At 41.3% G+C, this 72089-nt stretch overlaps 1 long non-coding RNA gene across 1 annotated transcript; it reads right to left on the bottom strand.

The window, feature by feature from the left end:
• Nucleotides 1–25690: 25690 nt before the first annotated feature.
• LOC108348793 (uncharacterized) lies at nucleotides 25691–55089 on the bottom strand. Its single transcript, XR_001842106.3, has 3 exons — nucleotides 54953–55089; nucleotides 38186–38263; nucleotides 25691–27030 (listed from the first exon to the last, which is right to left on the bottom strand). It is a non-coding gene; the product is annotated as an uncharacterized LOC108348793 (long non-coding RNA).
• Nucleotides 55090–72089: the final 17000 nt, after the last annotated feature.

Below are 72089 nucleotides of genomic sequence, written 5' to 3' on the forward strand. Positions count from 1 at the left end.
ACCTGGCCTTTATTTACAGCCACTTTTTTTCCCTTAACACCTGTGCGCTATGTTTATGTAGCCTTACAGAGTTCCTGTCACTTATATTTCGATGCCTAGAGGACTGTTGCTTTAAATAGTCTTCCGACATTCTCCCACTCATCTGGGAAGCATCACACGGCCTGCTGCAATACAGTCTGGGGCTGGAGTCTTCAGCTGTTGACATTGGGTTAGTAGAAGAGCGAACGCAGTCTCATTTCTGTCTGGGGGAAATGGCACTTTTGTAATCAAAAAGGAATTGTGCTTCTATTCTGAAATCAGCAGTGGTGTGGTCTGTCTGGGCTAGACCAATTCCTGAGGGCAAGCACCAGGGCAATTGAGTTCAGCACTGTAGCTACATCCTAGGACTCAGGAGTCAGAGGCCCCAGATCGGAACCTCAGACCTGATCCTCACTGACCCTGTGACCCTGGGCCACTGACTACACACCCAGCTTGTGCATCTGAGGAGATTCCAGCTATTAAATGGGGCCCAAAAGTAGTTGTGATCTCAGGGGTTGTTATGAGGATAAATGAGTTATATCTGAAAAAGAAAAAAAAAAGATTAGACTAGATCCTGGCCCACTGTAAGCACTACGTGTTTGCTAAATCAAATGCAGTTTCCATGGTTGGCTTGTTCTGCCATCTCCTCCCTTCAAATTGTCAGTGCATTTTGCACCCAATTAGCTTCCTCTCAAGCCCATGTTCATCTGTCTTAGTCCATTCAAACTGTTAGAAGAAAGGAACTACAGACCTGGAGGCTTAGAGGCAGAAGTCTGTTGCTCATGGTCCAGGAGGCAGATGTCTGAGGGAGCTGCAGCTCAGCCGGGTTGGGAGGGACTCTTTCCTGGTTGCATAACTGATTTTGTATTGTGTCCCCACAGAGTAAAATGGGGAAGGACACTTTCCCTGGTTTGTTAGAAGACCCTAATCCTATAGGTAAGAGTGCAGACTCCTTGGGATTTCAAAGAGCATCTCATAATAGTATCCCTTTAGGAGTTAGGGTCTCAACAATGTGAGTTCAGGGGACAGGAACTTTCAGATCACCACAGGATGGCTATGTCACATATGAACGTCTCCCAACCAAGGTTAGGTGTGGACTCCCAACCTCAAAGCACCCTGGGACTTTGCCAGGCTAGCTGACAATTTACTGAGGGACTTCATAAAGGCCTAGGAAGCATGGTCGGAGGTGTTTACTTATAAAATATCATTGGAGAAATCTCCAGGAGTCTTCATGGGCAGAATCCAAATTAATAGTGACTCTCTAAATTGCTTGAATGTCATTTTGTTTTGCTCCAGGTTGTGAGGCAGAAAATAGCACATAAAATAGAGGAAGCACCTTATGTGCAGAGCGTGTATTAACTCTTGATTGTCTTAGAGATTTCAAATCACACTCAGTCAGTATTTCCTCCTGTTCTCAAAACTAGTGCGTGGGGGGGGGCAGGAAATCTTCACCCTTATCCCCCAGAAAGACTCAGTGACTCACAGTGCCTGACTTGTCCATTTTGAAATGTAAAAATCTTCGCATGCTGGGTAGTTTTTTTCAACTTGACACAAACTAGAGTAAGGAGGGATGCAGAGCTCCAGTTGGAGAAGTACCTTAACCACTCACTGCCTTGTGTTCTTCTCCGGGGGCATTTTCTTGATTAATGATTGATGTGGGAGGGCCTAACACACTGCATGGTGGTTCCTGGGTAGGTGGTTCTGAGTTCTACAAGAAAGCAGGCTCAGTGAACTGTGGGGAGCAGGCCAGTAAGCAGTATGGCTTCCCTGGCTTCTGCTTCCAGGCCTCTGCCTTGAGTCCCTGCATTGACTTTCCTCACTGATGGACTGTGAACTGTCAGCCAAACCAACCCTCTTTCAACAGCATTTTTATCATAGCAACAGAAACCAAGATAGGATGCTTGGGATGACCTGAATTGTCTAAAGGAAGGTAAAATAAAAGCTGGGAACTCAGAGAGAAATAGTTGAATTTTATAAATAGTCTGAGGCTGGTTATGAAATAAAACAGTAAATCAAATCAATACTTGTAAAAACAAACTTGTTAGGGTTGGGGATTTAGCTCAGTGGTAGAGCGCTTGCCTACCAAGCGCAAGGCCCTGGGTTCAGTCCTCAGCTCTGGAAAAAAAAAACTTGTTTTCTCTTTTCTTATTAGTTATTTTTTTCTTTAACCAAGAAACAGTATAACATGGCCATGTATAGCAAATGGGTGGCATGTTAAAAATGTCTCAGATCCTGTCTCTAGCCCTTACCTGACTCTCTGGGCCTTCAGTTTCTCCTGCTGTACAGAGTTGATAATAATACCAGGCCATAATCCATGGAGCCAGAGGATCCATGTGAATTCCGAACATTGTCTGGATGCAAAGTCCTCCATTCCTACAGTCCACTCTACTGTTAAGGCTTTTAGAATGAAAACCAGCATTACAGAATTTCTGGGGCATTGTTGTAACTCCTAACCATCTTTCTTGCTCCTAGGATTTTTCTATCATATTCCTGGTAGTTTTAACTTTCACAGAGACTCTGTCTTTTAAAACATAGAACTCAGGTCTCACCTTAGATGTGGACTGGGCCTCATGGCTTAGTTCTGAAGATTAGAATGCAGTGGTAGTTATGTCTAGCTGTGAATCCAAGGCTAGACCCTAACCTAAAAGACATCTTCAGTCCTGCAATAGCCTCTTGGGACCAGTAGCTCTGGAGAAAATCAACTGCCACTTTCTGGGGACACTCAAGCAGCCTTGGAGAGGCCCCAGGGCTGAGTTACCCTTGAGGGACACACTTCAAAATCTGAGCCAGTTTTCAGACCATTTAGTCTCAAGATTTTGAACCTCTTGAGTAAGTCCAGTGATACATGGAACAAGTCACAGCCATGCTTACTGTGTCCTATTAAGATTTCAAGCTCAGACAGTCATAAAGTAACACATTGTTGTTAGAAGGCCCCAAGTCCTGGAGTCAGTGGCATGCAGGAATAGATACCAACGTGGTCCTCTTCAACCCAGAGGTGGAAGTCCTGAGTGTCAAACAGGGATTTGTATGCACAGGGGCAAGAGGGACATGGTTTTACGGATGTGTAAATTAACCTGGGATGGGGTGTGAATTCACAAAACTCTAGTGCACACTCAATTATATTCACATGCAGGTCTTTTCTTTCATAGCTTAGTGCAAAAAAAAATTCCATTTCATATGTGTACTCTTACTTCCGAGATGCATCCCTGTCAGCATGAAGTTATTCTTACTTTAAACAATGAAATTCTCCTTTCCTAGAAAAATTGCAAGTCAAAGGCCAGACAAACAGTGGCTTTCCTATTTACATCTCGGCTCAGATGGCGGTTCATGACACAGCTTGTACTAGAGTCTAGGCAAAGAAAGGAATCCCCCTGATGGAGGTTCTCATGTGCACATGAGTTTGGGGAGGAAAGCAGAGGCGTTGTCACTACTCCCCACCTCAGCACATATCTACAAGCACCCCTAGATTTGACCCATCAATGGGGGCGCATTCATGTGGTAGAGGGGAAGCAAATGAACACTCGGGCTGAGCTCCACTTTTAAAGTTTTGTGAGATGTTGGGGTGCATGGTGGACAGTGGTGATGGTTGTCAGCATAGCACAAAGCAAGAGAGCATCTAAAGGGATGATGGATGGATGGATGGATGGATGGATGGATGGATGGATGGATGAATACCCTCCTACCTGAGTGTGGAAGGACAATGCTCAGAATTAACTCTCATCTCTTCTTCAGCTACTGTATGTTATAACTTGTAAGTTTGTAAATTGTATATTTTGTTTGGTTGGTGAAAAGGATTTAGTTTCCAGGAAAAGGAATGCATCTATTTCTTAAAGTAGAAAAAGACTCAAGAATTTACCTGACATCCACTCCATGTTTTTAGTGCCTCCTTAACAACCAAATAACACATAACATGTGTATTTCTCCTGTAACTCCCGTGTAAGCAAGAGAGAACCAGACAGAGCTATGCATTGTTTGAGTTATTTGGTACAGAGATTATGTCACACCAGGATGAACGAATTTCAACTGCTTAACTTCATGGTGTGAAAATGGTGTTATTTTCACTTTAAAAAAAAGCATTCAAATGGAAATGTACCTAGGTTATGAACAAAGGAGTTTACAAAGAAATGGAGAGTGTTAACAAAGGAAATGCTGGCTGATGCAAGAGAGCACTGGTTACATACAAATGTCCCATGTGTGAATTATGAATGGATCTTTTGTTAAGGCTTTCATCCTCTTCCATGTCAGGAGTTCCTTAAAATTCATAATCATAATCACATGCAACACTTAATTAGCACTTGCTGAGTGCCCAGTGCAGCTGAGGTATACGTATGCTAACTCCACAGATAAACAAGCCTGTGGAAGCAGATGCTATCAATGTCCAGATCTCTTACAAAGCAATGTCCTGAGCTGTAACTAAGCAAAGGGAAGGCACAGAGGAGCGGAAGGGGTTCCTCAGGATCACTCACAAGTAGGTGGCCATTGCTGTGTTCGCTCTTCACACATGGCCTCATCCTTTGACGAGATTAGTCTCTGATTATTCCAAGTTTTATCAATCGAGTATCTTTCCCTCTCCCTTTCAGAGTAAATTAATGAGCTAAACTCCTGACCTTGAGAACACAGCTCCACAGAAAGATGTGCAGGTGAGAGGGTGCTAGCACGTGGCTCTAGACCAAGATGTGAGGGTTATGGGATGCTAGAAGTCAAATCTAGACCAAGAGGTTAGAGGATGCTAGCAAATGGGTCTAGATAAAGCTATCCGGGTTAAAGGACAGTAGGAAACGGATCCAATATGTGCAGGTTAGAAGACAGTAAGAAGGTGGTGACAGACAGAAAGAGACAAAACAAAATCTGAGATACTAAAGAAGGTAAGGGGGAAAAGGAAAAGAGGCAAAGAGAATTAAAGAATGACTAGAAGAGGAGTCTGGTGGTTTGAATGTAAAGTTTTCCTTATAGACGCACTGATTTGAACACATGACCCCTATTTGTCACTGCTTGGGAAGTTATGGAACTTGCAGGATGTGAAGGCTTCGTGGAAGAAGTACATCGCTGGAGGTGAGCTTTAAGTGTTCAAGCCTCACCCATACCCAGTTTACTCTCTCTACTTCCAGCACACCGTTGAGATGTGACCTCTTGGCCTCCTCCTTCATCCTTGGTTGCTATGCCTCCTCCACCATGGTGGGCTTTCTCTCTAGACGATAAGCCAAAGGAAACTCTTTCTTCTGTAAACTGCTGCTGTAAACTTTCTTCTGGAAACTGTCCAAGGTATTTTGTCGTAGTAACAGTAAAGTACAAATGGAAAGGGACCAACGGAATGGGAAGAAATATGAGCAAGAACAAGGGCCCAAGCTGGAGTGTTATAATATTTCATTATCTAGCAAATATTCAATGTTTAAAATAGGATTATAATAGTTAAAGTTCTTTTACTAACAGCATTTCTTTATAAAAAGGTACATTAAAAATAAAAGGCCTGCGCATGCCTGTGAGTATGTGAATGTGTAAAAAGAGAGAGAGAGAGAGAGAATATGATGGCATTAGGAGAAAAGATCCCCTGTCAAAGATTTTGTTACAGGAAGACCTTTCTTGCTGCAGAAGAAGGCCATGTAAATTAGGAACATTGAGGCAGTAGCCTCTTATCCAGAAAGCAGAAGAGTAAAATCATGTCTCTTCAAAGAATATGGTGATATTTCAGTGGAAAAAGTAGGAATGGAAGCAAGGCCAATGGTTTCCAGTACAGTCTGGTATTTGTTTCAACTATATATAACTATATATCAATATATTGGTTCTATTTATTAGAATTACCCATGGGAAGCTTTGAACTGCTAATGAGCCCTATTTCCCCAGACTAATTAAAGTTGGCTCCTGAGAAGGAGGCATTAGTTTTTAAGATTAAAGTGAATTAGTGTGGACATCCTAGGTTAATGGAAGAGGTAATAGAAATGTTCTCAGCAACTTATTTCGTAGCCATCAACAAATCAGTCCTAAAGTTTATATAAAGAGGCCAATGGTACAAGATGGCCCATATAATCTGATAAGGGGCAAAGTCATAAGACTGACATGATTTGACTTCAAGTTTGACCACAAAGCTACAGTGATCAAGATGGCGCTGTTGCCAAAGCAAGGACAGAATAATTACCAGAAAGGAGATCATTCATCCAGATAGTGCAGAGCAACATGAACACGTCGTTCAAGTTCATACTTTGGAAATCTAGATTCCCCAAGCAACAGTGTTGGGAGAAGTGTGCTCTACCCTCAGGGATGAGTCAGGGGCATCACCACAGGGTGGGTTTGTTATCACAGAAGGACTGTAATTATTAAAACACACTGGGGCCTCTCACCCTCCACCCCACCCCGACCTTTCACCATCCACCTTGGGCCAGTGCAGTAAAAAGACTCTAGCAATTTGGATATAATGTGTCTCCACCCAAACTCATGCTGAACCTTGTTTTCTGGTCTAGTGACATTGAAAGGGAGTGGGACCATGAACAGGGACACCCATGGATGGGGACAGTGAATGAGCGCTGGACTGTGTGCCGAAGAAGCAGATTGACTCTTATGAAAGAGGAGGCTGGGCCCTTCTTGCTCTTGCCTTTTGTCCTGCCATGTGGTATCTCTTTGATGCATAGCTTCCCTCTAATGATATTCTACAACATGATGTAGCCAGGTGTACCCAGAGATTGCTCGGCTGAAAGGAAAATGAGTGAGACTAACTCGTTCATCAAACCAACACGAACTTAACTAAGATGATGAACTTTGCAAGATGTCTGCCCAGCCATCTCCCTGTCCCAGCCTCTAGAACTGTATCCCACCCGAGTTATATATTCCCCCGCCTGTGGTCATTGTCCATAACACAGAGTGGACTTGACAAAAGAGCAAAAGCAGTACAATGGAGCAGAGATCATCTTTCGAACGATTGATGCCTAAAAAAAAAATGCTACGTACATGTGAACGAGAAAGAAGAAAGAACTTCAGCAAAGACCATTCATTCACCTCCGCAAACGTCAACTCGAGATGAATTATTCACCGGACTGTAGAGGGAAAGTCTATTTTAAACATCCTCTGGTAGGAATATGAATTTTGAATTTTCCCAGATCCCCAATCCAGAAACAAGGTCATTGATAAGATGGAACTTATCAAAATTACAAAGTGATGTGAGAAAGACACTGGAGGAGGGGTAGGAAGGACAGGGGTGTGCAAGGATGAGAGGAGGAGATCTCTGAGAGGTAGCAGATCCCAAGAACAGCGATCCTGGGAAGTTCCAGAATATTTTGGGTTGAAATTCAGTGTGACTAAAACCGTGCCCACATTCTACAGTTACCCAGAAATGGGGAGAGAATCGGGGCAGAGTGGCCATGCCGTGGTCTGTCCTTTGAAGTCTGTACTGTCCTGTTCAGGTGATCACCACTGGTTATTCTTGCTTCCATTCCAGTCACTGAGCTTACAAAGCTTCCTGATTCCTAACATACATCCCACCCAGAAGGTGGGTGTCCCGGGCAAGCAGTCGAACTGCAGCTGCAGCCATAACCGTTTCTTTGATTTTTATATTTGCTCGGGTACTTTGGAACTGGCTTCAATTTCTTTCCAGGAAAGCCCATTAGGATCGCTCAAAGAATCTAGTAAATTCTGGACCCTTCGCCCTCCCCCAGTAACTCCTGCAGAAGCTTAGCCCTTATTATTAAAAAGCAAAAACAAAAACAAACCCAGCCCCAGCCACCGTTGTCATTTCCATTTCCATTTGCCCGCCGCGTTCTGTGTGTGCAGCAGGCATGCTATGCCTCCCTGTGTTTCATCTCATTTGCCTGCTGCCACAGGCTACAATGTGGAACAAAGTTCACTTTCAAATCCAATCTCAAACAAAATGAAAAGGCCAGAAAATCATGAAAGAGAAAGCCGGTTACAGCCATTAATCTGGATCTCCCTGCAGGTTCTTTAACTGTGGCCATCAAATGCGAGCAGGAAGAATCTGCTCCTGCACGCAGCTGCCGGGGCTTTGACCCTGGTCACAAGCTACTGTCAATCAGAGGAACTGCTCCTGACGAGAGCCTGGAGTGACTGCGGGCTGCAGGGGCAGACATCCCTGCGCACTACTGAACGGCTGGGAAGCTGCACCTCTTTCTCTGATAACAGTAGCAATCCCTGGGGCCTTACAGCATAGTGGGAATCGCCCTCCATTTATGTCACATACTAGATTTAGGACGGAGGGATCCAGTCGGCAGTGATGGAGTTTCCTGAGGGCCGGTATGCCATTTATTAGAAAACAAGCCAAAGCTTTAAAACCCACAAAGCTTTTACCTTTCTGCTTGAAAGGAAGTGACCACGACAGGAATCTTTAAATCCATCCATGGACCCCGATGAAGTTTACATGCAGTTGAGACTAGAGAGAACTGTGTTTTATTTCTGAGTTAATTCTGACTTGATGGGTTATCTTGGAGGAGTGGGCTCAAATGGGCCCGGAATCTTGTCAAACAGATATACACAGACACACACCCAGAACACACACACACACACACACACACACACACACACACACACACACAGATACAAATACACAGACACACACACACACAGTCACACAGATACACAGACACACACATATACAGGCAAACACAGAGTCATACACACACACAGATACACACACAGAGACACACAGGCACAGACATACACCCATGGAGACATACACACACAGAAACACACACACACAGAGACATACACACACACACACACACACAGATACAAATACACAGACACACACACAGTCACACAGATACACAGATACACACATACACAGGCAAACACAGAGTCATACACACACACAGATACACACACAGAGACACACAGGCACAGACATACACCCATGGAGACATACACACACAGAAACACACACACACACACAGACATACACACACACACACACACACACACACAGGCACAGAGACACAGACACAGACAAAACACACAAACCATGACAAGGTTAAAGATTTGTCACTGAGGAGAAATGCTGGGGACATAGAAACTACCCATGACTTCTCCAGAGTGGAACCAGAGTAAAGCTGGCCCTGATGTGAGGGCTTGTGCCTAGTCTTACTTATTCTTATTTGTCTTTAGTTTAACCCCTGGGAGGCTGGCTCCTTTCTGAAGGGAAATGAAGGAGGGGTGGATCTGGAGGAGAAGGGAGGTAGCAGGAGTAGGGTGGGGGGAACTGCGGTAGTGGAGGTAAAGGAATCTGCACTCGTGATGTACTGTAGGAGAGAAAAATAGAAGTCTGTCAGACTGTCAGTGGGAGCATCCAGGCGTCAGCTCTCAGAAAGCAGGTGGGGAGGATTACACTTTATTAGCTCAAAAGAATCTGCATGTTTCCTACTTCTGTTGTCTAGTTCGGATCGGATCTGGCCTGGTTTTCTGATGCTGGGGGTCAAATCCACAGCCGTGTACACACTAGACTAATGCTTTATAAGTGAGCTACATCCCCAGTCCACCCCCTGAGACTGCAAAGCTACGTATCTTGTACATTCAGAAAGCAAGTGTTCCAGCCCTCATCCTGCCTGGCTGTGAACACTAGAGAGGCATCTGATTTTTCACGGAGCAGAGAAATTGAGGTGGCTGCAGATCAAGCTATGCATTTGCTGGGATGTGCAGTCTGTGCCATGGGCTGCCTCTTTCCCAGAATTATATCTGATTGATCCTCTTTAAATAAATCTGGCTAGCTAACAAATAGCTCTCTTTGCCAGCGTTTTCTCAATATGGTCTCCAGACTCTTTATGGTGTAAAAAAAAATTACCAAATAAAATTCATAAAAAGGCAACAAGAAACATATCTTACAAAATTTCTGTAAAGAATTCAAACATTGTTCCTATGCCAGGAACACACAGCTGTGGGCCTGACGTGGCAGAACCATCTGCTAGAAGCCCCACTCGATAGATCCTTGAAGAAGGCTGAGCTGAGTAGGTGCGGTCTTTGTTGAAAACACAAAACCCCACAACTATGGAGCTTTTCTGGGTTGTGTTTTTTTTTTTCTTACGCTGCCATCTGTCCATTTGGATGGAACTGTCACATGAGTGTATTATAAGCACAAGACAGAGCAGACAATGTGGGCAAAATACAATTGCTTGGAGCAAATGGGTGTTTACTTCTTCACGCTGGGGCAGGAGACGAGCGCACCTATGGGACAGATGGGAGCCCTCAGAACATGAACACTACAAAAGCGTTTGTCAAACTGTGGATATTTTCATCATCCCAGCCCAGAGCAAGTATCCTAACATACTTAGGTCTTTTCTAAATATAAATATAAATGCAATATTTTATACTAACAAAATGATATAGTGTTTTAGGTTTCTAAAGAAATCTTGTCAAATTATTACCGAGCTTACTAGTAAATCTTAGTAAAATGCCTTTTATTTCTTTATTGCTATATGTCATCATGGCTGCCAGAGTTCAGGCCTAAGGCCTGAGGATTTTATGCCAGTCACATGGAGAAGAAACTCATGGCCTCTTTAAGACTACCCAGGACAGGGCTGGGATTCTATGCCCTCAGAACAAGTGTTTTCTCTGATACTGAGTTTCTCTTTCTGAGCCAGGGGCATTGCTGAAGGTATTAGACCTTTTCTCAGGATCATGTGTTTACACGCACGATCCTGAGAAACTATGGTGGAAATCAATTACATAAAAAATATATTTATCAGATGGTTCAAAAATACATTTGTGATATTGTAATATGTGTGCATAGATAAAAACATGCTCTGATGGAGCGATCAGGTAATCGAATGCCATAATCATACTAAGTAATGGTAATAAACAAGATTCTGTTTATTACTATTCAGCACAGTAATAAACGATGCATTGATTTTGCTAGTCAAAGTTGCATATGCTTCTGATTCTGAGGTGACATTTTAACTATATTCAGAGTCACAGGAAACACTGAATTACAAGTTAACAAAGTTGTCTCCACCATCCAAATTTGCATGCCTTGGAAGTCTATACATGGACTTTTTGCTATTTCAGGTTGAGACCCCTATTATCTCTATGGTTATTCCCTTGCTAGATGTGATGATCAAGGCCTCAACAGCCAAGTAGTGACTACACATGTGGAGTAAATATAGAACGTGATGTGATGCCAGCTTGCTGTACCCTGAACTTTCTCTGTCAAAGAGCATGTGTGCACCGCCACTCAAGCTCCAGGATGGTGGCCTTCCAAAGGCTAGAATTCCTCTCCTACACATCCTGCTTACTCTCCATGTCCTTTCTCCTAAGCATCCTAATTGCTAACATGTACCTCTCCTCTGGATGTCTTTCCTGTTCTGTGAGCTGTCCCATCCCTTTCCTTTCTCTCTCTTTTCTTCCTTTCTGATCCCATCATCGTTACCCAGCCACAGGTGCACTGGGCCCTCCTAGTTCTTCAATAGTTACATGGTTCTCAATGAAATGAACGACTGGGGTGCTTGTCTCTGCTGCTTCCCACCCTGTCCCTCTGACTCAATACCTGTGGAGATGAAGCGGAGAATGCAGACAAACTGTGTGCTCAACATATCCTCAGAGAGAGTACAAGGCCTGTTCTTTTCTCCTAGGAGTTCTGTCTGGCTGTAAAATTTCAAAAGACAAATGTGCTAAGTCCTTGTTGGATATGAGCTGTGTGCACGAAGGGACTGTTGAATTAAATGACCCCGAGAGTCTTACGTACCTTTGAAATTCCCATGGCAATTGTCTCTGAGCTACTCGAAATTTTTTATGCAAACGTGGTGCTTGTGTGTTGGTTATAACTATGGGAGTCTCTGGATGTAGAATAGGGCAGTAAGTAGAACTTAGAATGGGCGTTGCCCCTTTGTGAGATGTATGAAATTTAATTTTGTTGGGCTGTTGGTTTGCTAGATGCTTTGGTCTCATGGAAAAGCAAGGTATATATATTTCATATATTTTCATATATTTCATATATTTTCATATATTTCATGTATTTCAATGACTGCCTCATTGTAAGATATGCCTCAGCCACACATTGGCAAATGGCCCCTAATATTGCTGAAGGGGGATTACAGTGCTGCTCAACATAAAACAGAGCACATAGTTTTCTTAAATGAAATTAGCTTTCCTTTGTCCTGCTACCAAGCATAAAGTTTGGTCATGGCGAGAACTATTATATAGAAGTGAAGAAACATGTTAAATCTTATCAAATTCTATGTAGGGGTGGCCACTGTTAATTCACGAACAACTTTCCAGACAACTGTCTGCTCATTGAAATATATGAGGATACAGATACTGGTAATGTTATACAAGAAGATTAATTTTTATATTAACATTATTATGACTATGACATGATTATCTTTCCGAGTCTATAAATACAGTACTCCATCATTCATTCTATTGGGGACTTGGTTGCCCATTAAATGGAGGCATCATAAGCTATTAGTCAACCCATTTGCTATTTGGGGAAATCTACTTTTGGAAGCTGAATGAACCTGGTGATGGAGTACAGGGCTGCCTCAGTGGTGTGTGTATCCTGGCACTCCTCACTTTAGTCAGCGTTATCATTAGCTGAAGAGCCATTCGCTGCAAGAAGCTGGCAGTTCCTTGCTCTGAGACACCAGAGACCACACATTACAGGCCAAATTGAATCAACAGATGGAGCCTACAAGAATTACAAAGGCACTCAGTGCAACTGGGAAAATGTCCCCCTCTTATTCTGTGTAGTGGGAAAAGAACAAAGAAGTCAGCTCATAAAAGATACACCCAACTCACTGACGAAAATAAGAGTAACTCATCATCAGGCACATGTTCTCAGTACTCCCTAACAAGAGCAGCACATAGGATCGTATGTTCAAAGATACTGTCTATCCCACTGTGTGTACATTCTCTGGAGGAATAGAACTGGTAAGACTGACTTTATATTAAAAGAGCATTTGCCTGTTTGGTTGGACAGTCCAGCAATGGCTACCTCACATTAATGAAGCTAAGAACTAGGGTAGCTCAGTCCCTAAGTCTGGACGACTCAGAAAACCCAATCTGCTTTGGAGTCATCCAGCCTGAAGGATTGCTGAAAAGCTATTGGTCTTCAATCCAGAAGAAGGCTGGAGGAGCTGGGTTCCGGTGACAGCAGAGCACAGCAGTGGGAGGAGCATCAAGATATGACCGTGGTAGATGAACTCACCAGAAGGACTTTAAAGTAAGCAAGCAAGCAGTCAAACCTTTCCTCTTGAAATTCCTTTCATCCTGGCTGCCCACCAGAAGGTACCTCTTACATTTAAGGTGGGTGCTCCTATCTCAATTAACCCCAGCAAGAAAACCCCTCACAGGCATGCCCAGAGGCAAATGTAATCTAGAGTATTTCTCACAAGTGTGCTCTACATCCTGTCAGGTTGCAATTCGGTATTAACCATCACATCTAAGCATCTCCCAAATAGGAAGCCGTTATGCCAGCATCCCCGGGACCCACAGAGCATCCTGCATCTGGTACACAGAATTAGGCCAGGCTCCTGGTTGGAGGAATTCTCCATCATTAAGTAATCAGTGCCCCACATGTGGAAGAGGAAACCAGAACCATGCAGGTTCCCTAATTTACAGACGAGCCTGTGATACATGGTTACATGCAGCCTAGAAGCAGGACTGGATGAGCAAATGTGGATGACATCATACTGAGTTCATATGTAGTCTACACTGAAGAATGAGTAAGAATCGGGAAGTTCACAGTGCTGGTCTGCTCACTTCTAGGAAATCTGGATGGGACACGAAGTTTGTGATCCTCTCAGTAGGAATGCAACATTATTCAAAGCTTCCCTTTGAACTCTCGTTTTACTAGACATCAATTAGTCCTCCGATGTAAAGAAAACCTCCTTTCCTGTCATATGTTGCACTGCCCACTGGTCTCACAAGCCTACTGTGATTGTCATTCAAAAACACTGGAACTCTTAAATAGACATTTAAAATATGTTCCTGTCTGATAAATTCCAAGATGAATGTCTATATTACCTCGGTAAGAATGTAGCTGATACAGTAGCTACCTGCATCCATACACGTACAAAGTGTTCACATATTTCTTGGGAGTTACATAGATTCATGATATTGACATGGTACATACTTAGGTGATTGGGCTGAGGCCTAGGAGAAAGAAAAAAAAATACAATGTTCATACACGTGGACTTTAGTTGGAGTTTAGTGGGAGGGAAAAAAGGAGAATGGCAGGGACCACGAAAAGACCAGTATGTAAAGTAACTTGTCTACTGTTGCATATAGTATGACTTCAAAACCAAACCCAGGAGTCAGAGACTCCACTAATATGTGCGTCTGAACCCCGAAATGCTCCACATATTCCCTGACCCAGAAGATGCTACTTTAACTGGTCAAGAAGCAGTGGCTCTCAGAGGCCAAAGAAACCACCTTTGACCTCAGTACAGACCCCTCAAGAAGAAAATACTGTTAAGTGGCTAGGAGCGATGACTCCATCCTGTGTGCAGATGATGCTAGCTTGGATGTTCCTCTAAATATCCTCTTGGAGTTGGGAAGAATCTGTCCATTTGTTTATTCCATTCTGAGCATACCCTGGCATTCCGCTGCCAGAAAAATCTTCTCCTTCCGGTCTTCCCTGCATTGTCTGCAGGTGCCTTCAAGCCACCCAATGAAGCCCTCCACAGCATGAGCGCAATGGGCTCTGCTGAATGTTTGGCAGTGGGTGCTGCCTGGCCTGTTTTGCACACGCATTTTGGGAGCTTTCCAAACAGATGCATACACATCTTCACTCTCTTGGCAGGAGGCTGAGAATTTAAGGATTCTTGTGGGGAATTTATGCTGTTCTGAAAACTTAACCCATCATGCACACAACATAAAAGAACATCTATTAAAGACACGACCTTTTGCCTCCTTCCCTCTCTGTTGTCTGGCCTCCCGGTGTCTTTGATGCCTTTTATTAAAGCATTAGCCACTTTTCTTTATGGACGGGTGGTTTTCACTGTCCTGAGCTCTCTAGGGTCTATTTTATTTTCAACAATGATTTCCATTTTATCTGAATCTATTGTTGTGGCCAGAGATGTGCTTCTTTATGCAGAAAGTGCTATCAGTAGGAATGGAGGAAAAAACGTGTCTGAAATCCATTTGGGGGCAATTTAGCAAAATGGGGATAGATAAATGAGAGTAACCTATGATTTTATTACCTTGAGCTACATGCTAACAAGGACAAAATAGGAAGTGCCTACGGCAGCCAGAGAGAAGTAAAGTGACCAGCAATCCGGTTGGGAAACTCTAAACAATATCTCTCATTCCTCAGAGTCTCCCTGTCCTCACATGATCAGCGAGAACAAAGAAAGCCTCGCATATAAGGAAGATTTTATAATTTCATATCTGCCTCTATTTGTCTGGGCTAAACACAGCCAAGAGCCTTTTAATATTCTCCCCTAAGGACACTCGGAAAAGTCACCAAATAGGAATTACTCTGTTAAAAAAAAAAAAGGCAGCGAGACACTGCTCTGCAAACAGTGTTTCCTTAGGCTGCAAGAACTGCTGATAAAAAAAACAAGCACATGAAGAGAAGGAACCGGTTGATGAAGAATAAGACAGCAGCCCAGCCTCCTGTACGTGACATTGCAAGTGATTTTGCTAACAGTTGGCAGGAACCTTCTTTGATGAATACACCCATGGAGGGAAGGAGTTCCGCCCCCTCCATCTGCCCATATTGTCCTGGTTTTTGTTTCGAATATGTGTCCTTCGACTGTGCCTTTACCCACTTTCTGATCGCTTCTTTCCTTTCCCCTCTCACCTGTGTAACCTGATTATACCTGACAAGGATCCCTTCCCAATCTCTTCCCACTGCTCCCAGCCTTGGCATCCAGACACAGGCATTTAGACATCTGCACTGACTCATCCAGACTATTGTTCAGCTCCGCAGGATGCCCTGAAGAGAGACTCTCAAGCAGGGTCTGACAGACTCCTTACTTGTTGGGAGTTTATTTTTTTTCCTTTTTTAGGGTAACTGCTTCAGCTAGGAGATCACAAAGACACGGAAGCCCCCTGCCTCTGCTCCCCTCCTGGCACCCAGCACTGGGGACTGAAGATCAGCAGAGACCTAGGGGCACCCCATGGAGGATTGCTTGAAAGGTCTTGTAAAACAAAGGAAGTGTCTCTGAGCCCTTTAGTGCATTAGCAGCAGCTCTTGATTCCAGATAGGCTAGTGCACCAACAACTCCCTTTCCCCCATAAGAATAACAGTGGCTAAGGAGAACACACTTCCAACTGTGAAGCAATTAGAGTGCTGTTGAATGGCTGATTGCTTGCGTGGGCTCCCCTTAGTTCCCTGGTGGAGCGCGCTTACAGTTCTGCAATTGGATAAAATGGATTGGAGTGAGCGCTGCCACATAGAACTGCCAGCTGTTCTACTGTTAATAAAGACGCTCTTTAGCTATTAATACATCCCATTCTTCCACGTCCTGCCCGTTCAAACAAAATATCTTTGTTTGTGGAGGGGGTGTGACTGCACCTGCTCATGACTGGAGAATCTGTGGCCTGTGGAGGTCCCCTTGTTACCACTCCATAGCAATTGTAGCTTCCAGACAGCATCTTCTCATAAAGAAAATGGAGACACCAGAATGTGGGACGAAAATTAAAAAGGGTAAAAAAAATGAAGCTATGGGTGCGACCGTGCTGTGGCTTCTTCAAATGGTGTTTGGTGTGATCACATTCTGGCTTATTGGGAAACCTTATAATTTAAACTCACTTAGCGTTTACTTGTAAGCAAGTTCTGTGTGACTAATAATTCCTTCTCTCTCTCTCTCTCTCTCTCTCTCTCTCTCTCTCTCTCTCTTTCAGGCGTAGTTATTTAAATATTCCTGGGAGCAAAGGCTTGGGAATTCTACAAGGTAACATGAGTAGATGACAGTGCCACTTCAGGCTGTGTCACTAAGGGGAGAAGCCACTTATCAATAAGTAAAGCACTTATTTCTTCTGACCTGCAAGTACAATGCTGGGCTCTTTTTGGCATTTGGTTATCATGGAATTTACAATAACTGGGAGACTATATGCATATATTATATATGTGTAGGAGAGAAAATAAGCCCACTCGAGCGAGCCAAGCGATTTTTATTCCCATTGTTGTGCAGATAGAAACCACACAATGTTGAATGGGATTTATTCTACAGTTGCAGGCATAGCCACAAGTTGACACCATCTGTTAGAGCACATTTGAAGCTCTTATGAAGATGACATCCAGTTGCCAAGGATACCATCATGAACACAGCCACTGCCTAATCCAAGGCAAGCGGAAGACAGAGGAAATCAGAAAGGAGGCATTTGCAGTAGTTATCATCAACCGTGACAGGCGCGTGCTCTCCCGGGAGTATTCGTCTGCTGCAGCTGCTACAACATAGTGCCACAGACTTGGTAGCTGGGACCTCAGACAGTTGTTTCTGTCAGTTTTGTAAGTGGCCAGGTTCACGCTGTGCCGTCCCACCTGTGGGTGCCTAGGACCAAAAGATGGGGAAGAACAATGTGACTTCCTAAGACATGGTTGTGTCAGGGGTCTAGTACAGGAGCTAAAGGTCATCTAGGACTCTCTGAAGAGTCTTGAGCAACAATGGGAGTGGGATAGAGCTGAGAATTGCCACAAAAGAAACTGTTAGCTTCTCCAAGACCCTGGTGTCTGCAGAGGTCCCAAGCAGCTTCTACAGCTACCTCAGACCACAGGTTCAGAAGCCCCGGGGGGACTTTCTGCCAAGGACGTTTGAAATATCCAGCGATTGGAAATGGTCATTGCCTCCTTCTTTCTTGGGTCTTCCACTCATTGGGCAGAATGAGGTGGTTTAGGGAAGGTAAGAAACCAAGTCTCTCTGTTCTTTGAGCTTCCCGTAAATGGTCCTGGAACTTGGAGAGCTTAACCTGACTCTAAGTTGGAGCTTGGAGATTCCAGTTACAACTGCAATAAACTACATTTCAGCAGTCAATATCATGAGAAGGCTGTCCAGCTTACCCAGTAAAAGGGCTTTTGAAAAAGTTAAAGGTAATAGTAACTGGGAAAAGGGTGTAGCTTAATGCTCTTTCCTAGCTTACATACTTTTGTAAGCAGCCCCATTTCTTCCTCTGAGGGGCATAGAAACATCTAATTTGGGAAAGAGCAAAAGAACCATACAGGATCTGCAGTAACGTAGGACTGGGTGATAATTGTGTTGGATAGGAAGTGAACTTCATCCTTTCTCTTGAGAAAATTCCTACAAAGTACAAGTAGAGTATGTTTCTTTTTAAAGTACTCAGCAGCTCCAATCCACCAGAGACAGGGGGGACAGCCATCATAAGATAGGGGTGGCTCATCTTCATGGCGACGAGTCTCTAAGTTACATTCAATTTGGTGTTTGTTCATCCCTAAATCTGTACTTGTCTACCCCTATTGTAATTAGGAGTTCCTGTGAAATTTTATTTTAGAAGCAAATTTTAGTACATACTCTTCCTTTCAAGTCTAACCCATTTCCCCACATCTTTATTTCCAGTTGAATTGTGTGTGTGTTGTTGTTCTTCTTCTTCCTCTCCCTCTTCCTCTCCTTTTTCCTCTTCCTTCTCCTCCTCCTCCCCCTCCTTCTTTCTTCAAGTATAAGGTTTTCATTTCCTTTTTAAAAATAATTTATTTATTTTATGTGCATTGGTGAGGGTGTCAGATTCCCAGGAATTGGAGTTGCAGACAGTTGTGAATCACCATGCAGTTGCTGGGAATTGAACTCAGGACCTCTGGAAGAGGAGCGAGTGTGCCTAACCACTGAGCCATCTCGAGGTTCTCATTTCTTTCTTATTTTTTTTGTCTTTCTCTAACACTTGAGTTGATGGATTTAATTAACACTGAATCTATCTCCTGTCACCATGCAAAGCTGCCAAAAAATTCACAATTCAATTGTGTTGGTTGTAACAGAACAAGTCATAAAAGACAGCACAATATTTTAGTACTATCATACAGTAAAAAACTGAAATTACAACAAATATAATGTGTACATGTAATTCAATATTTAGTTTTTAAAATATGAAAGTTTCTTAAGTGTATATTATTTGACACACATAGAATTGGAATTTAGTATTCACCAAGTTGTAAAAGTTTAATGAACTTCTAGTAATTTTTTTTTATTTTTTCTTTTCTTTTAGTGGATATTTTCTTTATTTACATTTCAAACATTATCCCCTTTCCCGGTTTCCCCTCAGAAATCCCTTATTCCATCCCCCTCCCCTTGCTTCTATGACTGTGCTCCCCACCCACCCGCTCCCTCCCGCTTCCGCACCCTGGTACTCCCCTACACTGTGGCGAGGTTTTCATTTCTTAAAACTACTTCATATTCCATATCATATTCTTCTGTATGCTGTCTCATATAAGTTCATTCATTCTCTTTGCAAAAAGGTGATATGATTTATCTTTTAAAATGCATTTTACACTTGGGATTGAGAGACCCAGGTTTGGTCTCTTTTATGTCAAGACCATGTGCAAGGTATATTTTTTGGATCATCAGTCCATGCATTGCCACCAACATGGTACAAACCTTTTCTGATTTTAAAAGGATTGTTTCTTTTTCTCCTATATTAATGCCCATCACCTTATGTTTGTTTATACCTAATTGGTTACATATCCTTTGTGTATGTGTGTGCTGAAGTGGGATATTATGGTCCCTTTTATTTTTGATCTGCACTATATACTATTTATTAGAAGTTTGTCAAGTATACTGTAATATAAATGGAAGTATAACTTAATAATCAATACAGTATGCATGACTACTTGACCTAGTTCCTACTCTGACATATCTAACTCTCACAGAGTGGTAACCACTGACAGGGCAGAAGAAAGATCTGCTTTCCTGGGTCTAGAACCATCATCAGCTTCAGAAGAAAGCTGCCCTCTAACTCTATCTCTTCCAACAGCCAGACTCTGCCTTTTGTTCCGTCCTTCCACCTTCCACTCTTATACCTGAGCCTCATCTGGTACAAAGAAAGAGAACTGCAGGCTGGGTGAGTGGTGATGGGTTACGCCTTTAATCCCAGATCTCGGGAGGCAGAGGCAGGCAGATCTCTGAGTCTGAGGCCAGTCTGGTCTACTGAGTGAGTTCAAGGACAGCCAGAGCTACACAGAGATGCTCTGTTTTGAAAAAGTTTTAAAATAATGGAGAGAAAGAAAGAAAGAAAGAAGGAAGGAAGAAAGGAAGGAAAGGAGGAAGGAAGGAAGAATGAGTGAATTGATAAGAGAATGGTACCCATTCTGTCCCTCTATTCCAAGAGCCAGGACACGACTGCTCTTCTAGAGACCAATGTATCAACCAAGCACTAGGGTCTTTTGTATTTGTGTCCCAGAATTCTTTTAATCCACACATTATATAGTTCCTGTCTTCCATATATTAAAGGTCTGATCCATATGGAATGATAACTGGTGATCACACAAGCTATGACAAGACTAGAGTTTCCATGGTAAAAGAGGCCTAGAAGTGAGAGACTTGTATTTTCTAGAACATATAATATAGAACTTTGAAATATATTAGCAATCCAATAAATTCTAATTTGAGGGCAGGAATGGAGAATATATGATTTAGAATCCCTACCTCCATATTAGGAAACTATCAACCCAGAATAAATTATCTGAGATATTAGGGTGGTTTGTCAAACCATACAAATAAAATAACAAAACAAAAGAGAGAAGGCATAGAACTCAGGGGGGTTGGCCAGTTCTTTGGTTCTGTCCATGGTTTCTGTCAACTCTCCCATCCTGGATAGCATATTTATCTTTGCACTGCCTGTCCGCTTAGCAGCAAATGGGTTTATCAGTGACAGACACTATTTTTATATAACATCACTACCTGAGGAAAAGAAAGACTCATTTAAACATGGAAACTTAACTATATTTTTGCACCAGTACCTAGGAAACAGGGAGTGAATGAGAAATTGGTCCAAGCCAATTGCAGTCCACCTCTGTCCAGCGGTGGCTTCCATCCTCCTCTGACTGCTAATAGGGAAATTTCTAAGGTTGAGGATGGAGGTCGAATGGCAAAGGGTTTCCCCAGTACTCTACAGAAAAAAGAAGAAAAGGATGGAAGGATGGAGAGGAGAAAGGGGGAGAAGTAAAAGAAGGGTAAAAAGAAAGAAAAGAAGCAGGGAGTGAAGGAAAGGGAAACAAGAAAGGAAAGCCAGTTTGTTGTTGTGAACAAACCTCAGGTTATTCAAAATACAAGGAAGATAAGATACATTTAGAACAGAGACGAATCAATGAATGAAGCACCTATGAGCTATCTTGTGATGGGCTCTGAGATTCTGCAACACTCTATTTCTATGGCTTGTTCTTTACTTTATTAAAATAAAGCTAGTTAGACATATACAGAAGTAAACTGACTGATGATGTTCTACAAAGAGATATTAGAGACAGGCCTTATGCATTTGGGGGTACTAGAGGACCATCTAGATCATCCTCAGTTTCTTTATTATTTTATTTTATTGATTAAGAGTTGTATGGGTCTTACTCAGTAGCTTAGGTAGCCTTGACCTTTTGATCTTTGTGCCTCAGCTTTTGAAGCCTTGATTTTGCAGATGCACACCATCGTGCCTGGCTTTATCCCTATCTAGAGTATACACAACCATGGCTCCGGGGGTATGAAAGTTTAGAAGAGAGCAGAGCATGCTGGGAAAATAGAAGAAATACTGAAATTGTCAAGAACATAGTATCAGAAGCCCCAAATTCAAATCCATCCTGCCAAATGCTATACAAGTTTGATCATGTCACATAACTTTCTGTGTATGAAATACTTTGCTTATAAATTACAGATACTAAGTAATTAGGGTGTCACTGAAAAGACTATAACAATAACAACAACAATAATAAATAATAAATAATAAATAATTTATAAGCATTAGCTTCTTTATTCCATAAGAGCTTCTGTTGCCAGGCAGTGGTAGCCTATGCCTTTAAGGTCTACTGAGCCTTACTCAGTAGACAGAGACAGACTGCTTCTACTGAGCGAGTTCCAAGACAGTCATGGCTACATAGAGAAACCCTGTGTCAACCTCAGTAGTTAAGAGAACCTACAGACATACCTGCAGGCAAAACACCAATGTCCTCAAGAAATAAAAATAAATAAAATTTAAAACGTAAAAGAAGAAAAAAAAAAAAAGAGAACTGACTGCTCCTCCAGAGTTTCTGAGTTCAATTTCCACATGGTGGCTCACAACCATCTGTAATGGGAATTGATGCCTTCTTCTGGGGTACCTGAAGACAGCTACAGTGTACTCATAATATATAGTAAGTAAATAAATCTTTTAAATAAAGTGTCTGTTAAGGGAATACCTTTTGACCAATTGTGGAACATTCAATTTCAGGTGCAGATATAGCATGTAACCAGACCTAAAGGCCCTCTATACTTTATTCAACACTTGGCAGTTCCCACGACAAACTCTGAATTCCACTACACTCTTTTCTGTTCCTTACTCTCCCCTTGCTCTTTCTAAATAGCACTGCCTCTAAAGGACCAGATGCAAGAGAAAGCCAGGAAAGCAGAGATGAGAAGAAGGAAGAGATGCGCATTTAGATGAATTATTCATGACAGCACATTGTCACTACAGGTGGATATCATGGGAATTTTGCATATGAATCTCTGTTGGCAAAATAGACTAGGTAGTCGTGCCTTTGATCTTTTCTTCTCTTGCCAAATCTCAGTTGTTCTTGTTTCTTGTTTAACACTAGATGTAAATCTGCAAGAAGGATGAAGCATTTAAGGCTTAGTTGGAAACTCAGAACTTGGTCTTGAAATGTCCTAGAGCCACTTTCAGGAATGCTTATCATTCCAAATTTGAATTCTTTCAATTCCATGGACAAATCCTTAATTTCTCTGCTCCAATGAGTAAACTAGCCAGATAATCTCAACATTGATGTCTAGTTGCTTATGGTCTCTTGATGGACCTGAATGAATATGCAGCTATTCATTTCAACTCTGTACTCTCCCATTTTCATATTTTGTGAATTTACTTATTGAGGCCCAAATCAATTACTTTTAATGGCAGGCCAATAATAAATTTTAACATATGATGAATAGACTTTTTGTTTATTTTTCTCATTAGTTGTTTTATATGACTATGGTAGATATGATGAAAACAGATCCTGAATCTATGTTTGAGGACACAGAAGTTCAGAGTAGGCAACAACTTGATGTTTTGTTCTAATTTTCTCTGAGGGAAAGAAATGCTGACTGTGTCAATCAGGCACAGTGTGTAGAAATGGGGGCGATACCACATATAAATAATGAATTACTAATAAGCTAGTTAATAAAATGAAGGCCATTCATTCTCAGGGCAGGGAATATTTAAGACAAAGTGATCTGGCAATAATGGGCAGCAACGTAGCATTAAACTAGTTTCCCAGATGTTTTCCATAGACCCTTTCTTGTTGAGAAGGGAAACAAGCAAGATTTTGTTGTCAACAAGAGATGTTGACTTGTCTTACAGTTAAAACAAATAAACACTAGTAGTTGACTTTCTGCCTGTATCTGACTCCTCTTTTTCCTCCTTATATTTACTAGCATCCAAGATGTGGAAAGTATTTCATTGAACACACCATTCTCCTCCATAAGGCACCCTTGTATCTTATAATCACAGCACTATGCTGTGCCTCATGAGGACACAGGAAATAAAAGAACACTATGATCTCAAAAGTATCAAAACGGAATATTTCAATATACTAATATCCCAAGGGAAAGATGATATCATCATCATTAGGATGCTAATGATATCAACTATATGCTTAATCATTACTTCAAGCACACTGCCTCGCTAATGGTTAATGGAGAGACCTGTGATGGGTCAAAGTGCTGGGGATAAATAGCTTTTGAAGCTCACCCCTAAATGGGACCTCTCTGTTTCTTCCTCCAAGGCTCAGGGAGTCTTGCAGAAGATGCAGAAAGAATGTTAGACCCAGATAACGCAGAGCAGTGTCATAAAATGCTTCCCCCGACATGGTGTGAACTTCACATTCATAAACTCACAGCAGCTGTTGTTACCTGCCTGAGACCTGCACCCAATGGTGTCCTTCAGCATTCTAGTGTGGAAAGAAAGAGGTGCGAGCGCCTAAGGTCTCATCCCTCCCTGAGAAGTAGTTATGGTGAGGGTGGTTAATGGGGTGTGGTGGAGTGGGAATAGGGATAACAAAGGGGTTCTCTTTCAGTAGTGTAGACACTGGTAAGGTACCATTGCTCCAGTAAATAGCCCCTGTTCTTCCTCATGCAAGAAACTCTAATTAAACTAACAAGTAAGAAAACAAACAAGAACACAGGGAAATAAGAGGGGGGATTAGAAAGAAGAGGTTTACCAGCATGGGTGTGAGAAAAGGTAATGGGGGTGGAGAATGAACAAAGTAAATTATATACATGCATGACATTGTTAAAGAGTAAAAGGTAATAAGAAAATACCAACTTGGGGTTGGGGATTTGGCTCAGAGGTAGAGCGCTTGCCTAGCAACCGCAAGGCCCTGGGTTCAGTTCCCAGCTCCGGGAAAAAAAAAAAAGAAAAAAAAAATACCAACTTGCACTTTGTAATTCTTCAGTAAACATTTATTTTGTGCTAATACTTCTGCTATTGGAAAGCCTACTATCTCTGTTCTCACAAAGAAACATTCTCCTAGCTGTTTCTTAATTTAGATCAGTGGAGATATTGGAAAAGATATTTAGAATGAAGCAAAACATCGGCTAAAATTTGGGGGAAATTGTAATAAATGGGGAAATGTATTACTTATCTTAGTAACAATGTAACAGCGTAATAGTGTTCTCCAGCACATGAGCATGTGGTCAGCTGTAGACACATACTCATGTAAAACCTTTACCCACCCCTTAGTAAACTGCTGTCTCTCCTCTGCCCTGTGTTCCTTTTCACCCAAGACATATGACCTACATTATAGTTATGGCAACTGAACGCAGTATAATAGTCTGCAATTCCACACAGACTGTATTGAGTACCGCTGTCAGTGGGGCGCTAAGCCATGGAATGGTCGGGGGAAGGCACATGAAAGGAGACATGTGCCAAAGTAGGTAACAGTTCTAACAGCAGAATCAGACTGAATTAACTTGAAGCTTGGCTTTGATGCTTAGGATATAGTGGTCTTGAGCAAATTGTTCAGCTCCTCTGACATCATTTCCCTAGTTGTAAAATGTTTTCATATGGAATTTACAACCAGATTAAATAACAGCATGCAAGCACCTAGCTCTGTGTGGGCACTTAACAGTGATTTGAAAAGTTCCTTGAATGCTTAACAGATTAAAAGTCATAGCACACGATAACGCTAGCTGAGAGATGTAAACAAACCTCTAAACAAGTACAGATGAGGGACCGACTCCACCAGCCTGGAGGGTATGGGCTTTATGGAACATTTCCCAGAGCTGCTGCTGTTATTGTTTGTCTGTTTATTGTCACTAAGTGTTGGGAGTCAGCCATTGACAGCCAAGAGAGTCAGGCATGACCCTCTAATGCTGTGGTTCTAGGCTTTCTAGTACAGTTCCTCAGGTTGTGGTGAACCACAACCCTAAGATTACTTTTGTTGCTACTTCACAACTGTAATTTTGCTACTAGTGTGAATCATAATGTGAATTTCTGTGTTTTCTGATGATCATGGACAACTCCTGTGAAAGGGTTGCAAGTTGACAACCTCTGCATTAGTGTGCTAGTATAGTGACAAAAGCAAACTCATGTCACATAAAATGACATGTCACAGCAAGAGAAAGACAAGTCAGGTGTTATCTTTATTGTCTTTTATAAAACTCTGGGTGGGAACAACTGTGGGCCCAGCCAAGGTGTTCTCCTGAAGAATCACCACCATGCAATAGGCCCAGAAGAAAAGGAAGTTTATTGGGAGAAGGGAAAGGACCTGGAGAAGAGGTTGAGGTGGGGAAAGGAAAGGGACAGAGAAGGAAGGAGAGAGGAGAGAGAAAGGAAGAGAGGAAGAGGCCAGCCAGAAACACATGGGAACAAAGAGAAAGAAAAGATGGAGAGAGAGAGAGAGAGAGAGAGAGAGAGAGAGAGAGTGAGAAGCAGTCTTCTTATAAGCGTGACTTCTGACTCGTACCTGGTGGGCAGTAATGCAAGCTGTCGCTAGGTAGCTCTTGGGTAGAGCCTAGAGAAATTGCCAACAATATTAATTTTCTAAATTAATGACAAACTGAGTCTCTTAGAACAAAATTTACTGTCTCATGATTAGAGAATCTAAACACATAAAGAGATTTTTTACAATGTATTTACTTTGTGTATATGCCTGTTTGCGTCCATGAATGTATGTGCACCACCTTGTGCCTGGTACCCATGGAGTCCAGAAGAGAGCATTGGATCTGCTGGAACAACTTTGAGTTACAGACGGATGTGATGTCCCATGTGGGTATTGGGAGACAGACTTGGGTCCTCTATAAGAGCAAGTGCTCTTAACTGTTGAGCCATTCCTACAGCTGCAGGACAAACAAAATTAATATGCCAGTAGGAGGGACCCTTCGAAAGGTGTAGTGAAGTTCTTGCTTCTCAGGTTCTGGCACTCTGTTTCCGGTATTACCACTCCACGTCAGTGTTTTCACATTGGCATCTTCCTGAGTCTTTACCCAGTCTTCCCTCGGTGCCTCGGAATTCATATTTCCTCTTCTATCGGAATATTAGGCGTGCTGTATTACAGCCTCTCAGCCTCAGCAGACCCCACCTTTAAGTTGTGAGGATGCCAGCTCTCGGTCAGTTCACCTTCTGAGGTGCTGAGGGTTTAGGACTCCAGCCCGTGTCTTTCACAAGACTACGACCAGCTGTCTTGTTTGAGACCATTGTTCCCAGAGAAAGAGGGCAAGTTGGCACACAGGCAGGGCATCTGCAAGGCTGGACTAGAATGCTGCACTGTGTAACTCATGCAATTTTGCAAAAAATAAAGGAAAACCAGTGGAATAGTTTATCAAATCATGTTTTTTAAAAACACCCCAGGGAACTGTTGAGGAGGAAGTTGACGGCCAGGAACATGGAGAGAAAGACACCATGAGTGAGCTTCCCGCTGCTCTTCAGAGAACTGTGGTATCCATCTTGGTGCAGGGTACGTATCTGCAACAAGGAAGGAAAACAGTGGGTGAGATTTGCGCAGCACCATGGACTGCAAACTGTTCCTTAGGCCTCCGTCTTCTCCAGACAGGCCAGGTTCCCAATTCTTTTCTTCTTACTTGATTCCCTTCCCAATATTAACACTATGCTCGTGTCTTAAGTCAGGCTACCTTAATAAAAAAACCAAAGTATATAATAACTGCCCATTTACTGTTAAAATGCCCATCTCCAATAATTAAGCAGGTTTAGAAGTGCTAAATACAAACTTTAAGGCATACAGACAGTTTCTTATACCATGAGCTCATCAAGGATCTTAATGGTCTAACAAGATGAAAAGATTAAAGAATATATTGTTACAGAGTTTAAACTCAAAGTCTCTGTTACACTTCAGATGATATTTTTAAGGTCTTTCATTTATTTTTACTTTATGTCTATGCATCTGTCTGCTTACGTGTACTTGGAAGCCAGAAGGTGTCAGATTCCCTGGAACTGGAGTTAGAAATTGTGATAGGTGGCCATATAGGTGTGGGGAATGGAATCCACCCAGAGTCTCTCAAGAGCAGTGAGTGCTCATGGCTATTGAACCATCTCTTCCACCTGATAAAGCACAATTTCTCAACGCACATGTAAAACACTAAAAACATCTTTATCTCACATTTGACAGGGCAACCCGTGTTTTTATTTGCTGTATATGGAAACTATGAAAAGATAAATTAAAGCACACGATTCCCTTATTTTCATTTTTGACAGGGACAGGTGGGATAGTCTCAAATCCACTCTACATCCAAGGATGACCTTACACTACTGATCATCCTGTCTCCACGTCCTGTGGGCTGGGACTACAGTTTTGTGCTGCTACACCCGGTTTACACATTCCTGGGGATAGAACTCAAGGCTTCATGCTTCACGCATGCTAAGTAAGCACGCTACCAATTGAGCGGCACTCCCAGCCTCGATGTGTTTCTAAATGCAACAAAAACTCCTCACATTTAAAGCATGTATGCAACACTTGGGTGTATTTATACCTAACAGTTCAATATTTACCTGAAGTTGAAATCTTACCAGACATCCTATGAATCATGAATCTAGCAGCCTTAATTAGAATAATTGGCTGGATTGGAAACAATAAAGAAAATTTCTAAAGAACATAAGTAAAAAAAAAAAACAACATTTTCTTTTCTAGTTAAGTAAAAATTATAGTTCTCTAACAGAACATTTTGGGACAAGGATTGTATCTTATTGAAGCTTATCTTCTTCCGGTGTCTATAGAGGCATTAAAAAAGAAAACCAAAACAAAACAAAACCAGGCATGCCTGGTGCATACCCATAATCCTAGGACCAGGAAGGCTGAGACAGTGACTTAGTTATGGGTATTATTATTGTGATGGAGCACCATGGCCAAAACAACTTGGGAAGAAAAGGATTTATTGACTCACACTTCTACATCGTTTATCACTGAAGGAAATCAGGGTAGGAAGTTAACAGAGCAAGAACCAGGATGCAGGAACTGATGCAGAGGCCGTGCATGGGTTACCACTAACTGACTTCCTCATCATATAGAAGCCAGGACTGGAGAGCCAACAATGGGGTGAGCCCTCCCTCATCATTGGTTGGTGAGGGGCATCTCTGGGATGAGGTAAAAGCCTAGGAAAAGAGAGACATCTAGGAACCTATGAGGGTGACCCTAGCTAAGAGTCCTATCAATAGGATATGGAACCTGAAATGGCTACCTCCTGTAATAAGGAAAGACTTCCAATGGAGGGATGGGGATACTAATGCACCCACAAAACCACCACCCCACAATTTGTTCAGCCTACATGATGTGCAAGGACAAAGGTGGAGCAGAGACTGAGGGAGTGACCAACCAATGCTAACCCAACTTGAGACCCATGCCAAGAAAGAGAGAGCCCACCCTGTCACTGTTATTGTTACTCTGCTATACTTGCAGAGAAAAGGCTAGATAACTGTCTTCTGAGAGGCTTCACCCAGCAGTTGATGGAAACAGGTGTAGAAACTCACAGCCAAACATCATGCTGAGCTGGGAGAATCTTGGGGGTGAAGAAGGGGGTAAAGGGGAGGATTAAAGGAGCCAGAGGGGTCAAGGACACCATAAGAAAACCTAGAGAATCAACTAACCTGGGCCCGTAGGGGCTCACAGAGACTGAACTGCCAACCACGAAGAGCATGCATGGGATGGACCTACGCCCCCTATGTATCATATGTAACAGTTGTGCACCCTGGTCTTAATGTGGTCTCCTAACAACTCTATCAGGGCTCTCTCTGACTCCATTGCTTGCTGTCCCCTAACTGAGCTGCCTTGTGCAGGCAATAAAAGATGCTCCTGGTTCTACTGCAACTTGTTATACTAAGGCAGGTTGATATCATGGGAGCCTCCCCTCCTCTGAGGAGAAAAGGATGGGAAATGGGGTGGGGGTAGGGGAAGTAGGTTAGAGGAAGGAAATGAGAGGACAGGAAGGAGAGAAAATGGTAATCAGTTTAAAAAGATACAGATGTATTAGAGAGAAGGGGGAGGGAGGGAGGGAGGGAGGGAGGGAGGGAGAGAGAGAGAGAGAGAGAGAGAGAGAGAGAGAGAGAGAACAAAAAGAAAATGCCCAGTAAGCTTATATGCTTACAACCCAAGCTTTTAGAGGCACTTCCCTGAATGAGTCTCCTCTCTGATGACTCCAACTAGCACAGGCAGGAAGACTGCAAATTAGAGGATCTGCCATACAAACTGAGACTCTGTCTTGAAAGAACTTGCGGCATTCAAAAAGTATTCTCCAGTGAGACTAAGAAATCAGAAAGATTAAGAGGTATAAGTAGAAACTCCATTGCTATCCCAACTCCAATGCCCCAGGTTTATAAAAGGGTCTAGAACAGCAGTCCTATTATAACTCAGAGTCCTCGAAATTTTATTCTAAGAGCAATAGGTAAAACCTGGAATGTTCTAGGCTGACAGCCCTCTCTTAGAGCCTACCATGTCAGTCCTGAGGCCTAGGGCAGACAGGCTAATTCCTCATTCATCCCAGTGCTGGTTGAGACTCTAATCCTGCTATCAAAGGTATGAGGAGGAATAATAGCCTCTTTTGGCTGCTTTACTCTACATGGAGCTCAGTGCCTAGATATTATTCTTGTCCTAGCTCTGCATCTAACCTCCTGTCCTAGATGTGGTATTGTTTGGTCATTTTATGGTCCCTTCACATGCATGAAGGAATTACCCTATAGTGAGAGCACACTGTTCCACTAGAGATTCTGGATTTTCTTCAGGTTGAGGCTGTCAGCTGTTGACATCTGCACTGGCTTTTACTCTATTTCCCTGGGCACACTTCTGTGATGTTCATTGCTGAAATTTCACAGGACACATTTTCTACTTAGCATTTAAGCCTCAAATGTTCAGTTAGATCCTAATCCAGGAGCTTAATGCATTTGATGCAATGTTTGTTTTGGATTCCAATGGAAACTTTGAAAAAGCCAACAGTAAACAAAATCTTCTCTGGCCCATTATCTACATAAGCTATTCTTCCCTACACTGCAGTGTTTAAGTAGGAGCAGGGCCTTTCTGCCTTAGCAACAAGCTCTCAAGCTCATGAGAATCATGTAGGTGACCTGGATTCCTCTGCCACTCATGTTTCCCACCAGGTTTTCATAGGAAGTACTAACATTCATTCCATCACGTCTTTCTTGCATGTTTTCTTACCATCCTCAGATAACACATTTGTTGAGTACCTGCCTCCCCATACCTTTCCTGGGGATTTAGTGGTTTGTTTTCTTTTCAATATTGGAGATAGAACTCAAGGACTCATGCATAAGTACTCTACCACTGAGCTACATCCCAGCCATACCATCGATGTTCAGATATTCATTTCCTTTCTGGATGAAAGTTTATTTGGTTTTTGAGTGAGTATAAGCCCAGAGTGAGTCCCAAACCAGAAGTCCTTAAGAAAATTCGACTGGATTTCTTTTCTGTCTATTTTCAGGTTATAGCCTATGGCTCTTAGTCTAAATCCTCCAGGACCCTATGTGTCAAATTAGGACTGCAGTTCTGGATCCTTCTAGAACCTGGGGATTGGAGTTGGGATAGCAATGTGATTTTTACTTGTATAATTGTAAACTTATTATGATGCCGTTACCAAGAACAACAAAAGTTACATCCTTGCTCTACCCAGCATATCAGACGATTGCTCTATGAAGATAACAAATGTAATACAGATATGGATAGTGTCACAGGGTATATTTTAATTGTTCACTCACTCAGTAACTTCATTAAAAGTAGTCTTTTCCAAGCTAAAGTATAACAAGGTAAGAAAATTTTCTAATAGGTAAGTTAAATATAGATTAAATTGTAATGGATACTCCATGGAATTTTGTCCTTGAGTTTGTTGTGTTTAAGTGGGCCATTGCTGTAATTAGGTGTCTTTAGGAGGCCTCTTTCAAAACCAGAATAGATCTAAGGACCTTTGAGAACTATTCCCTCTGTTCTTAAATTCAATACTTTCAAGCTTTCTTCTTATCACAAAATCACAAAGCTTTTTTTTTTTTAAATCTCATCAGGATGGTCCCAAATTACCTCTGTTGGTAAATTATTCAAATGGGGTGTGTGGGGTGGGGAGCTTTTAAATAGATTTGATAAGACAAGTTTTTTTTAGCAAGTCATTAAGAGAAGAGATCTCAGCAGGGGTCGGAGTTGCTTAGATTAGAACAAAGCTTGTTCTCTTCTCTGTCCTTTCTCTCTACCTCTCTATCTCCAGAGATGTCCTTCACTTTCTCTTCTCTCTTGTCTCTAAACAGGAAGAGGGACAGAAAGATTTAACTAAATGACATTCAGTATAACAAACCTCTCTCTTTTTGAAAGCAGTGTGTAAACACATTCAATGTTGGAAGTATAGCCTAAGGAGAAAAGCCTTATTGTATGTTCCTGGGTGATTCTAGAGACAATGAATGTGGGAGAAAATGCTTTCTAGAGATTCTGGGGATGGCAGTACTGAAAGAAACAAAGGAGTGCAGTATGTGCGTGTTTCTAGAGATAAACTCAAGAATGATGTTTGTTCCCTAGAAGCACCTATTGTGCTTTGGGGACAATATTCACTTGCTGCAGAATGTTCATGTTAACAGAAAACTATTTGTTGAAATATGGGTATTAGTGATAGATAACTTCAAAGCCCACTATCTACCCGAGTCAATACAGTGATTCTGTAAGACTCCTGTGCAATTAGACAGCCCTGGTAGAGAGAACATTGCATGCGCCAATTATATCATTATCCAGGTAGCAAGACACAAAAAGAAGTTCAGAATTTCTACCCAGAAGTTCAGTGCTTTCTCTCCATGTATAACTAATTAGTCCAATCCCACACATAATTACAGTAATTTGCATGAAGCTTGGTATCCATAATTACTAATGCTGGCTATAGTACTCTTACAGTTTCAATTGTCGTTATTGGACAAGACATCAAATCCAGGTTTGCGATACCCATGTTGCTGTCTGCTGAAGATTTGACATTGCCCAAAACAGTCAGAAAAAGATGGCCATAGCAGGCATTTATCTCAATTCCCTTATAAAAAGAAAACTTGGTGTTTAGAAAGTAAGGGCTGGATTGGACCATTCTTCTTTGTTTTGCTTTCCCAGCAACAAGCAACTTTCTGAGGCCAGCATGTGCCATGGCAAAATATGATGGAAAAGCAGCACGAAGAAGCAACCAGTGCTGACGGCCAGCTTCCCCAGTGGGAAAATGAATGCCCTTTCAGGAATCTGATGTCATGATCTCTAGAGAAGGTAGGTGTCTTAGCCCCTGAAAGATGGCCTAGCTCTACTTGCTTCATGACATTTTCCATATAGGGAAGTTCCAAGTTGTCAACAGGTCTCAAGGATTTAATACCCATGCTAAACATAACCTCACACATATTTGTTGGCCTTATTTCCTTTTCAGTTTGATTTAGCTGTAAAGAGAAGACAATCTGGGAGAGGGATTCGGACAGTAGAGATTGTGCACGTGAGAGGGAAGAGGGTGGATGAGAACTCTCTGACCCTTAAACAATTCTACTATGAACCTAAAACTGCTCTGAAAACACAATCTACTCAGAAAAGGTGATATGAATCTAGATGCATGCTTCTCTTTCTGGCTCCTTCTTACGTCTTTGCAGTTAGATATGTAGCCACAGCTGAGTTCTGGCTATCTTCTTTAGAACTAGTGTTACATTAACTTTTCCGAGACAGAAGCAAACAAACTCTACTGACCCCGTATGGGGAGCCAATGACAGAATGGTGCAATGATGCTGCACCATCATGATGAGTCATTGAGTTTTTTTAAGTGGGAGCATAGGTGAGGGGTTTTATGTTGATAACAAGAATTAAAGATAATGTAGGCAGCTAAATGCAACAATCAAATCATAAAATTATTTATTAAGCGAGACTTGAAAACCAAGGACTTCAATGTTTTTGTCTACTTGTTAGTAATTTTTTTTGATATATTTGAAAGACATAGAAAGTGATATTTTATTTGAATCTAATTTGTTTGGAGTCATAGGATAGGCAAGGTTCATGTCAAACTTTTGGAAGTATAATTAGAAGATGTTAAGAAGATATATTCTGAAGTCTATGATTCTTTTATTGTTGGAGTTTGATTAAATTTTCAGGGAAACCACTATAGTGGCAAAACATAAATCATGGTTTCAACTTACCTTGAACAGTGATTAGTTTTATTGTTAACTAGACACAAACTAGAGTCATCTTTAAGAGGGAAGCTTAATTAAAGAGTTGTCACCATCAAATTGGTCTGTGCCCTTGTATGAGGGGGATTTTCTTGACTAAGGATTGAGGAAGGTCCATCCAGTCTAATGTGAATAGTTCCATCTCTAAGCAAGTGAAACTGTACTGAATAAGAATAGTAATATAGTAAGAACAATTCTTCCCTCCCTGGTCAATACTTAAGATCCCTGAATCCTTGGGTCCCTGCCCTGAATTTCCACAAAATGTTGGATTGTGACCTGGAAGTTGAAGACTGACATAAATGCATTCTCTCTCAAGTTGATTTTGGTCAGTGTCTTATTACAGCACCAGAGAAATAATAAAAATTCTTCCCAAACTGTGAGCTTCCATTTCAATGCCCTGAGCTACACCTGTATGGTTTCCATTTTTGTAGCATGAGGTAACCATTCAAGTGAGTAACTGAATTATCTCACTTTAAAGAGCTCCACTCTGTTTATATGCCTACACCACATTTGTCATGTGCTCCAATGTAGCACAGATGGTACAAGGTCTTTGAAGCTGTCAAACTCAAACCAAAGAATCCAAAATAAATAGATACCTAGGATTCCCTCCTGTGATAGAGGCCCAATTATTAGGGAACAGAAACACAAGACTTTAGGTTTCACTATCTGCTTCCTCATGAGCTCACAGCCCTTTCTCATGTGTTACCAGGGATTTTGAGTTATAACAGAAATGTAAGACCTAGGAGGTTGCTATTTAGGGACAGATATGAGACCTTATTTTCAGGGTCTTAGAAATGGATTTCTGCTTCCCTGCTTTGATCAGCACACCTAGAAACCTAGAACCTTACCTTATCTAATCCAGAATTTCAGCACCTGGTAGATTAAGACTCTGTCATTGGAATTCTACAGCTCTCTCACTTACAAAATGAAGGTTTGGACTGAACTCTAAAACCAATAGCTAAAATTTCTAAGATCTTGGAAGTAATTAAGTACTTTACAAAATCCTGTGAACATATAACTTCAATTTGCAATGCTGTGTGCAGTCATTAATGTCTCTGCTGGCTCCATAGTGCTTTTCAGAGATTGTGGATCATTTCTTCTCAGGTCAGCTTAATTTTCTTTTTTAGTCTTGTTAGACATTAGAGGCACGAACCTACAACCAACTACTCTACAAATATTTAAGGAAACAGCGATCAAATTTGCACACAAATTCTTTGTGTCCAAGCAGAGAAATTGTATCAGGGCAGAGAAAATAGCAAAGGAAAATACCACAAAACTTTAAATGCGGCATATGGGAAATATCTGAAGAACATAAAGAAGACTAGTGTTTGCGGGGAAGCATGATGAGAACATAAGACCCAGCAGGAGGCCAGGCTCAACCCATAGTGTCTATAGAAGACCACATTTCATTTCTAGCACAACTTGGAACATCAGCTTCCAACACAAGATGAATGTAGTGAAGACATCTGAATGAACTGCCAAGTTATCTGGCTAATAGGAGAAAGGAATAGAGAGGACAGAATACAAAAGAGAAAAAAAAACAGAGGGAAAAGGAAAAGGCATTTGAGGTAAAGGCAGCATTCTGAATAAAGATGAAAATTTCTTTTTTCAAAAGCCACTGAGATTTGCTAACATCTAAAATAGGAGGTAAGAGCAGCTGTGCATGAGTGAGGGAAGTAAGCAGGTGCTAGGAATGTTGCTGCTACAGACATAGCTATGCAGGGCCATAAAGCATATGCATTTGATATATGCTAGGATTCTATATGTCATTAGACCAGCCATGTAGCCAGAAGGCTAACAGTCTTCCATAGTCTATTTCTCGTTCTACTATCTAACATAAGGCTATATATTAATATATATTTCTGGGTCAACTACATTGCTCACAATTTTCTATGTTTGCCAAATCAATCACCCAGATTTGTACCAAGCTAGGTAGACCAAGAAAACTTGATGTAGGCACTGATAATTACTGCTTACCAGTCAGGGAAAGCCACCTCCCTTCTTCTGGCCTATAAAATTAACAAGACCCCTAGTTTGTTAGAATGACTCATATGACTTGAGTAGAATTTTATTACTTTACTTGATGTACAAGGCCACTTCTCCAGGGAAGACAGTAGCATAGGGAATCATAATACTTGCATGTGGAAAGTAGTTTCCCAAGTGCTTTTGCATATATAATAATCTTCTCCTATAGCAACTATTAAAGTGGACAATGTAGATATTATCATTTTTGTTTTATTTTTCTGGAAACCAAGGCTGAGAGGCTGTGCACTACATATAGTAGAATCATAATGGGAGACTTGTCACCCGTGTCTAAAGTGGAAAGAAATGTTAGGAGGGACACACATATACTACTATTTTATGATTCCAGTAGGAAAAGAGCAATAGCCTTTCTCTACTGAACTTTTATATAAACTATCTGTTTCTTTTTTTAAACAAAAATTAATCTGGTACTTATGTTTCACCAGATACTATTCTAGTCATTGTGGTCATTATATCAATCAAAAGTAACTGTCCTGTTGTTTACATCCTGGTAGAAAATAGACAGTAATCTACTAAATTGTGTTGACTTGGATGATGCTATACGATGTAGGCAATAACCAATCAGGGAGGGTAGCTGGGAGCAGTGATGGTGAGAGTAAGTGAAGACATAAGTGGGCTGTTGGGGAAAAGCATCATTGAGGTCACGGTAGTTGAGTGAAGGCCTGAGAAGTGCAATGCTATGAACCAACAGGAGAGCTAGGAAAAAAATTCAAAGCAGACAAAATAGCAGTTACCAAAGCCCTGAGAAGGCAGAATGTCTGGATTGTTGGAGAAATGGCACGGGGTTATATATAGATAAGCCAGGAGGGTAAATCTGCAGCTGGACATAGTAATACGGGGGGTTGTATTAGTCACTTTTTTTGGTTCTGTGACAAAATATTATGGCCAAAAGCATTTTATGGAAGAAAGTTTATTTTGTCTCACAGTTCCAAAAGATGTCTATTAATGGCCAGTGAGGCTAGAACAGAAAGCTGTGAAACCACATCTTCAATGATAAGCAAAAAAAAAAAAAAAAAAAAAAAAAATCTGGAGTGAACTGGAAGGCAAATCCCAGTGAACCCGAATCCCACGACTGTAGAGGAGTGGTTCTGATGTTTTGATTTAATCGAAAATCTGTGAGTACTGATGCTCAAGGTCCTTGTCCCCAAATGGTTCTTGATCAATCAGTAAAGATGCCAGCAGCCAATGGCTGGGCAGAAAGAAAGAGGCAGACCTTCCAGGTTTCTGCAGGCTAGAAGAGAGGAGGAGAATAAAGATACTTTGGGAAGAAAGACCAACAGACTCAGAGCTGCAGGGGAGATCTTCCAAAATGTAGATGGAAAAGGAAATCGGCCCACAGAAAAGCAGCCTAAAAGTGTCTTGGGCAGCAAGACCAATGGCACACAGAAGGTAACTATGCAACTAAGTTGAAGACAGATTTTGAGCTGTTTTACTAGGTATAAATGTAAGGGCACGCTAGCCACAGAAGGCTTAGGAGAGCCCAGCCACAGAACCAATAAGGCAATTTAAAAATGAACTAAAGTGTGTGTCTTTCATCTGCAGATCCTAGATAGCTCCTGGGTGGGTGGGTGTCTGCAACCAGCCAGGAGCACAAAGCAGAACAGTCAAAAAGCCCCTGCTGCATACACATGACCACACTTCTTCCAGCAAGGCTTTAGTACCTAAAGTTTTCACAGCATATCCCAATCAGAACCACCAACTGTGGATCAAGTGTTCAAATACCCGATCCTATGGGGGAAGGTATCTCATTTAACCCACCAGGAGGACCAAGCTTTCAATACATTTCAATACTAAAACTTCCATTCTTTTGGGGAGGTAGGGTAAGAAGTGGATAATGATTTATATCAAACCATAACAGCAGCTTTCCTCAAGTCAAGCTGGGGAAAGGAGAACAGAAAAATTGACCAAATAGATCCAAGAAAAAAGCAGGGATCCAGCAACATCCAATGCGATGCGGCCATTCTTCAGGTTAGAGATATTCAGAATTGACTGGCTTCCTCTGCCTTCTGCCTCTCTCCCCATTGCCCATATAAGCACAGCAGCATCACCTCCCACAGCCATATCCTGGTCTCTGTTCAGGCTTTTATCGCTCTCCTACAAGTTCATAGTTTTTAACTTCAGCTGACCCTCTAGGGCAGTGGTTCTCAACCTGTGGGTCATGACCCCACTGGGGAGACTTATCAGAGATCCTACATATCAGATATTTTACTTTAAAATTAACTGTAAGCTTACAGTTTTGAAGAAGCAATAAAATGGTTTTATGGTTGGGGTTCACCACAACATGAGGAACTGTGTTAAAGGGTCACAGCTTGGGGAAGGTTGAGAATCACTGCTCTTGTGTGAAGGTAACTCTTCTGTTTTCTCCCTAGTAGATCCACTTGGGGATTTCCGAGTAAAACTCAGCGCTTACCTTTTAGAATAAGCTTAGCCTTGAGGTCAGCTCAATCCTTCTTCCTTTCTTCAACTTGGAACCTAAAAAGTGGAACAGCTAAAAAGAAAGTCATGCTTTAGCAGACTTCTGTACTTCATTCACACCTGATAAATGCATCCTGTTTTGTGCTCATGAAGATTCTCTTCTATAGGAAGACAATTGTCCCAAAATACAACACCCTGGACCAATAGTCAGCACGCTATGTTACATTCTAGCCCACCATGCCTCCAGAGACTTGTGCTTACACTCCCTCAGCCTTGGTAACCTTGATCTCTAGCTTTATTTTCTCTCATCTAAGGAGACGATTTTCTCTTTCCTCCTCTCCTGCATTGTTGCCTTGAACTTGCCTCAAGCTTCCTCCTGTAGTGTCTCAGATTAAAATGTGTCACACACAAGATGCTCCTCAAAGTTACTCTCTACACAAGCCTGCCATTCTGAGGACTAGGAGGTTTTATTTGTAACTAGTTAGTTTTTCTGGAGATGCTTATCTGTGTTTGTGCGGGAAGGGGTCTTCATTATTTCTAAAGAGAAGACTTTCTATAGCTCCATGTAGCCTCTGCCAGAAGTCACAAGAGGCTGCTTTTCTATGAGTCTGCACAAAATGAGAATTTTAAAGATATTTAAAAAGATAACATTGTTTTCTGATGGTGGGACCCAGCAAGCTGACAAGGAGGAAGGTGGGCATAGAAGTATGGTGATAGCTATACTATTAGGAAATAAAATGAATGCTGGGATGGGGTCCCTTGGTGAGGCCAGGATGGTGTTGCTATGGGGTCCTTTGCCAAGTAAGTCAAGTGTGGACTTGCTGATATGCCCTCCTCACTTCCTGGGAAGGTTCAACATCCAGACACCAGCCAGATGGGAGAACACCCTTCAACCTACTCAAGCCAGCCTCCAGCAGAGAAGCCAAAGGGAGAGTCCACCGGCTGTGTGAAAACAAAGCGGTCCTTCTCCCTGCCTGTAGCTTTATGAGTTGGCAGCTCTGGAAAAGCCTCTCTTTGATCTTGAGCTTTGAAGGGATCAAACAAGCTGCTTTAATGGGCAGGAACGCAGCTCTGAAAATCCTACCTTTTGTCAGGAAAGCCTTCCTTTCTCCTCCTGGGACAGGTGCAAGTGGAGAAGGAGTCTGCTTTCAAGGCCTGAAGCCAGATGTTCCTTCTGGCAGCAAGTAGGACAAAGAGGGTGAAAGTGAGCTAGTGTGTGTGTGTGTGTGTGTGTGTGTGTGTGTGTGTGTGTGTGGGTTAGAGGTGGGGGAGCAGTTGTCCAGGCCTTGTCTACAGATGAGCTTGCCGGTTATGGTTAAGGTTAGCTCTTGTGGGTTCTTCCCTGGGAGGCTGCTTTGACACTTTCACTGTGCTGTGGGTCTTTTTTTCCTTTATAGACCAGCCGCTGACTAGGCTGGTGCTAACTAGGCTGATCTTGCCTTCAAGCCCTTGTAGATTTTGTTTAGGAGAAGACTCATTTTTAAATGTTGGGATTTAGATTTGCAGCTTTTGAGGAATGGGCCAAGCTTCCCAACACAGTCCAGTGTGGTCTCACAGCTAACTTCTAAATGTTAGAACAGTCTTTAAACAACCATCCTCATCCCTTAACCTTTGCTGCTACTATGATGGCAGAGGTAGAAAGAGAAAAATTGGCTCTGGTTTTTGTTGCCAAGGAACCATTCCAATATGGGATAAAGTTATGAATTGTCAAGCTTATCTGAATAAGTAAATTCAGTGCGCAAAGCAGTTTCCTGATAAGGTAAATACTGTTTCTTTAAAAGTTTCTTCTAGAAACTCTAGGGGAGAGGACTTAAAAATATTATACCATTCAAGCTGGCATTTGAGGTTTCAGTGAGATCCTTGTCCTTTGGAACAGGGTTTGCCAGGATGGGTTCAGTCTCAGTTACACAACTTAAAGAAATCAGCCCATGACCAAAGAAGTTAGCACAACACTTGAATACTAGAGTTCCTTCTTCATTTCTCAACGTACTTTCAGGATTTTTGTTTTGTTTTGTTTTATTTTATTAAGGCAGTAGTTTTTAACTTTGAAAGTAAACAACCATTTCAGAGGGGCCACCTATGACCTTCAGAAAACACAGAAATTTACATTATGATTCGTAACAGTCGCAAATTACAGTTATGAAGTAGCAACAAAATAGTTTTATGCAAGGGTCACCACAACATGAGGAAGGGTCATAGTATTAGAAGGTTGAGAGTCACTGCAGTAAGGGATTAAAAATATTGATTAAGAGACTACAGAATGCTCAGCCATAAAGGGAACATATATAGTACACGCCCCTTCCAAGGTTCTGGGATTAGTGCTGAAGAAAGGGTTTAAGAGTCAGAGGTGGAGGATAACTACAGGGACACATCTGGACCCAGAGGGGCAGTCCTACGTATGGACTTACAGCAATTGCAACAGTATGCTCAAAACCTGTATAGTCCCAAGACATGCCAAATTCCAGCATAGAAAGGGAGGGACACACACAATCCTACCCTACCCCAGAACAAATGGAACTGCTAGCTTCCAGACAGAGGAGAGACAATTTTCTCTAAGAATGTATGCCCCGATAAGTAGACCTACTCCAATGGAAGATCACACGCTCAATATTTGTGTACAAATTAGTCTTAAGGATTTTGTTGTCATTTTGAAAATGGGACATGAAGTTGGGTTGGGAAGAAAGTAGAGTCAGACCTAGAAAGAGCTGAATGTGATAAATGTGACCGAAACACATTGTCTGAAACTCGAAAACGCTCAAAGAACTAAGAGAGGGGGCATGCCAAATATATTTCCATCTACATTCCCCTAAATAATTTGACCAAGTGAAATGTTTTGCTATATAAAGACTAATATCCCGTAGAAGTATCCTCCTGGGAGGCCTAATGGAACCCACCTGAGTGTTTTCCTCAACGTTTAGGGGGGAAACTGTCCTGAGGGTAATACTTTTAGTGAGAAAAGCTTAGGAAATTCTTTCTGTGTGTCTGTCCTCCCATTCCCATGCAAACATGCAACATTCAACAGTTACTAAAGCATGGGATATACCTGAGCAAGGAGGCCCCGGGGTAGACAGGATAGAAAAATAGGTAAACAAGTAAAACGTTTCCTCAAAGAAATCCTAGGGAAATTTATTTACAATAAAATGTATTTTACAGCAATCTTTTGTGTGCATCTAATTTCAACATTTAGTAAAGAAAAAAAGGCTGATTTTCATGCTAATTAAACTGATGCCCTGGTTATCTCAGCATAAAAACCTCAGTCCTGGTGATTTGATGCTGCATAGGACATTGCACATCTTTAGAAGTTTTCAGGGTTGATATTTTGATTTCATACTTGGTAGTGCTGAGAAATTGGATATATATATATATATATATATATATATATATATACACACACACACACAAACACACATATATATGTATATTTCAAAATAGCAAAAATAAAGTGTTTAGGGCTAATTCAAACATTGTTGGAAATGCTATCCCCATTTCAAACCAAAATTCACTTAACAGTTACATACATATATATTATACATATATATAATTCACACCTGGCTCAGTGGTTAAGAGCATTGACTGCTCTTCCAGAGGTCCTGAGTTCAATTCCCAGCACCCACATGATGGCTCACAACCATCTATAATGTGGTTTGATTCCCTCTTCTAGTATGTGTGAAGACAGAACATTCACGTTATATATATAAAATAAATATTATAATTCACAACATGTATAATAGGGTCAATATGAGTCCAGGAATTGCAGGTAGGTTTTGCTGATGTGTGATATGTTGGTATGCACACATAGTATATGTTGTATGTTCAGAACCAAGACCTCAGTGATGACTTACTATGCAACATGGACAGGCGCTGTCAGAGACTCCTTGGATTCTGAATTAATCTCTGGCCATTGCACATTCAGAAATCTTTAACTACTGTCATTTTTTTTTAATCAATCAAGTTCAGTCACTCGACTTCATATGGGGTCTAAGCACAATTTAGGAAACTAGAAATGTCAACATCAGACATGGTAGCACACACATGCAATAGCTGTACTTCAAAGCCTGAGGGAGGAGACAGTACAAGTTCAAGGCCAGCCTTGAGTACAAAGTGAATCCCTGCCTCAAAAATGCAACAGCCAAACCCTTCTTCTCGGAGGAAGGCGGAGAATGTAGGAAAATGCTTGCTGTGTGAAACCAAAGCATGTACAGTGGGTCTGTCAGCAGAAGAGCACAGTAGGTCTAACTGTCAGTGGAAGGGCCCATACACCCATTGGTCACATCATTAGGAAGACGTGGTACTAGGTGGTCACTAGGCTTTAAGTCCTCAGTGAGGTCACAGTTCTTTGCTGAACTGTTGTTTTCATAGCTACAATGTTCTCATCTGTAAAATGAGACATAATAAAGACAACAGTCATCCCTTTGTTGTGAGTAATTTAAAAAACAAAACAAAACAAAAAAACATGCCTGCTCCTTTGCTCTCGGCTTACCTCCACCAATGGCCAGGGGGCCGATTTTTTTTTTGTTTGTTTGTTTGTTTGTTTGTTTTTCCCAAGAGCAGTGATTGCTCCCCCAGCTCCTCACAGCTAGCTTCACCAAGCCACCAACAAGCGTCCCTGCTGTCCTCTTTCTCCTCTTGCCCACCTTAGTCCACCAGACAGTTTTATTATTTTAAAACTAGTCAAATAGGAAGAATTCCTGCCCTAATCATATTAACTAGCTCCCTTCACCCTCCTTGGCTCCGGCTCGTGGCAGAGGTTACAAACTCTAGCGCCCCCCACCCCCTCACCTACCTGTCTGCAGCTTCCTCCTTGCTCCAAACCCTGGTCTGGAAAAACCCTTCTCTTCCTCCTGGGACCCGGAAGTTCCACCTTTTTTCCTTTGCCCAGCAATTGGCTTCAGCCTTCTTTCTTGACACAATCAAGAACCAATTAGTTCAACACCTGCCCCTACGTTCCTTTCCATAAAGTAGCACAGAAGATAAAGTCAGGGGACACACACATTGTTTGACCCGGCACATTGCTTATTACTAAGAAATTAACCTTGTAAACATTGGCCATTGTTTTTAAGTGAAGATTTGAAGAGGTATGAGAACACATGAACTAAAGTGAAAGGTGAAGGGGTGGAGACTGCCTGAAGCCAATACTCAGAACAAGCCAAGAGAACTTGCTGTTTGCCTATTTCTTTCAGCATTCCCTGCTTCCTGCAGTTCAAAGGAAGGAACATTGTTAGGGGTGTTCACTCCCCAGTCCCTTCAAGCTTTTAAACCCTCTAAGCTCCAGGCTCTGGGGCTCAGGGCCCACCTAACTTTCTCATCAAGCAGATGCAAGGCAGCACAAGAAGGGTTACAGCCACGTTTCTAAACAAATAAACCCTGCCAAGGCTTGGTGCTGATATGAAATTATAATCAACACATTCATGGAATGGCGGTATTTATCGTGTTGTTAGCATTGTAAATTTGTACCATTGTAGATAGAAGTCACACAGCTTGGGGCCCTGTACCTTCACCTATTGTTTTCCCTGTGTTATGATAAATTTCCAGCAACACTTGATTAAAACTGCCAATTTGTTGGGAATAAAGAGAATCTCTCGACACCACCAGGACTAATTACGTTGTCCTTGCCAAAGGGGTAGTTGAATAATTGCATGCGATTATTGCACAGGCATGGCGCTATTCACGTCAGTAGCAAAGCAATGAAGATTGATTCCCTTTAATTAATCATTCAAAAATAGCCCCCTTGTATCATTCCCCAAATAGGAAGGAACATGTTCCTACATCTCTCTTCCAAAGGATGCCTGGGTGCAATTGGTTCCCTGATGAGGTATCAGAACGTGTGTGTGCCTGTCCAAGATAGGAGGACCTACTTTGTAATTGATTGTGGATCCTTTTCCCTAATTCTTTATTCCCAGCCCTGAACTCTCTGTAATCTTAACAGCCTGAAGCACATTTACATAGCTTTCATTAATTGTACTCTGGCTTCTCATTAGAAAGAGAGACAGCGTCTCTTATCTGATTCAGTATAGGCTCTATTTGCATTGCTGCTTACATGATATATTGCACTTCCAAAAGGCTCGCTGCTTCACTTGGAGAATCAAATGCCCTGCAAGTCAATATATTATTAGAAGACATTGATACACACTGTTATATACGTCTTGCAAATCTCTCAGTTCTGTCTTGTTTAAATGTTAAGGACATGGTGTTAACTTTCTCAGTCCTTAATACTTTAGAATATAGGAAACTGGTATCTTGAAATATGTGTATGTGTTTAATATTCCTCTATTGGCACCACAGTTTACAGTCTTTGATTTGATTGTATTGAGGAATGAATATATATATATATATAGATAGATAGATATATTAATATATTATACATAGATATTGCTAGGAGGTGGTTGTACATGCCATGTGTTTTAGGCCAGCCTGGTCTACGGAGCAAGTTCAGTGAAAGTCTATACAGAGAAACCCTGTCTCAAAGAAGAAAAGTTCATCTTCACTTGGTGCTAGAAGGGATGATGACGTTGACGACGATGATGTCAGATTGTTTTTTGTCTCACTGAGAAATAAAATGGTGACACTGGATGGAGATGCCCTCTTTGGGCTACATCTCTGCCCCTCATACCTGGCTCTTACCACTCATTTTTAGTTTCAGAAAATGTCATTTTAATAAGCTTGTATTGTCAGTGTGTGTGTGTGTGTGTGTGTGTGTGTGTGTGTGTGTGTGTGTGTACGATGCTTAAAATTATGGAGGCGAGAAGACAACTTCTGTCATCCCTACTCAATTAGAGTCCACCTTGGGTTTTTTATAATTTTTGGGGGGGCAGGGGCTCTATAGTAATCCATACGTCCACCAACTGAGATTACAAGTGCATGCCACTCTGCCAAGTTTTGTGTCCTAAAAACTGAACTCAGATGTTCAATGCTTACAAAGCAAGAACTTTATCTCTTGAACCATCCCAAGCACACCCCAACCCCTTACTTTCATTGTCTTTTAAATCATTAGAAAAACAAGGTAGTGTCCAACTTAGTATATGTTATCTCCTCCATTTTTCCTGTGTACACCTTCCTCTCCAAATATCCTTATACTTCCTGCCAACTTGCCTCTTAAGCCTGTTCTTCCTAGTTGGTCCTTTTAGTCTTAATGCACCAAGCAGAGATAAAGCACATCCAGATAGATGGGGATCCAAGAACAGGAGTCACACTGCTATGCTTGTTCCTTATGTAGAACAATCATCTAGGCACAGTTAGGAGATACAGGGCGGGAATCTGCCCTTGGGTGTTTCTTCTTAGTAGATTCTGGAAACACGGACCTGGTTGCTAGCTCCAAGAGGATCCACCCCAACATGTCGAGTCTGCAGATGAGAAAATGGAAGTTCCAGAAGAAGAAGCCTTCTTATGCATGCTATTGGGGAAGGGGGTTATGTGTTTGGTCTGTGACCAAACACGTCTAAAAAGGGCAACTAAAAGGAGGAACTGCTCAGTTTTGACTCATGGTTTGAGAGTTTTTAGTCCCTTGTCCTTGGCAATATGGTTTGGGGTCTATGACAAAACTGGATATCAAATAGGCAGAAGAGCAAGAATCCAAGGGAGCTATTCCCCTAATAACAGAAAGGAAATGAAGAGAAATGTGAACCTGAGAAGGATTCGGATGGTGGCAAGATTTAGCCACCATCAGTCAACAAGTCCCCAGTGGCTTACTTCTTATGGCTAGACTCAGCCTCCTGTTTCACATCACCTCCCAACAATGCAACCAACTATGAGCCTGTCAGTAAATTAAGTCTCTGATTAGGTCATCCTTCCTTCTTTAAGCCTATTAGCTGCTAAATTAAACTCGTAATGCCTGAGCCTGGAGGGTAGGGTTGGGACATTCAAACTATAACAACATTATAAAAGAAGGGAGAGGAACTATTGTATGAACAGAAACCTGGTTTAGGACACAGATCTGGCTGTGGGCTCTGCCCTGTAGCAGAACCTCAATTCTAACAATAGTGTTTTCCCTTTCATTTCTCTGTGTATGTCAGGTCCCGGGAGAAGTTCACAGCTTTTATGGGATTGTTGTAATAATGAGAAGTCATACAGATAAACCAATGCACACCTAAGAGACTCATATTAAAATGGCATAGTCCTCCCCAAATGGGAGCGTAAACAGTCAAGCAGCGTTGGTTCACAAATGTAAATATGCTGTCATCTCCAGCACATACTGTGTAAGTTAAGGGGTCCTCTATCTGTGGCTCCTTATTGAGCCTTGTGGACAGAGGGTGTGACACAGTTGTTCCATTTAGAACTGAGTAGTCACAGTCTCTTATTCACTGAATATTGATCAGCTCTGGGTCTCTGCATTAATTGTATACTGTAAAAAGAAGCCTCTCTGTTCAGGGCTGAGTATAGAGAGAAGAACTTAAGGAATAGTTTATTGCTATGCCCATTTTGATGAGTGGCAGTATTAGGTTTTCTGTTAAAGCCCATAATCTAGCCCACCATGTTTTTGTTGTTTGTTTTTATTTTGTTTTGTTGGTGTTTTGCCCCCTGTTAACAGTACCAGGAGTGAGTTCCATCTCAAGGAGTGGGTTTTTTAATCTAATCAGGAAATATTTAGTTATTTCCATGATGTTGGTGCCAGTATTGTACAAGCGAGCAGATCTTGTTGGGCCAGTGGTTATTGGGTCATAGTGCTCACAACTGGGTAATTTACCATGTTTCTCTCTCTCAAGAGTGCACACAGCATCTTCCAACACTACAAGAGCTATTTGATACAGATGGAGCTTCCAGGTTGGTAACAGCTTGATTTCTCTTTGCCTTGGAATTTAAGTATATGGTGCCTTCAGCCATAGGGTCCTGCCATCAAATTCTGGAGAATAACCAAAAGGAAGGGTGTCTGGCTTTTTTTAAAATAGTAGGCTGTGGGGACCAAACTCAGGTCCTCATGATTGCATGACATACACTTCATTGACTGAACTTTCCCCCAACCCCAAATACGTATGTAAACTAGGATATTTGTTGTTGAAACCCCTTGAGTTCAGTTTCCAGAACTGCCATGACAGAAGATGGCACATGGGACACTTGGACAACAGGGCCTTATTCTCTTGTGGTTTCAAGAGTTGCAAGGCTCAGATCCAGATGTCAGCTAGGTCTTTCTGAGGAGATCTCTATCTTTGGCTTGCAATGACCATACTCTTCCCCTTTCTGCATTCACATGCTCTTTCTTCTGTGTTTCTGTCCTAATCTCTTCTTACAAGAACACACCTCACTGATTTATGGCCCATTTACATGGCATCACTTTGAAATACACCTCTAGAGGCTGATTCCAGCATAGCCATGTTCTAAAATATTCAGTATGAGAGCGTCCATGTATGAATTGGGGAATGTACAAAGTTAGCACTCATGCTTCATTCTTTCCCAGTATACATACCTCCATGAACGTTTATACACAGAAGACACACGGACAGAGAGAGAGAGAGAGAGAGAGAGAGAGAGAGAGAGAGAGAGAGAGAGAGAGAGAGCATGCTGATAAACATGTCTTTAACTATGAATTCTTGGCCAGAGGAGCTGGGTAGGCTCTCCTGAAGTGGTTCATATATTTTCATCAGCCACCCCTACCCATCAAAACAGAGACAAGGTAAGGACATAAACAAAAAAGTTTTTATATTCCTACGTTTCTGGTTCTATTGCCCAAAGAGCCTCAGGATTAGATTTTGAGATGTGGGATAAGTGATGCCTCTACAGCCTGAGAAGCACTCATAATCCCACGCTGATAAATCAGAGAGGGAGCCCACCTTCCCTTTCCCCTCCTCCCCGCGGCTCTTATATAGCTGACCTCAAAGAAAGATATTTTAACAAATGCTGCACCGTAGAAATGTATCTCTGTTGGTCTCTTGTGTGTGTGTGTGTGTGTGTGTGTGTGTGTGAGAGAGAGAGAGAGAGAGAGAGAGAGAGAGAGAGAGAGAGAAAGTCTAATTGATGCACTGCGGTGGCCTTGACTGCATTACTATACTCTTGGATCTTAGATAGTAACAGTTGATAATCAATATTCTAGATGTAATCTCCAATTCCATGCTGTTTTTCAAAAGAACATTAGCCTTTAAGGCTTGCATTAGGCAGCATAACGTTTCTTTTGATTTGTCAGTTGGTATCATCCCTATGTCCCCTTCTGCCTCTCTGCTTCCCGTGTCTCTCCCACCTGCAAGGGCTGGACCATGCTATGTCATGCCATAAAGCAAACTAAAGTATTTTCTGGCTTCGCAAATTGTCTCTTCTGGGAACCTATTTATCAGAAGGTGCGATACAAAAGGGAGGAAGTGCTGTAGGTAGGCATTATAAATTCCACCTGGGTTTCAGAAGTTGAACCGGCCATTTCATTCTAGCGAGAGATGTTTTCTATATATCTCCTGATTGCCCATTCATTCTTTAATCTTTATACATGAAAAGCTAAAAGCAGAAAGCCATGGACGAAAATTTTCCCCCTGCAAATTGTTGAACACTTGCAACAGATATAGAAAATCACAGTGTGAAAAGCTGTTGAAGCTGTGAAAAAAATAAATTGGAGGCACCACAGGAAATGGAGGTTTTACATAAGGACAAGGAGCCAGTCAGAGTTTCCAAGGCCATTTGGTAATAAAGGAAATTATGATCCACATAAAGCCCACTTTGGGAAATTTACATTTTGATGGATAACACGCTTATAACAATTAGCATGAAATGTTTCTGGTTTACCTGCGACATGTTTCTAATAGAGAGTCTGCGTGCGTCCTCGGCAGAATGTAACTGCTAATATTTGAAGTGCAGGTAATTCCTTGCTTCTCGTTTAAAATACCATAATGCTCGCCTTGCTCCAGGCAAGCGAAAATAAAATCTCAATTAAAATAAAAGCAGGCATGGTTCCAGTTAAGCAACGATCATTTAGAGAATTAATGCACTAAAGCTTTCTCCACAAACTGCATAGTCAGTGAGACACTGGAGCAGTGATGGAAAACCGAGACTTCAGTCCCCTGGTCCCACAAAGATGTCTCTTTCCCCGGGCTCACCTCTCACTTTACCTCTCAGGATGAGAGCTTCCTAAGGATACAAAAAATGAAATTGCACCTGTCACCCTTAAGACCTCATCCAGCTTTGAAATGCTGGGCTTTATGATCGAAGCAATGACTGGAAATCCTCATAGCATTGAGAAATAAGAGTACTCAAAGGGACTCAGTTGTGCTAAAAGCTAAGCTCAAGAAAATTAAGAAAGTACTACAGGGAGTAGGTACCGAAATTACAAACAGGCAAGTTTACAGCAAATTGCTTTTCTCTGTTTTCTCTGGCTAACACAGCATGTTGGTTCGAAACGCATTAATCTTTAAGTGTCCAATTTGCAACAAGGCACAGCTTTCTTTTTATTTCAATTTTTCCTTGTAACTGACAGATAATAAATACACATGTTTATGGGGTATAAGATGGTGCTTTGACTCCCAGACTTCTTTCTCGTGTAACCACTCTACATTATCTGCCTGTCCCTTTGGAGAGCGGAAGTCAAACTTGGACACTTCCATTCATTAAATTGTTATGCTGACCTCTAACTCTGGGTCCCAAACACAGCACTGTGGTTTTAACAGTAAATACAGCAGGAAAAAACAATCTCCCTAGCTCTAGTATCTGCTTGGGTAACTAACACCAGTGACTATTTCCACCTCGGTTGGAAGTCTTAGAGGAAGCATATTTACAAAGCTCACTTTGTCCAGATGCCTTTCTCTCTAAAGCAGAGCCCCCTATCCCCCAGCCCTGGCCCAAGTTCAGGACATTACGATTGTCACAGTGCCTCTGAAAATGGGGAGATTTGTCCTTCCCTATCGTTATGAACTTTGTTGAGCTCCTGAATTGTCGGATGATGCCTCCTGCTCCCCTCTGGGTCAGACAAGCACTTCCTTTCTCCTACACGGTCAATCGTTTTGAGGACTTTGCTACTTCTAAGCATATTTTGTACAAAGACAGTAGTTTAAGGCAATAGAAGAGGCTCCTTCTGTCTTTCTAGCTCTCCTGCTGTCTTGTCCGTGTCTCATTCCATTTCTTCTCAACCCATTCATTTGTGTCCATCCATGCTCTCTGTTCAATCCAGTGCCAACCTTTGAGTGGTAAAATGAGGCAGATCTTTCCATATTAGTAGAAAATGTTCATTAAATTTATGTTTTTAAGTATCTCTGCTTCTCTTTGGGCTGAGTATAAGGAAAGAAGGGGACTACTTATAATAGGAAAGCACCAACATACACATTACAATAGCAGAAGAGGGGATCAGAATTGCAAATACAAATGAAGAGGGCTGGCAGGATAGCTCAGTGGGTAAACTTACTTCCCTACCAAGACTGACTGACTAAATTCAGGGCACAGCTTATCTCCATAAGTGGGATCCCCTTCATCCCTAAAAACATTTTGTTTGTTTGATCAGTGACATCCCCTTCACTCCTGACATTATGAACTGCTGGCTCATGAGGATTTCACAATAATAATAATAATAATAATAATAATAATAATAGATTTTATTTTAAGTTTAAGGACTGAGTTCATGAGTAATATTAGGAAAACAAGATTAGTCATTTTATGCCTTATAAATGTAATTGATATTACAGAGTATAACATGAAAAGAAAAATCAGAGGTGCCTCAGAAAGCATTTGCTACCTATTATGAAATACATGGGGAGAGTTATCAAGTGACTGTCCCATAAACCAACCCTGGTCTTGCATAAACACCAGAGCAGCAGCTATCAAATCCAAATCCACTCTATACATAAGTGAAAGTACAGGTATATACATACATATCATATATCATATACATCATATTTCAAATGCAGATGCCTACATATTCACTTCTTAGAAGTATTTCTTCCCCTACCCCTTTCTTTGCTCCTTGTATTCTTCCTTCATCAATAAGGCATTAAACCTGAACATGTGCATAGCTTGGAGTATGCTTGTATCAGCTGGTGGGGTGTGCTGGGAATAGCACCATAGACTATCAGATCAACAGAATAAACACACGGAAGTTATACTGAGGTGTAGCTCAGTGCTAAAGTGCTTTCCTGGCATGTGTGGAAATATAAGGTCTTGGGCACAATCCTAGCACTGAACAAAAAAAAAAGGAAAAAAAAGAAAAAGAAAATGGAAGAAATACAGTAATTGGTGAAAGACTAAGGCTAGAATGATGCTGTAGTGTTGTCTTGAAATTGGAAGCATTGATTTAAATTTAATGCATACATATATATATATAATGTCATTACATACACACGTACCTATACATAAACATCATATACACATATGCACACATACATATTTACATATATAATATATACATATATTGCAATGCACACAGACGTGTGCAAGTGCATGCACACACACACACATACACACATACACACATATATATATATACACATATATATATATATACATACATACATAGACACAGACACACACACATTGCAAAGCATTGGAATCTGTTCTATCTCAAAATATGCCAATTTTGCTTAAGACATATTTTAAGCTGAAGGCAGTTGATACAAAACAAATACACCAGGAAAATGTGTTTTTTAGCTCTTCTGCTTTGGATATGCAATGTCTTTGAATGATGAAGGCTTGGACCCCAGCACAATGTCAGAGGAGAGCTTGGGGAATATGATTGGATAGGATGCATGTCCTTATAGATTTTAATGTATATTTCTCTTGTTAATCTATCTTTGTTAAGGAATATATGGAACTATGATCAGAGAAATTAAGATAGACAAAGGAGAAAAAGGTTTTTTTTCCCATATGGTATAAAATCAATACAGTTGTAGCTGTTGGTGTTTGGTCTGTTGCTATGTACTGTAATGCTAAATACTGGCCCGCATGGTCTGGTTGTCCCCAGGGATGAAGATCTTCACATACACCAAATGATGCTATGTAACCTTACTCCTTAATTTAAAACCATTGGCTGACCAAAGAGCATGCGTGGGCTGGACTTAGATCCCATGCACAAGTATAGCAGATGTGCAGCTTGTTCTTCTTGTTGGTCCTCCAACACTGGAGTGGGGGCTGTCATTAAACCTCTTGCCTGCCTGCCTGTGGTTCTCATTCTCCTTACTGGGATGCCTTGTGGGAGAGGATGTGCCTAGCCCTGCAGTGACCTAATGTGCCTTCATGGGGAGGGGTGATACCCAGAGGGGAGCTCCCCATTCTCACAGGAGATGGGGATGGAGGACTCTGTGTGAGGGGTACTAAGAGGAGAGGAGAGGCCGATATGGAAAACACACAATTGGCACAAATTAGAAAAGGCAAAAACAAAAATAAAACTATTGGTTGGATAAAGATGCCAACAGTTTGGAGTTGGGCTGAAGGGGGGTAGGTGTGGCTTTGTGGGTAGGTGGGGCTTAGGGTCAGAGGCAGAGATCATGAGGAAAGACTTGAGAAGAGAGGAGAGGAGAGAGGATGGTTCCATGGGGTAGGTGGATCACAAGAGCATGATCATGAGGGCCAGCCAATTGGAATAGGAGCCAATCAAGCAGAACCTGACAAGCTCTATGTCTGGTTACTGACAGGGAAGTAGACGAAATAGCATGGAGGGTTGGTGTCTGCCCTGCTTCAGTGCTGTTAAGGTTTATTGTAAATATAAAGGTTTCGTGTCTTTCATTTGGGAACTAAATGATCAGAAGTGGGGTAGAAACCCCTAATAATATTTACCACAACAAGTAGGTGTGCACGTGTGTGTGTATGCGTGTGTGTGTGTGTGTGTGTGTGTGTGTAATATTTGCATACATCTCTTAACTCTTCCCACTGAGAGGTTGGGAGAACACTGATACTCCAGAAACCCAAACCCTGGCTTCCAAATACCTCCCTAGATGTTCCAGAGTCCTTTAAAATAAGGACAATGGCACCAGAAGATCCTGGAATCTTTTGTAACATTAGAGAGCAGGAAAATGCTCAAGACCAATGAGAATTCACCAAAAGCCAATGAGGTAAGCTTGAAAGAGTCTCTTTCAGTGAATGATTATCATACATTGGAACCTGCTAAAAGGATCCTGCTTTCCCCACTTCCACATGGGAGCAATCTGGTGGTTCTAGGTCGGTCTTGTATCTTAATAAAAGAATACTAGATCTATAAGAAAGAAGCGAAACAAAAGAAAAAACAAACTTGGCCTCCAGAGGGTAGACTGGGGAAAGTGAGATTGGGGAGAACTAAGCACTGTAAGTACTGGTCAGGGGACTGATTCGCGTGTTGATACCTCTGGCGCTATATCTCCAGGGTCAAAAGTCTCTTGAGTTGATTCCGGTAGTTAACTTGTCTACTTCCTGGCAACCAGTGGAGGAGTAGGTAAGGCTTTGAAAAATTGATACCCTCCTTGAGTTATACAGGTGACCTGCTAGTCATCTGCCCATCAATGTGACAAAAGTACCTGGGAAGATCACCGTAAATAGGGAAAGACTAGTTTTGGCTCTGGGTTCCATTCATTATCATTTGGCTCCATTGGTTTGGGCCTGTGGTATGACAACATTTTGGTGGCCAGAGCACATATGAGATGATTCTGTTCATCTCATGCCAGGCAGGGAGCAGAGAAGAGAAGAGGGTAGGAACAAGACACAGCCCTTAATGGGCACTCTTTAAAGGATCTGTTCTCTTAACTGGGTCCCGTGATGTTGCATCACCTCCTAATAGCCCATTGACTCATGAACCCGATGGAATCAAAATCCACAGATGATGCTAAGTCTTTTAAATGTTGACATGTTTGGATACATGGGCCTCAGAATAAATAGTAAGAATGGATTATATCTCACTGGGCTGTGATAACCCAATATTGTAACTCTATGGATTATAACTCCTTAAATAGTAGCACCATTTAAGTACTAAGAATCTATAAATCAACACTGACATAAATAAAAGTATGAAGGGGAAAATAAAAAGAAGAGAATACTCGTTCGTGTCTTCATATACACAGACCGAGGCAATCTTTCGGATAATAGGAAGTTAGGTCAATAAAAGCATGTGTTAAGGAGAAATGAGATACCTACTTTGACAATAGGCATAGCAGGATTTATTTTAGGTAAAAAAACAAAAACAAAAACAAAACAAAACAAAAACAAAACAACCCATGGCTGAGACTGGTCAGAACTCTTACCAACTGAGCCATCTCTCCAGTCCTATATTTTAATTTCATAAAAATAAAAAAAATAACAAAATACATTACAGATTGAGTATCCTTTTTTTTTCCTGAAAATTTTAGGTTCAGAAGTGCTTTGTTGTTTTAAATTTTTTTTCGATTTTGGAATATTTTCACATGCACAATAAGACATATTCAGGGAAGGAAGCCAAGTCTAAATACAAAATCTACTTATGTTCTAGAGAGCCTTGATACACACAGACTGAGGCCACCGTACGGTTTGAGCTCAGATGCATCTTGTCCCTGACCCATCACAGGAAATGTGTCTGCAACTTTTTACCAAAGCATCAGCCTTAGGTCTTAGAACATTTCAGAGTTTGAGTTTTCACATTAGAGTTGCTCGCCTGTACCAGAATGCAGTCTTGAGGAGATAGACAAGAAGACAGTCTGATGTTACAGGTCATCCTATCAAAAATGGTCCTAAGGATTCTCAGGAATACTAAAATCCTTAAAATAAACAAACAAACACCCTAAGAAACTGACCCATGTTAGAAACTCAAGATGAAAGCTGGGAATAGTCCATGGTCCTGAGCTGGATCCTTTACAACCAAGGACCCTGCAGAGGATTTGAACTTTGAACATAGCCTCTGGAGGAAATGCAGCATAGGAGTCCTGCATACCTTTTATGATCTTCTCAGCCACTTCCCCTGACTAAACTCAGATGTTTGTGATGTCTGTCCCTCTAATCCATCAGCTCTTCTGATTTCAGCATCCACAGTTGCCTTGGTTTGCTCTCATTCCCCAGGGCACAGGGCACTCTTGTTAGTGGAAGACAGGAGAGGAGGGAACCAGGGAGAGAGGCAGCCAGCCAAAGTCGACATGTGACCCGTGTGCCAGGCAGTTCGGTTGGGCTAGGTTCCTAGATGATGCTGGAATGGGTAATGAGGGTGTAAAATTCTATCCTGCTTTCCTTAAAGCGTCTCCGGAGGAAAGAAAAAATCATTGGAGTGTGTTTTTGGACCAGCTTGTCATTAAGCTGGAAAAAGCTATTTTGTTGCCTTAATTAGTTTTATTGTTTTGACATTTGAGCTTTTTAAAGGCTTTGTGCTGGAATTCAAGTACAGTATTTCATTGCCATGGATTCTATTTTAATGAATGATTATTATACAAATGAACCTGCTAATAGGATCCTATTATTTCCCCCCCTGCAGGAACAAAATAAACAAAATCCACATGGAAATGCCCAAGAGTCTCCACTTTATGCAAAACCCATGTCAGTGACTGTCTTCCTTAAAAAAGCACGATGAGAAAAAGGAAGGGAGGAAGAAAGGAAGGAAGGAAGGAAGAAAGAAGGAAGGGAGAGAGAGAGAGAGAGAGAGAGAGAGAGAGAGAGAGAGAGAGAGAGAGAGAGAGCAAGCAAGCTGGTAGAAAATATTTGAATGCTCCTTGGTTCTTCTACATGAACCTAAATGGAAGTTATGATAAGTGGACAAATTATGTATGTGTTCCTAATGAGGAGACTTCTCTGCTGTATTTTATTCTTAGATTAGAAAGTGCATGAACATGCCTGAGCCTACACACCTCTGCTCAGTGATCCTCTTCAAGACACCGACTCTTTGCTTCCTGTCCATATACCTGCCGTCTTCAGAGTTGGCACACTTAGCGTGCTGCCAACCACATATACTAGCCCCTCCTGCTTTTGAAAGGAACACTCCACCCATCTGCTCATAAGCAGGGATGGCCTGCATGGGAGCTTAGCCTCCCCTGACTTTTCGGAATGTGGCATCCTGGTCCTGAGGGATCCTATGGCATATTAGCCAGCAGGGTTCCAGTTACGAGAGCATGGTAAACAATTAGGCCTCATTTACATTTTACAATTAGGTTTCTCTTACATTTTCCTGTGATTTTTTTTACACGCATCAAAGGCTTTATTTCCCATCTTTACTAAATCCACAAACCATGGATTTAAGCATCCCATATTTTTTGACATGTTATTCCACATGCTGAATGTCAGGAGTCTATATTTGGTGGAACAAAGGCTGAGAATTACACAGGAGTGTGCCCAAATGGAAATGAAATGACTCCGAAATGTAAAAGCTAAGCTAAATCATTGAGAGCAGCTTCGCCAAAGCCTTAGAGATGAAATGCAAATTTCTTCTGGTATTAAATAAAATATGTTTAACTCATGTCATGTACTCTAAAGGTCTCCCTGGATAGATTTCTGAAGGTCTGTCGGTCTATTAGGGTAAAGCTGATATCCATCAATTGGAAATCAATGCATGCTGTTGAGTTCTAATTATAAATTATTGGGCTAATGCAGGTGGTACACAGGCAGGGCAGTTTTTGTTAATATATAAAAAGGAAATTAGTTTCATTTCAAGAATGTGATGAGAGCAAGTAGTTCTGTTTATATCTATTTGCTTTTGACCCTGACATACACAAATAGACTCCTGGGGTTTGGTTGCAAGAGGAACAGCTTTCTCTCTGGATTATTGCATTTTAAATTTTGGAAAGTCACACTCTGCAAATCCAGCATGATGCTGTTCATAAGGATATCACATGTGTTTATATTTTATTGGTACAAATCAGAGGGCCTTTTGCTGCCTGCTTCCTTTCCTTTTTGTGGTCATTTTATTCCCAAAGATAGTTCTGTGCACCCATCATCTTTTTAAAACACTTCCTGCACAGAAATCCCTGTGCCTCAGCCCAGACAGTAAAGTGCTCTGCCTTTCTTCATGTAAAATATATAAAGGGATTTTATACTCAGCTAAGTAACCTGGAAGTTCCCAGCCAGAAAAAAGGCAGATGGATTTTATGTTTTGCCTTGAGCACAATGCTCCTCTTGTCTGCCATTCACATTATTTCTGCTGCTGTGGTCATTGAAAAACTAGACTTCTATAGCAAGTCAGCAGGGAGGAGGGATTCACCTCCCCAGGAGCCCTGGGACACAGTGTCTGCATCATCTCCTGGGAGCCTCCCCCTTGTCTGCTATTGATTTCTTGATGCCTTCAGGCCAGGGATAAAGTGTGGGCTCTACTGTGAACCAGGAGATATTTGACAGCCCTTGCTCTTATGATGCAAGAGAATGACTAGTAAAATATGACGATAATTCCTGAGACCTCTTGTGACATGGGATAGCAAAGTGGATTTTGGATAGTGCAAGAGGACCTTTGCATAGGAAACACATACTCAGAGGAACTGTGTGTGACCCTCAAATCTAAGTATGCTATCTATGATCCTCAAGCCCATCTAGGTTTTGGCTTGAAAACAGAGAAAAGGCTTCAGAAAATTATCCATAATTTATTTTGGTTCATGTGCAAATGCTAATTCAATGCACACAGTCAAATGTTATAGAGACGTGAAAAATGTTTTATGAGATCACTTTAGCCCAGCACTTCAAAGCTCTGACTGACTATGAAAATATTTTGCTACAGGGCATAAATATTTCACATATATGTGTTAGTATATATGCATCACAATATATACATTCCAAGTCACACTCATTGATACAGAAAGATCATTTGAAAAGATTATCACTGGAATGGGTGCTGTAGCATGTGTCTATAATTCTAGCACTCAGAGAAGGCTGAGGTGTGAAGATTGAGAGTTCAAGGCCAGAGCGGTCAGAAATATATCATGAGATCTAGTCTCAAATCAAATCAACAAATCAAAAAGATGAAGGAGGAGGAGGAAGAGAGGGAAGGAGGAGATGAAGACAGAGACAGGGATAGAGAAGGAGAAAAGAAGAAGGGAGAGGAGGAGGAGGAGGAGGGGGAGGAGGAGGAGGAGGAGAAGCAGAATCAAGCAAATTATACATAGCATCATAGGGTTGGCTTGCAGGTCAATGGAAGTTTCCAGAAAGGTCCAGAACAAATGAAGCTTGCACATAATGCATGATTCCTGGGTTCAATATTGAGTACCTCAAAGATATGAGAAGGCAAGTCATAAAGACAATGACACACACAATGAATGGTACTAGTCTATTTTGTTTCTGCCCCAACTTGAAGCTGTGACATTAGGTGACATCTTCACTGACTTTGTACTTATCTAAAAGCACACTAACGGGGAATGAATGCTGTAACAGTGAAAAAGATAGTAATCAAAAAGAACAGCAACAACAAATCACAAGACTCTTCTTGTAACCACCTTAGAATTCTTTATTCTGCAGACATCGTCAATTCTTATAAATTAATTAGTAATTAATTTGAAGTATCTATAGCTGAATGCTATGGTCTTTCTGTTACTCTCTATTACTCTCAGCATGTTAATCTCTGATCAGGGAAGCTTTGTCCTTTCTGGACCTTTCAAGACACTTCCAAATGAAATTCCTAGGGTTACATTTAAAGTTTTGCCTATGAGTGCGACAAAATTTTGCAAAATGAAAAACCATGAGTCCCTTTTTTTACTGGCTGTGAAAAACTAGCTCTGAATTGTATCAGAGTCTTGCCTTTCCTTTTGTAGTATATGAACACCATGCTTACCTGTCTGGCAGCTCTCTCTGTTTCTCTGCCTCTCTCTGTCTTTCTGTTTCTCTCTGTGTCTCTCTCTCTCTGTGTCTCTGTCTCTGTCTCTGTCTCTCTCTCTCTCTCTCTATCTCTCTCTGTGGTGTGTATGTGTGTGTATGTGTGTATGTTATGTGTGTGTATGTGTGTGAATGTGTGTGTATGTGTGTATGTGGTGTGTGTATATGTGCATATGCATGTGTATGTGTATGTATGTGCATATGTGTGTTTGTGTGTGAATGTGTGTGTATGTGTGTATGTGTGTATGTGGTGTGTGTATATGTGCATATGCATGTGTATGTGTATGTATGTGCATATGTGTGTTTGTGTGTATGTGTGTATGCATGTATGTGCATATGCATGTGTATGTGTATGTATATGTGTATGTATGTATGTGTGTATGTGTGTATGTGCATATGTGTGTGTATGTGTGTGTATGTATGTATATGTATGTGTATGTGTGTATATGTGTGTATGTGTGTGTATGTGTGTGTATGTTTGTGTATGTGTGTGTATGTATGTGTATGTATGTGTGTATATGTGTATGTATGTGTGTGTATGAGTGTGTGTATGTGTCTGTATGTGTGTGTGTATGTGTGTGTGTATGAGTGTGTGTAAGTGTGTGTGTGTGCATGTGTGTGTGTGTGTATTTGCAAGTAAAATAATGGATATGAGCATTTCATTATTACAGGATACTATAGTCTTATTGATCCAACTCCAATCATTATCTCCACACAGTCAATACAGTTCGTAAAAACCAACAACTCTATTTTCAGTTCTAAACTTAGAGATGGAAATAAGTACAGTGCTTACCTGTGCATATTTACATCTTAAAATATTTATGCCCTGATCAAGTTAATTCCCTCACCGACAGTGTATTAGCTTCTCCCTGACCCACTGGCATATCTTTGGAAAGCTTGTTTATCAAGGGGCATTAAGGCTCTTGCAATTTTGCAAAGTTAAAAAGTACTAGAGTGCACAGAGCTTTTTATAAGATGTGCCTTTTGGGACCTTCTGATCAGAGTTAACCACATGCAGCTATAGGTAGACGCTCAGCCTCCCCACACATTCCTTTCCTTTGTTCCCTCCCACACCCATCATTCCCAGATAATCCTCATGGCCCTTTCCATTCCTGGCCACAAGGATACGATCATTTTTCCCTTCTGATCAGAGACAGACTCAAGATTACATATTGGATATGGTGGTGGTTCTTTCCCATCTGTCAGCAAGGGACTTGGCAAATGCAGGTCCTATCTTATTCAGTGGCGAAAGTGACAGTCGTGCAGACTCAGAAATGGGCACAGTTGATTCAGCTGCCATGGCAAATCAAATGCAAAGTCTATCATGGTTTCTGATCTGAGTGGGGGGGGGATGGGTCAGCATGATAACATCACATATCTCAGTTGAAATCAAGTGACAGAAATCTTTCGAGCTTTCCAAGGTAACATTCATCTAGCTTTTGAGGGTATCTATGGAGTCAGTTACTCAGCCTTAAAGATGATCTTAATGCCTAAAGCAAAGGCCTTTTGACCCCAGTATGGATGAAATTTCCCTAAGACCTCCAGTGATCTCTGGCCTCACTTGGGTGGGTGGTGTATGAAGTTAGCAGGAATATTTTCCGTGGATGTCTGTATTTGTAATCTGATGCATTCACTGGTGAGGCATTCGGTTACACTAATAGGGTCAAGAGTTTTTCCACCCATGAGAATATTGTAGATGCCAAGAGAAAAGCTCTTTCTGCTTATTTTTCTTTAAAGCAAATTAAATTCCTATACAGATGGCCCTGGCTAAACTCTGTAGGTCACAAAACAAAATGGAGAGATATGAACAAGAGAAAGATTTGTTGGGAAGAGAAGAGTAGACATTAGCAGGAACGAGGGGGGACGAGAGGAGTCAATATGCAACATGTATAGGTATGAAATGTTCAAAGAGCAAGTTTTATTAAGAAGCAATTTTTATTATAAACCATTGAGAGAGCCTCAGAAATATGAACCATGATTCTGATTCCATCACAGAGCTTGCTAAGCAAGAAAGGGAGGAGAGTGAATGTCTCTCCAATGACATCATGTATTATGTTCTTGTGAGTGACAGTCTGTGTGTTAGGTTCTCTGCACTATGTTCTTGTGAGGGACAGTCTGTGTTATATTCCGTGCATGTGGTTGGGGAGTGTGGTGACAAAGAATGACGTCATTGAAGTGATTATGTTTAATTTTAATGATAAAGCACACACGACAGTAAGATAAATAAGTCCTAATGAGGCAGTGTTTGTACATTACACTTTTATATAAAACAGTGGCAGGAAAATACACACAATGCGAACAATAGCTACTGAAAGTAGCCATATGGTCATTTCTTTGCCTCCATATGGTTTTTTTTTTTTTGATATGTTTCAAATTTTCTACAACAGGGGTGAATTGGTTTTATATTAAAAATAGAACCATCCCTTAAGCTGAATGTTTATGGCAATCAGCTAACTTGGGGGGTGGGGGTAATATGGACTTACACACCCTTATTTATCCTTCCTTGCAAACAAACAAACAAAAAAGAAACCAAACCAAACCAAAAAACCCCACTCTTTTATGAGTATTAAATAGGAAGCAGGCCCTCTGAGGTACTTCCTAAATTTAAAAACAGAGTAGAAAACGAAGAACATATTTTTCTTGTTTTATGAGGTGAAAAACAACAATTTCCTTTGCAATAACCCCCACACCATGCCCCCCGCCCCCCTCCATTGCACGCCTGGCCCAGCAGCTAACTGCAGACAGCAGTGCTGTGCACAGATTGACCCGTCTACTTAGTGGTCTGCAGTGGGTTTCTGCGAATTTCTGACCTGCTCTATTCATTTTATTAATCACCAAAACTTTGGCTATGAGGCAGGTCGCTATTGAAATAATTTTACCTATGGGGTTCATTTTACTCTAATCATTAAGCGCGGCTTTTCAATCTCTTCTCCTTTCTCCCCATCAGAAACCTTCTCAAGCCTGCAGTCTGGTGTGGAGATTAGCCCTGAGCGCTGTGCCTCGTTCAGCCCCTGCGCTCCATTATGATCCATGACATAATGACATGATGTGATTTGCCCCAGTGACTCTAAAGTGACTTGCCGTTGTGGTGCAGCCAGGCAGCAAGAATGTTTTAAAAGCTACATTCTTGTTGACACCACATAACTTCTAAAGCATTGGATTTCTCATTGACATTTTTTCAATTTAATTTACATCTACTGTCTCCACTATTAGACACACATGGCTATGTTTACAGACACCCCTCCCCCCCTCCCCGGCCTGAATTCAAAGTCTCAATTATTCTTGTATTTTGTAGAAATTGCTAGTAAATCTTTGCCTATGTTTTTCTTTGACTCCATAGCACATATGTGTTGGAGAGGGCAGGAACATGTTCATATAGGGAAACCAAAGAGCAGGTGAGAAATTATTTTTAACGGGCTGAAAAGTTGTCTCAGTGGTTAAGCACATATGCTGCTCTTGCAAAGGACCTGAGTTATGTTCCCAACCTCCATACTGGGCAGCTCATAATTGTCTGTAACACCAGCTCTCAGGAACCCAATGTCTGTTACTCGTTTCTGAAGGCAATTGTACTCTCACGCCCATACTCACACACAAACAGTAAAGATATTTCTGAAATTACATATATGCACGTAGATCTACACATATCTGCATTTGTTTCACTTTATATATTTTTAGACACATGCAGCTCTAAGAAACTAGAGACATACTTTCAGTATTTAACTCACAGAATTCAATCCTCAGACCTAAAGGTCTTACTTCTTTGATCAGCTAAAGGTGATAAAATCAGACAAAGCTCTGGGTCCATTCATCGTGTCCTTTCTTTCATCGATTCAGTCAGATTTCTAGACTGATGTTAGAAAGGTGAACGTTGACTTTGTTTTGAAGTTCTTGTCACATTTTGTATGATTTCTCTTTGGGTGTCATATGATGGACTGTCTGTGTTCTCTAGGAAAGAGAGAGAGAGAGAGAGAGAGAGAGAGAGAGAGAGAGAGAGAGAGAGAGAACCGGCAAGATATGTATGTAATTACCCATGTACATGATGAAATTTATTTTAAAGTATTTGCTTATTTTATTGTGAAGGGTAAGCAGTCCTGTCATCCACCATCTATCTACACATTGGAGAGCAAGGAAAGCCAATCCTACACATTGCAAGAACCAAGAGCATCAATAGGGCAGAAGAGCAAGGTTTTAGCTCAAGCACTCCTTCATCCACCTTTGAGCTCTGTTTGGATCCATATCCAAGTAGGTAAAGCTCTCCAAATTGAGAGGGTATGCTGATTTTATTCTGACGATCACGTGTTAACCTTTTCCAGAAACACCGTCTCAGACTCATTCTGAAACACCTGGGCATCCCATAGCCCAGGCAAGTTAAAACATGAACTTAAGCATCATAGTAACTGTGCTTGCCTGTTCCTTACCTCAAATCCAGTTTTCCTCTACTGTTTTCTTTCCCCAATTGTATGTTTTTTTTTCCTAATGGAAAGGTTCTCTCTCTTTTTAAAAAAGATTTATTATATTTATATGAGTACACTGTAGCTGTCTTCAGACACACCAGAAGAGGGCATCAGATCCAGTTACAGATGGCTGTGAGCCACCATGTGGTTGCTGGGAATTGAACTCAGGACCTCTGGAAGAGCAGTCAGTGCTCTTAACCACTGAGCCATCTCTCCAGCCTGGAATGGTTCCCAAACAATACTTTCCCTAGGGTCGCATATCAGATACCTTGAATATCAGACAGTTACATTATGATTCATAACAGTAGTAAAATTACAGTTATGAAGTAGCAGTGAAATAATTTTATGGTTGGGATCACCACAACATGAAGAGCTGTGTTAAAGGGTTGAGGCATTAGGAACTATAATGTTCCTGAGGATCATTCATTAAACCCAACTGGAAGGCCATAAACATGTATTCTTCTTCTTGCCCCTTTCTCATCTTAAACTCATGGCTGAATTAACCTTTTCTTTGAGCTTTAATAATTAGAATTAAAACAGAAATGAAATATGATTAATATGTTCTTTTTTTTCCATTGGTAACATACTACTTCTCTTATTTAAAAATGCTGGAAAACACAGTTTTGAAGAGTGAATATCTTTTGAAGCACTGTCAAATCTTTTTAACTCAACATCTTGCTAGAGGAGAGCTTGTTGTATTTGGACATGGTGGGTTTCTTGTGGTTGGTTCTGCCTCTTCTTATAAGTAAGAGGGAGGATGGATAAGTGTGCAGAAGAGGCTATCCACAATCTGTTCAGAAAGAGTTGACATTTGAATCAAAACTAATTTTATTTTGTGGGTTAAAAACAAAATTCTAAAATTGTGCTTGCTTAAAGAATACTGGTGTTTGAATTTCTCTGAAGTATGTAGACTTTAATTTCAAGTCAACTGGTGCAGGTTTGTTTTTGTCAACTTGATACAAATATTTTTTTTGTATCAAATTTGTAGTCATCTGGGAAGGAAACTCAGTCTCCATCAGACTGTCCTGTGAGCCTGCATGTGAGATATTTTCTTGGTTTGATGGTTGAAAGAGGGTTGAGGTCACGTGTATGGCTTTAGTCTTTGGAGGTTGGTCCCAGATGTTATAAGAAAGCAGGTTGAGGAAGCCACAAGGAGCAAGTCAGAAAGCATCATTTCTCTGTGATCTCTGCTTCAGCTCCTGTCTTCAGATTCCCGCCCTACTCGAGTTCCTGCCTTGGCATCCCTTCTTGATGAACTGTGTGATCAATATGTATAAGTCAAATAAATCCCTTTCTTTTCAAAATGCTTTTAGTCGAGGCCTTTATCAGGGGAATAGAAAGCAAACTAAAGCAATCCAATTGAAAAGTTTCACAAAGCTTGAGGTGGCACATTGGAAATCAATGACAAGCAGAGATGGCCAGAGAGCATCTAAACTTGGAAAGTCTCCTGCAATGTCCAAGACCTGTCCCAAAGCTTCTGAGAAGCAGTTTGCAGGTTTATAGTTGACAATGTTTACAGTGTCTACATTGAGGTCAGTCTGACCAGGTTCAAAACCTAACTTTTCACGTACTTTAAGAACTTGGAGAATGAATGGATTTAACCTCTGTTTATGCCACTGGTAGAATGAATATAATATTCTCTCCCACTTCATACAGTTATGCAGATAAAATTAGTATAGGTATTATCCAATAAATACCATTGACTATTCCAGATGGGATGAAATTCCATGACTAAAACAGATCATTGGTTTTAATATTAGAAGAAAAAATTAATTACATAATTATTTTGATTTATCACAAGTGTTGTTCTCTGGTTGACAAATGGGGAGTCAGTTGCTTCTTGTTAGATGCGTTTTCTGTTGTAAGACACGGTTCTTTTGACCTCCACACTTGAAGTCTTTTTGAAAGCTAGTGATTTATAATGCACTGTCAAGAGAAACCAAAGGCAGAGACACTACAAAATCTATAATTTCGTACACTGTGTACAGGTGACATCAATGGTTCCACAGAGGAAAGGAACTTTGCAAATTCTCCAGGGTAGGGAACACCTCCTTGTGGGAGACAATAGAAGTAGGCTTTTGTTTTAGCTCTAAGAACTAAAGAACAGATACACTCTGCTTTCTCTATCTCAAAAGGAAAGATCCTAAAGGCAGCAGTCAGAGTCTAACCAAGGCAATCACCAGAAGCAATTCAGAAAAGAATGCTGGGTCCCGAAAGTGCTTCAGCCCAGAACCAAAGAAGCCATATTGGGAAAATATTCATGCGTGAATGACTTTCACTTGAGGAGTAGGCAGAGAAGAATTTGCTGCTCACAAGAATTTAAGATACATTTTAGAGCTCCCATCTGACTCTTCAAAGGGCATAGTACTCTCTAATTATGCAAGGAAGATGTTCTTGTAAAAATTTGCAGATAAAAATAGGTGACCTGAAAACAACTTATTCCTGTGGAAAAAATGATGATTAGGCAGTATTCCTGATTTTCGTTTTAATATTATTTATTTATTTATTTATTCCTGATTTTCTTTTTAATATTATTTATTTATTTATTTGAGAGGGGGGGAGGGAGAGAGAGAGAATGTGTGTATGTGTGTGTTTGTGTATGATCACACGGATCACACACCTGCCACAGTGTGCATGTAGAGATCAAAGGACAATCTGTGGACATCTATTCTCTCCTACCATGTGGGTAGAAAGGATTGAACTCAGGTCCTCAGGATTGGTAGCAAATGCCTTTATCAACTGTGCTGTCTTATCAGCCTATTTATTTATTTATTTATTTATTTATTTATTTATTTATTTATATTTTTAGCCATTCATTTTAATCAACCCAGGAGTCCTGAGGAGAGAGAGTACGACCCATGTTCATGAACTCCTGTACACATTTAAGCAGACTATGGAGGAAGAGGATGTGCTTTATCTGTTGGAAGATAGAACACCCAGAGGAAGTGGGAGCTTCTGAGATAGCTATGGTGAACATGAGGGGGCTGTGAGGAACACAGATACTTCAGGCTCTCATAGGTTGATAATAGCTTAGAATTATCCATAATGAGTGGAGAGCAGTAATACTCTATTACACTGGAGGGATGGGTTTCCTCTAGTTAATCTCAGCTGTATAGAAGTGAACTGTGTACTTCTATGAACAAACCCAGGCTTAAATAAAACACTGAGTGTGTTTGGCAGTAACAGATTTTATCCTCTTAAATGCATGCAGGCAAAAGTAGAAACTTAAATTATGTCTGCCTTTCTTTTTCTCTCCTTTCTTTCTTCTTTGCTTCGTCTTCCTCCTCTTCCCCTTAGCCCTCTTCCTTTTCCTCTTCCTCTCTTCCTCCTCCTGCTTCTTCTTGATTTTTTTGAGACAGGGTTTTTCTATGTAGCTCTGGCAGTCACGGAGCTCATTCGGTAGACCAAGCTGGCCTCAGACTCACAGAGCTTTGTCTGCCTCTGCCTCCCAAGTACTGAGATTAAATGTGTGCATTCAGTTAAGTACGCCGTATAATTTTACCAACTCAGACGCAGCTTTATCCTTCTAGATACTCCAGAAAGAGTGTCTTTTTACAACTTGTACCTTCCCTTTCTCAATTTCTTCTCCAAGCTGAACTTGCAGGAGGAGTTTCTAAGATCAGTTCACTCAGGGTAAGTGATCCCTTCTGTGTTAAATGGTGACTTTTGTCAGTGTGATCAAATATCCCCAATAAGCAATGTAAGGGTAGGAGACTGGTTTAGATGCACACGTTCTTATTGATCTGTAGTCAGATGGGTGCTAGTGCCTGGTTTGGATGGAAGCAGGCTGTTTAACTCACAGCAGCCAAGAAACAAAGGCAAAAGGAAAAAGGCCATGGAGGTGACACACCCTTCCAAATCTGCCTTCAGGAACTTACTTCTTCCAACTAGGATCAACCCCCTTCAGCTAACCTCTAACCCACTGAAGAAGTTATCTTTCTCCTCATTCAATCATCTGTCCTCAGGGCCACCAGCCGGTGACACATGAGCCTCCTAGGTGACTGTGTCCTATCTATTGACACAACCTTCCCTGCGTGAGGTGTATGATCCTCATGGCCTGTGGTGATTGTCCTTTATACTCACTAGTTGGGTGGAGCAATTCCAATCCAAATTGACTCTTCCTCATTGCAAATCTGAGAGGTCTAGAGGGTCATCGGTCATCGGTCATCGGTCATAGGTACAGTCAAACCCTCCTGGGGGAGTGAGACTCATGGGGAAGTGAGACTTTCAGGCGCCTCTTTGTATGGTATGCCTTGGTGACAATCCATTTCCTCACACTTCCTGATGACATTCAGGAAATGACACGTAATACAACACCTTGACATCTGAGAAATCAGTGACAGCAGAACCTTATATCAATACCAGAAGTCCAGGAGTCAGCCATGTGACCGCATGTAAAAGGTGACCCTTCTATACCAAGGAAAGACTGTTTTCTCTCCAAAGGGAAAAGGTCACAGAGAATAGAACAAATAACTGGGGACGTGGTGGGGGTAGGGAGAGAAAAGGAGGGAGGGAAGAAGAGAAGGGGGAAAAAGAGAGATAGAGAGACAGAGACGGAGAGACAGAGAGATAGAGAAAGCAAAATACCAAGAAGATATAAATTTAAAGAAAGAGAGAAAGGAAGGAAGGAAGGAAGAAAGGAAGAAAGAAAGAAAGAAAGAAAGAAAGAAAGAAAGAAAGAAAGAAAGAAAGAAAGGAAGGAAGGAAGGAAGGAAGGAAGAGAGAAAGAAAGGAAATACTCAAGCCGCCTAAGTTCCCAGCTCATTGCCTTTAGTTTCCACTTTTTGGTCTTATGATTTTTATGAACTCATCATCAAGGGTTTATATATAGAAGTATATTTAACTGTCTGCAGCTCTTCACTTCCTTTTGAAGGTTTTCCAGGACACATAAAATGCCTTCAAATGGTACTTCACGTTTTTAATTCCTCTATACTTTTGTGACAGAACCAGGGGCTGTGAGCCACAGATGGGTGATGCTTTCGGCTCTCACTATCTGGCTGGGAGGTCAGTGACCCGAGGATTTTCACCACTTTTACAGTCTTGAGTATTTGTATGACCATATGCTAATTTCAAACAATTAGAGTGGCTCACTACTCTGAGCACCTATTTGTCAACTGTGTAAATCAAGAACTGTTAATTATTATATATATATATATATTAGTACGTGCATCCACGTGCATACCTACTCATCATTAGGCAATAGCTGCGAGAGTCGACTGACTAATGTATGTCATAACGCACAAATACACATGAATTGGGCCATTTGTTTTACATCAACATTTCACAATTGCTGTTTTACTTGAGTTCAAAGACTGCGGTTTAATCCACTGCCATGTTTTGATACTGGATTGATTCACAGATATTGGTCCTGAGCTCCAGGGTTCAGGCACTCCTGGGGTAGAGCAGAGCTTGTGAAGTCAGACGCCCAGCCTGGAAGCCCCTTTCATTGACCATGAACGCTACAACTTGAAGCTTGTTACTTGACAATCCCTTTGTGGTTCAACTTTCTAAAGTGTAAACTATAAATAATAATCTTATCTGGCAAGGCCGGCGATTTGGCAAAGCTGGTAAGGGCACTCATTACCCAACAGTGCAGGTCTGACAATCTGAGTTTGATCCCTGGCCCCTGCTGTTAACAATATCAAAGCACTGATCGATTGTGTGAGAGAATCAATTTCACAGAGGTGTCCTCTGTTCAAGCACTGAGGCAGATGCACCCACACACATCCACAGACACAATAATAATAATTAATAATAATAATAATAAATAAAACTAAATTTCAAAAATTAATGTATGATTTTTGGGGTGATTAAGTGGAATAAAATGTTTTTAATTATGTAATAATAATGTACAAGAAAGTCTCAGTATTGGATTATTTCTGAAAACCCCCAATATGTCATCTTGGCCTTCAACCCATCTCCTAGAACCTAAGTCAGCTTTGTGAGGATAACATCGTTGGCAGCTAGAATCCAGGTGTCAGTGACATTGGTTCCTTCCATGTTTGCATGAGAAAAATGTTCTGTTCTCTCTTGCTCTGCCTATAACTCACAGCTCGCAGCATCCCTCCTCTTACAGAGGTTGTGACCTTAATCCTTTCCTCCATCTCCACACGTGCTCTCTGAATCTATGGCTGTGGGAACCACCCCCTAAGAACAAAATATCCTGGATTAGGAACCACCCCATCTCCATCATGACCTCACCTGACTCCGTCCAAAACTAACTCCATTTCAAATGAGATCATACTCTGAATACTGGGAGGCTGATTTTCCACATCTTGTAGGAAAGCACAAGGGAACCCATAGTTCCTTAGTAGGAACTCACAGATCCTTAATAGAAGTCATTTATATGTGTGTGTAGACCTCTATGTGCATACGTATTCACCATTATATAATATCTCTGTGGGTCTATTGGCCAATGTATGATATACACACATAAATGCACATAAATTGTTCCATATAGTTGATGCCATCGTCTCACAGTTGCTTCTCTAATAATGTAATATTAGTACTGGTAAAAGAGGGTTTTGTTTTCTTTTGTTTTTTTCCTCTGAGGCAGCGCATGATGAACACGTACCTCATGCCTCTTGTGTGCATTCCCCTCATTTTCCTGGGTTGGGGGCCTGAGGAGTTAATGTGATTGTCATAGATAAGGAAACCAAAGCTTGTGAAAGTGGCCTGCCAGGCCACTGAGGAACCATCCAAAGCCCTCTCATTCAATCTACTGCCTTCCCCCTGGAGGTTCTATGATATTTGATGCTGAAACAGTCAGTGACTAATTTATTTTTACTCACTGAGCGCTGTGTTTTCAGACGCCATCTTAAACACTGCAGATGTTAGACAGCACGATTACTCGATCCTCAAAGCAGCCGGTATCAAATGCGGATCACAGATCTGAATCTTTACCTGCAAGTAGTCACAGAAGGCTATAGCCAGATGAGGCTTGGATTTTTTTTTTTGTTCTTTTGTATAAATTGATATTTACTTATGTGGAGAGTAGGGGCATTGGCACATGACATGACATGCATGTGGAGGTCAGAGGACAACTCGTGAGAGCTGGTCCCTTCCTTCTATCATGTCAGTTCCCAGGAGTGAGATCAGGTCTTCAGGCCTGGCCGCAAGCTCCCATAGCATCTGAGCCATCTCTCCTGCCCAGGTTGGAATTTCTAATGTTTAAGAAAGGCTCCAGTATGGTTGGGGATTTAGCTCAGTGGTAGAGCGCTTGCCTAGGAAGCGCAAGGCCCTGGGTTCGGTCCCCAGCTCCGGAAAAAAAAAGAACCAAAAAAAAAAAAAAAAGATATGAATTTAAGGGGGCTGGGGATTTAGCTCAGTGGTAGAGCGCTTACCTAGGAAGCGCAAGGCCCTGGGTTCAGTCCCCAGCTCCGAAAAAAAGAACCAAAAAAAAAAAAAAAAAGAAAGGCTCCAGTAGTGCCTAAGGAATGTGGCCGAGCTCAGATGTGCAGCCAATACAAAGTCAAGTGAAGGTTGATTTTATACTACATTTTTTTATATTTTTATATATTGTTTATAATGCAAATATATTTATTGTACACATAAAGGCATATATTTTATATATAATATAATAAAAATTTATATATTCTACATATGCAGATTCAGATGAGAGTAGCACATAAAGCAGGCACAAATGAGGAGCTTTCTGCTTTCTCACAGCTCCCAGCATGCTCTCTGGAAGAGTATGGAATGGGTTCATAGCCTAAGTAGTATGCTTGCACTAGTCACCCATGCCCACCATGTGAGCCACCTAACTCTTCTCATACGCTCATTACCAGTGTGCACATGCTCCTCCCTTCCCTTACTCTCTCCCTCCCTGTAGATTAATTGAACTTGTACTAAGACTTTCCCTTAAGCCAGGATTGCAACCATGGGCTTTACCTGACCCGTGACTGACCTAGGCTCAGGGTTATAAGCAACCCAATGGAATCCCGGCTGTATGCTTATTAAAGGTTCTGTGGAACTTCACAGCATGCTGTTAACTGAGTCATCTGGTCCCTTGCTCTTAGACCTGTTGTTTGGCTTCCTTCAGACACCTGTGTGATGTTTCAGTGAAGGTTATTAGCCCTCCATCTTCCACTGACTCTGCACTCATTTGGGACAGCCGAGGCCATTTCTAGACAAAATTTCTGCATTATTTATAAGACTTTGAAGGTCCTTTCTGAACAATGCTATTTCTCCAATTTTCAGTGATTTTAGATCATTCTCTGGCTACCCAACACTTTGAGAACTGTGCCTGAAGTCTCAGATGGATGGTATTACATGCTCTGAGAATGCTCTGTGACGTGTGTGTGTGTGTGTGTGTGTGTGTGTGTGTGTGTGTGTGTGTACCATAGCATGTGTGTTGTTGTCAGAGAACAATTTCAGGTGCTATTGTCCCGGCCTTCTGCCTTGTTTGAGATCATGATATCTCTTTTATTGTTGTTTGCTTGTTTGTTTGTTTTTGTTTTCTTCTGTCGACCTTAGGCTAGCTGGTCTATCAGCTTCCAAGGAGTCTCTTTATCTAGTCATTGGAACATAATCCCGACTGAAGTACATATGGCCTTTATCAGTGTGAAGTGAGAATAATATCTAGTTTGTTTTGATATAAATACTAAATCCAGAAATTTTGTAGGGTCTGAGAAGCTTATGACATATGACAGAGCCCCTAAAGCAATAGAAGCATAACCCTGACCTACTGTGAGATTTAAAGGGTGAATACGTCTAAGTGGAATTTCACAGAAGTCAGACAGATGTAAGTAAACTAACAGAACAGCCATTTTGGCCTCTCTGATGCTTCACTATCTTTGATCCCATTAATGATGCACTATTAGTCTTATTAATGGCCGCCAT

Source organism: Rattus norvegicus, chromosome 18 (genome assembly GCF_036323735.1).
Source record: "Rattus norvegicus strain BN/NHsdMcwi chromosome 18, GRCr8, whole genome shotgun sequence".
Taxonomy (NCBI): domain Eukaryota; kingdom Metazoa; phylum Chordata; class Mammalia; order Rodentia; family Muridae; genus Rattus; species Rattus norvegicus.